This window comes from Pinus tabuliformis, chromosome 2_2, assembly GCF_031772625.1.
Source record: "Pinus tabuliformis cultivar Carrire ecotype Pingquan chromosome 2_2, CPIR1, whole genome shotgun sequence".
NCBI lineage: Eukaryota > Viridiplantae > Streptophyta > Pinopsida > Pinales > Pinaceae > Pinus > Pinus tabuliformis.
The window spans coordinates 1,005,690,923-1,005,763,011 of record NC_142300.1 but is presented as its reverse complement, the minus strand read 5'-3'; positions in this window follow the sequence as shown (position 1 = coordinate 1,005,763,011).

Sequence of the window (72,089 nt, the reverse complement as noted above, 5' to 3'; positions counted from 1 at the left end):
AACTGCAGCTATTTTCATTTTCAATCATGTGATTGCTCAGTTCATCTTCCCACAAGATATTGTTACAGAACACGGTAGTCATTTTCGTAACTTTATGATGGTCAAACTGTCCAAACAACTCAGCCTCCACCATGATAACTCTAATCTATATTATCCACAAACTAATGGTCAGGTCAAAGTTGTCAATAAAGTTTTAACCAATATGATTAATGGATAGTTGGTATCCATAAAGGAAACTAGCACTCTGTGCTCTTTTAAGCACCATGAGGTTACAACACTACTGTAAAAACATTCACCATTTTTACCCATTTTCAACACATTTATGGTTTGGATGTCAAATTCCATATCTTAAATTAGATATCGAATTATTATCTTCTACCTTTGTAGATGAAGAATGCTTTGTACATTTAGCCCATCTAGATGAAAATCATCGTAATGCTGTATTGGCTAGTGAATCTCACCAGAAACATGTCAAAGCCCAATATGATCACAAAGTTAGTCCTTGTACATATTTAGAAGGTGACCTAGTCTTGGTATATGATCAAGCTCATGAAAATCTAGGTGCAGGGAAATTTGAGCCCATGTAGCATGGACCTTACATCATAAAACACGTATTAGATAAAGGTGCCTATGAGCTGATTGATTATGATGGTGTTCCTTTGGGAATGCCCAAAAATGGTCTTTACCTAAAGAGATATTTGCATAAAATCTTGGTGAGTATTTGTACATTATTTACCATTTTTAGGTATGTGTGATAAATTAGTGTTTTTTACTACTTGTCCTCCTTATCTTGTTTCTACACTTGATTTATAGATTTCGACATTTTGTCCAACTATATTGGCTTTGCCAATGGTGCTAGTTGAAGTACTTAGAATTTATCTTCTGCAACCTAGGTTATCTATTCACCAAGTGACGAGCTAGTCTCTATTCACAGAATATGTCTCAGTCAAACAACAAATAATATAAAGGAATATAGCATAGTTACTGAGCTACTCGCTGATGCCATTACATTGGTATCTGATGTCTAATCCTTAGGTTAGATTCCTAGTTTCTAGTATTACATTTAAACTGTGTTATTGGGAACAGGTCCCTAGGGTCAATTTTAGGTTTAAAAGCCCAATTTTGGGGCTAAAGGCCCAAGTTTTATATGAAGAATGTAAAATCTCCGCATTTTGTGGTCGTGGAGTGTGAAGATGTAAAGAGTCAAAATGGGTTTCCGCCCTTAGTTTATGTAACTTGTGTCAGCTTTATGGGATCCACCCTTGGTCCATGGACCATGGGATTGTATAAAAAGGAAGTCTTAGAAGAGTCTAAGGCAGTTCAGTTCAGTGGAGTCTAGTTATGTTTTATGTAATGGGTTTGTGAGAGCTAAGAGTGAAGAGTCTTAGCGTAGGAAAGAGACTTTGCAGCTAAGTGTGCAAAGGCCTAAGGTAGAAGTCCGTAGCTGAGTGCATGAACAACCTAAAGACTACTCCATTATGGGTTAAGTGCACAAGGGAGAAGGAGAAAGTAGGGCCGCGGATGAAGTCCAAGGCCAATAAATCATCCCTTGACCCAATCACCTTGATAGAGGGTGATTTGAATGACATCGATGATACAATGAGGGAAGCAACCACGGAAATGCTATAACAGTTTGAGTAGCAGCAGAAACAAGCCTCGGTCACCATTCAAATGCATCTATGCAAACTACAGATCCAGGCTACTCAGGTGCAGACCAGTGTAGGGTGGCGCAGCGCTACGTTGAGTAGTTTGGTGCCTGGAACCTCAGATACAATAGAGATAGTCTGCTCAATGGATCCCGGGCTGTCACGCTACCAAATGGAGCATTAATCGCAAAAAAAGAAGATGACAGGGCCACTATCAGTGCTCTTAAGAAATTCAGGTTAAACTTGGTCGCACTTCCAAGTGAAGCCCTTCACACCCTACAAGACAGTGTGATTGCGGAACTTTGGGCTCGGGAACAGTGTGCATTGAATATTATTAGTGAGAAGAAGGTGAACAATGCCCAAATGTTTGTAGAAAAGACATTCGTGATTGATATTCTTAAGAAGATGACAAAGAAGAATGAGTGCACAATAGCTATGGTGGTTGAGGCATGCCGAATTGTTCCAAAGCTTAACAACCCAAAAGATGTTCTAGTCGACAACAAAACCATAAATCTTGATGCAGGTGTGTGCAACGTATGGAAAGAGCTGGCTAAAGTTCATTTTGAACTAAACCTTAAGATCACATAACTTGAATTGAGGGCCCAACCTTTGACTCCATCATAATTCAAAGAGCATCGTGAGACCACTGTCAAATATTTCATTGTAGTTGTCAATACTAGAGTGAAGGATTGCACTTAGCTCTTCGAATAGGCACTCGAAGTAGTTACCAGTCTGCAGGAAGATCCCAACCTGTAGAGGCTAGAAACTAAGGCATGGGAACTGCTGCAGAGGTATGACTAGGTCAAAGCGACGACATGTACCATTGCCATAATGCAGAGGTTGGTGAAGCTACATGAAGCAAAGGCACTTAAGGAACAGGTGGACACAGCACAGCGCAAGGATGTAGTATTGAAGGCCAGGCTGGGGCCTTGGCTAGATGAAGCATATGTGCTCACAGCCACCATTCAAGGAAAACTGGCTAGTCTGCAGGAAACACAATAGAAAATATAGATGGTTAGCATAGGACCAACAACCGAGCAACTAGTAGAGCAAGTGAAGCAGGTGGCGACACTATGTACCGCCGAGGTTACAGTACTCCAAGTAGAGCTGGCACATCTTCACAATAATATCTTTGCACCGCCTGAGTGACTCGAGGTGAGTCACCAGATTTGTGTTGGGAGCCTGTTGGGAACGGGTCTCCTAGGGTCAATTTCTGGGTTAAAAGCCCAAGTTTGGAGCTAAAGGCACAAATTTTGTATAAAGAATGTAAAGTCTTTGCATTTTGTGGTCACAGAGCGTGAAGATGTAAAGTTTCAAAAAGGGTTTCTACCCTTAGTTTAGGTAACTTCTGTCAACTTTATGAGATCCACATTTGTTCCATGGACCATGGGATTGTATAAAAAGGAAGTCTTAGAAGAGTATAAGGAATTTCAATTCAGTGGAGTTTGGTTATGTTTTATGTAATGGGTTTGTGAGAGCTAAGAGCGAAGAGTCTTAGTGTACGAAAGAGCCTCTGCAATTGAGTGTGCAAAAGCCTAGGGTAGAAGTCTGTAGATGAGTGCACGGACCCCTGCAGCTGTGTGCATAGGGAAGTTAGAGTCTGTACTGAAGATCTAAACCATCAATAAAGAGAATTATTCTAGAAATACCTATGTATGAGCTATTTTACTTTTGTTGTGGATGTATACGGTTATGTTATGTTTAATATTGGGTTTATGATTTAATGTTGTATTGATGCGTGAATCTATATGTTTTATTTTTTCATATGAATGCAAGTAAGAATATCTGTTTACATGAAGATAATCATAATGCATGTTGAAGTTCTCTAATACTTAGGCTAACCTGGGTAGACACAGAAGTAAGGGTAATTACAGAGGCGTGTAAGTGTTTGAATTGCCTATTCAGTCTACGCGAAGGATGATTGTAGACCTTTGCCAAGGTCTCAAAGTTGAATAAGAGAAGTATATTGGTAAGAACTAAAGGGCTTATAGGTCTACGCGAAGGAAGGGTTAGGGTATAAAATTACACCACAACTATCTCAAGGTGCGAAAACTTGGTTCCTGCATCCCCCCGTACGACTTTGGGTGAGAATTTAGTCCGCGCTCTATGGATTGATGCCGAAATTGCTAGTAGTGTAGGGATTTACTTGGATAATTAATGTTGAACCTAGGTCAAGGCCCATCAAGCCAACAAATGGTTATGTTGTCGGGACCGGGATCTGCATAACAAGATGTGTGATGTCGCATCACTCGAATCCAACTAAGAAGGAGATCAAATACTAGTTGGATACAAAGATCCATGAATTTGTGGCACAAGAGAATAGGAATCCACAATTGATGAAAGAACAGTGGGTTGAAAGATACCTATTCACGGAGATACACGAGATCTTCTTCTATTCTTTCCTGGTCGAGTTGTATGAGTGGATCGTGAAATTGGCAGATGGCTAAGGAAGGTGGAGGCTTGACGGTCCAATAGTCTGGACCCCATAGTTAGTGGGGAGATTACAAGCCTCTAAAGATGAGATCACGTTGTCGATGATTGGCTTAGCCGTATCATAGGAGGGTTCGTGACAAAGTTCGCGGCGATACCGTGGTCAGTTATAGCAAAGCATAGCATTGCTTCTTCAAGGGGCCACGAGGTAAGTATTTAAAGGCCATAAATACTTGGATTAATATTCTCTTGTGTGAAAAGAAGGTTATGCATCTAACTTCATGTTTGGGTCTATGGGAAGTGGAAGAACATTCATGAACAAAGGGAAAAGAGGACCTGAATATAGCCCGCTAATTTAACCTCCTCTGAGTGATGATGAGTAAGGATCATAGGCATCTCTGCAGAGTGTTGTTCAGTTGATAAAGCAAGGGTTCCTGCGAATACCCCATCCACCCACACTGCCTCCATATTCACCTCCACTGCATACACCTTCACCTACACCACTTCTACCTTTGCCACTATTCAATATGGAAAACTAAGTAAAGCTACTTATGTTCAAGGGCTTGGGAAATGAAGATTCATACCAGTTTTGGTTCATCGCAAAGGATGTATGGGAAGCTCAAGGTATCACGGATGATCAAATGAAGAAAGCAACGTTGGTTAGTGCTTTGCAGGATCGTGTGGTACATTAAGTACTGCACTAATGACTCGACGTCCACATTGGCAGATATCTAGACCGTGTTGAATAAGGAATTCAGTAGACCTAAGTCTGAAGTGCAATCATTTGTGGGATTCAAAGAGATCATGATGAAGTCTGGTGAGACACCCTGGGATCTGGATCAAAGATTGAATTGTACAATCCGTGAAGCTAACATGGATCTGACTAATGGGAAGCATCGCGAATGGTTTTTGGCTTCACTCTTGCCTCATCCAAGGGTTGCACTATCATAGCAAAAGATTGGGACCTAGGCGGAAGCCCTAGAAATTGCAATGAGATTACATGAGACGACAATGTAAGATGCTAATATCGGGGTTCAGCAGATTCATGTGCAGTTGAAGAACCTTTTCCTAGAAATATAGAGTCTGAAGAAATATAGAACAACATGTCCTGAGGTGCACGAAGAATTTTGGTGCTTGAAGTGCAAAGGCCAGGGGCGTGACAAAGGTCATTTTCCAGTCTTCTCAAATTATGTTGCTGCATGGGGACCAATGCCTCTAAGGCTGGAAACTTCAGCAGCGCCAAGTACAGGGCCTGTGTTATGGTGCACTATCTGTCATGTAGCTGGAAAACATGCGACAGACAATTTCCATTAGCTACAGGCATTCGTACAGACACCGAAAGAACTCTTCCACAACGTTTGTCAATTGGTGGGTCATGATGAGCGCAATTTCCGTAGTTACAAATTAATGATTGATAGAATGCCTGCATATAGGGTACAGGCAAAAAACCGGCCTATGCACCAAGTTATTAGGGGAGCATGAGGCGAGTATCAAGGGCGCGGATGAGGCCGAGGTGGAGGTGGACCTAGTAGAGGTCGGGGGCAGGTCATTTGTTACAACTGTGGGGGACAAGGACACTACATGTGATACTGCCTAAATACAATGCATCTATCATGCTACTTTTGTACTTAGTTCGACCATGTAATAGATGATTTCCCGGTATTACTACCTAGGATATGTGAAAAGGGGGTGCAACCTCAGCAGCCAAATCAAAACCTACAGATGATGAGGAATGAGCCTCGCGAGGAAGCCCCTAAGGTAAATAATGTGTTTTGGAGTGGAGTGACAACTTGTGAAGATAAGGGGACGAAGCCTGAAGAAGGTGAGTGGGTCCGCAAAGCGCTAGAAAAAGAGACCGGGTTTGATCTAGAATGCGCTAGAGAAATTTTTGTGGAAGAAAAGCAAAGCTTCGTTGAGGCCGATACTTTAGGAAGTCAGGAGAAGTCGGTTGAAGAAATGGACCCTTGCATGATTACTACTTTCTTAGAGACCTGTATGAAGTTGTTGCATGATAGAAAGGCTGTGAAGGGACTGCAGGAACTAATGGGAAGGAAACTGCTACTGACAGATAATGTGTAGTCAGGAATATTCATAGGCATAAGGCAAGAATAGGGCGTGAGATGAGGCTCAATGCAGGGATATGATAATATGAGATGGATCAAGTTATTCTAGATCTGTGGTTGGATGTGAATGTTTTGTCAAAACAGACATTGGAGAGGATGGGGATACCTGCACTATAGTAGTCTCTGATTCAGTTAATAATGGAAAATCATCAGAAAATTATCCCCATGGGAAGATTGCAACGAGTAATAGTTGATATTGAGGGTGCAAGTGCATTAGCTGGTTTTGAGGTAATAGAGATTGTGGATGACATCAATCCCTACCCCACACTCCTTGGGATCAATTTGGCCACTGACATGAATGGGGTAATCGATTTAAAGAAGCTTGAGATGATATTTGAGAAGAAATCACTCTGCATAGTAGTGCCTCTAGACCCTGCAAAAAGACCGCGCTATACTGATCTGGTCTGCAATTATGAAAGTGATGATGATTTGGACTAGATTTACAAGATAACAGCGCGAGATCAAGATTGGGTGAATCCAAAAATGAATGGGCATATTGCATGAGACCATCAAAGTTCCTACACATTAGACTCAGATGAAGAGTTGGAGCACTGGAAGAATCGACTACATGAAGTATCTATGTTGCACTGTAATATTATGACCAAGTCATTGTGCTGTGTATTGTCAAATGTAAGAAATCTGCCTTATTATGATGGTTTAACTGATGTTAATAACTTTTTGGATGCATTTGAGAGAGATGTGCCAAAGAAGCAATGCTTCCATGCCTTGGATTGGGTGCTGTGTGCTACAACTGCAAGATGGTGGGGCACACACAAGGACAATTTTGATGATTGGCATGTGTACAAAAAGATGATGAGAGTGTGTTTTGGTAACCCAGAAGTGCGGCTAACAGAAAAATATGCTGGGAAGAATGACCCATGCAACCATTTGTCCAAATGGACTGAAGTGTATGGACCAGAGCCTCAGCCAGAGTGGGTGCATTTGTTTTGTCATACTTTGGATGTAACTTTGATGAACTAGTACTTGGAGATAGAGCTCTTCCATGGCACTAGAGAATGGGATGTTTTGCACGAAGGATTTTTGATGACGTTTAGCTTTGAGGATGGGTTTGAGAGTATTAACAAGAAATTGTAGGAAATTAATACAAAAATATTCAGAATACCGTAGGATCCCTTGGACCTAATTCAACCAGATTGGACCACCCAGTTGAGACATGCATTAGAGTGCTAAAATGTGACTATCGAAGAAGAGGATGAGAAACCAAGGAACATTAAAATCCTAGAGACTAAAGGTCACCACGAAGTTGAAGGACCACAAATTGAAAATCCAGATATCACTACACCACTAAAAACAAAACAAGTGAGCATTGGGACAGAGGCCGAGTCGATGTTTGCAAATATTGGGGACTACTAGGATGAGGCAATAATAAATAAGGTTGTTGAGTTGCTCAGTAAATACCAGGACTTGTTCCATATGAAGTTCTCAGACCTAAAGGGGATAATAGGAGACCTAGGGGTGATGAAAATTATGTTGAAACTATACGTTAAGCCAATCAAGAAGAGCCCTTACCACCTCAATCTAAAGTATGAATAAAGAGTCCACTTGAAGTTGGATAAAATTCTTATGGTGGGCATCATTGAACTAGTAGAAGAGTCTGATTGGTTAAGCCCAATGGTAGTTCAGGACAAGAAACAGAAGGATGAAATAAGGATATGCATAGACCTCAGGAAGTCGAATGACACTTGCGTACATGATCCCTTTCCAACACCGTTATTGACGAGTTGTTGGATAATGTAGGAGGATAGGAGGCATATTTGTTCATGAATGGATTCTCGGGGTACCATTAGATCAAGATCGCATTGGAGGATAGAAGTAAGACGACCTTCACCATAGAGTGGGGGTGCTTTTAGTGTACATTAATGCCTTTTGGGTTGAAGAACACGCTAACTATCTTCTCGTGCGTAGTCATCGTAGTGTTCAAAGATGTCATTGACAAATTTTTGGAGCTATACTTTGACGATTGGACAGTGTTTAGACTGGTAAAGCGCCATGTAGCAAGTCTGCACTTGATGCTGGATACATTCTGGAGATACCAGATTGCATTTAATCTGAAGAAATTTTTGTTCTGTGTCCCTCTTGGGATCTTGCTGGGTCACATGGTATGTATACAAGGCTTGATGGTAGACCCTACAAAGATAGCAGTTATAAAAAATTTGGAGGCACCAAGAAGTGTGAAACAGCTACCTGCAACATTGGGGCATACAGGGTACTATAGAAAGTTCATCAAAAGATATGCCCAGATTACCGCACCGATGGAGAAGCTTTTAAAAAAGGATGCTACATTCTACTGGAATGAAGAATGTCAGAGGATCTTGGATGTACTAAAAGAAAAAATGGTCATCACACCGATCCTTGTCTTCCCAGATTGGAAGAAGGAATTTCATGTGCATGTGGATGCGTCATGTATCGTGCTGGGAGTAGTACTGACACAAGCCAGTGAGGGAGAATTAGATCATCCTATAACATTCACAAGTAGGAGGGTATCTAAAGCTGATGAGAATTATTCAATGACCGAGCGCGAAGGTATAGCTATGGTATACGCATTCTGGAAGTTCAACCACTACTTGCTAGGTGGACACTTTAAGATGTATTCAAACCATTCTGCATTGAAGTACTTGGTGAACAAGCCTATGTTGGGGGAGGGGGGGGGAATATGCAGATGGATGTTGTTATTTCAGGAATATGATTTTGAAGTTATTTTGAAACCAGGATGATTGGATGTCAGACCAGATCATCTGTCGCGCATTGAAATAGGAGAGGAGCCTACTAATTTGGAGGAAGGGCTACTTGACATGTAGGTCTTTGCGGTGCACATTGCGATAGTCACTTTGAAGATATTATACACTTCTTGGCGATGGGAACAGCTCTAGAAGGATATACTAGCCAGCAAAAAATGGAATTGGTAGTGCACGTGACAGACTTTTATGTCATTGCAGGGCACTTGTATAAAATGGGATCAGATGAAATACTGCTACGTTATGTTCTTGAATTTGAATGAAAAAACACCCGTTGAGGCACATGGAGGAGGTCTGGGAGGACATTATGCGGGAAAAGAAATAGAGTAGAAGATTCTACGTGTTGGTTTGTGGTGGCTGACACTGTATAATGATTCAAAAGCATACTATAGGGCATGCAATGCATGCCAAAGGACTCGCAAGCCATCGCAGAGGGATGATCTCCCTATGAATCTGCAGATATCGTTACAGCCATTCGAGAAGTGGGCAATTGAATTTGTAGGACCAATTCAGCCTCCAGGAAAGAAGACGGGTGCACAGAACATCATCACTGCGACTGAGTATTTGACCAGATGGGCGGAGGCGCAACCTGGAAGGGACTGTACAGGGGAAACAACAACAAAATTCATCTTTGAGTATGTGATGATGAGGCTTGGTTACCTGAGAATTTTGATGAGCAATCGCGGTATGCATTTTCTTAATGAAGCGATCAGCTCGTTGACCAAGGAATTTTAGGTTTACCATCAGAACCGTACGCCATATCGCCCGCAGGCTAATGGGACGATAGTAGCATTTCATAAGATATTGGAGAACGCACTAACAAAGGTTTGCAATGCACAAAGAAATGACTAGGATGTGTGTGTACCTACAGTACAATGGGATTACATAACAACTTGTAAGAAGCTGACTCGACAAACGCCTTTCAGGCTGGTTTATGGCATAAAAGTTGTGATGCCAATGGAGTACATTATACCTAGTCTGCGCATAGTGGCATTCACAGTAATGGTGGATCACAAAGCCCTGGAAGAAAGGATCATGTAGCTGACAGAACTAGAAGAAGATAGGTTTTTGGTTGGATTACATCAGCAAGTTCAAAAGAAGCACGAAAAGGCATGGCACGATCGACACATCAAACTGCGCACCTTCAAGGTAAATGATTTAGTGTTATTATATGAAAGCAAGTTTGATAAACTTCCAAGAAAATTTCAGATGCATTGAATGGGGCCCTATGTCATCAAGAAGATTACCAATGCTAGAGAAGTTCAGTTGGTGAAGTTGAATGGAGAGTCATTTCTAAGGAAGGTGAATGGTAGCCGATTGAAGCCATACACCGAGGATCCAGCCAGATGGCCATATGGTCAAAGCTCAGTCTTAGTGCTCTAGGCAGCTGAAAGGAGTCACGAGACTATAAACTACACTGCCTGGGTTATAGAGCTACGTGATTTGGGAACTGCGCGGAATTGAGGGTTGTCACAGTGTTAGCAGAAGCATGAGGGGAGTTGTGCTATTGAAGGAGAGACCATGCTGGGCAGCTAGAAAGTTACCGTTCTGGTCACTATTCATGATTTGGCAATGGGAAAATGGCTACATGGAGTGGAGGGGCGACATTTTAGTCAGAATTTAAGAGCAAGATCTTTGAAAATCTTCCACCAATCTAGAATTTGTGAACAGATTTTAGGGGCCAGGAATGGTTAGATTCAAATTCAAAATTGCCTATAAATTACAGATGGCTGCCCAACTTGGCTATTTCAAGGTTTTAGTAGTGATTTTAGTGTTTGATAACTTGCTGAAGGATGTTAAACACACACATGGAAACAAATGAATATGAAAGATAATACATGAGAGTTCATTTTTTATTAACAAATGCTATACATTTATAGTACATGGTTTGACCATTGGGTTCCACATCCCAAGGTCTCTTGGACTTCCTTAGTCTATTCCGCTTCCACACTAACCCATAGAGGATTAGGTGTCCAACATTCCCCCCCTTAATCTAAAGGGTTATGTATGAGTCCAAGAAGAGAGCTATAATACAAAATGTGCAAAAAATGCATGGAAGCACTAGGCTGAATGTGCTCTTTGAAATGTTGGTATAAAGGGCGATGGTTTAAGGATGAATACCGACACTAGAATGCTTAGTGAAATTCCTAGAACTCTTCCAAAATTGGCAAGAAACTGAAGTCTTCTGCTAGAGGAAGTGCTCCTGATGTTTTGAAGGAGGAAACCTTCAACCAATAAAGGGAGGTCTCTCCCCGCATAAAAGGTAGAAATTCAACCTGAAAAGGGAAGTCTCAACCTGTGATGGTTTAAGGATGACCAACAACTCTGGAATGCTTAATGCAATTCCTGGAACTCTTCCAAAACTAGCAAGAAGATGAAGTCTTCTGCTAGATGAAGTGTCCCCAATTCTATTGCTAGAACTTTTTCGAAACTGGCAAGAATTCGAAGTCTTCTACTAGAGTAAGTTTCCCAAATTCTTTGAAGAGGCATTACCAATTGAAGGCATGCTCAGGGGCATCTTTGTCTCTAGCTACAACTCTGAAACTGGTGTGGTAGGTTGTGGCTCAGGCTTGCTTGATGTGACTTTGAAGCTTGTAGATGACCATCATTTCCCCCCTGTCAGATACAAGGTGAGATGATGGAGGAAACTCAACTGCAAGACTGTTCAATACTCTTGAACAAGTTCTGACATGTGATTGAAATATCTTCTTGGTTGTTGATGCTCATTGCCAAGAAGCGATCCATCCAAGATGAATATTTGTTCTTGCAGGAGATTTGTTTCTGAAGCATTTGTTTGAAGAATGACTGGTTTTATGACAGTGCTTACATGGATGAAGATAAAAACAATGATCTTTCAAATGGCCAACTCGATCACAGTGTTGGCATTTCAAAATCTATTATGGCTGCTGTGGAAGAGAATAGAATCTGAAACAGCTGAAGGTGAACTGTCATGAGGAGCATGTGAAGATGAACTGCCATGAAGAAATCCAACACTTTGAAATTGGATTGGTTTGGAGTAGTCTAGAATATGAAAGGACAAGTCCTTGTCATATCGAAGACCAATTCTGTGCTTTTTGTGGACAAGTTCTTCCCAAGGTCTGATGATGGGCTTAGGAAGTGCAAGCTGAACTTCTACATCTGCATGTAACCTTGCTACTTTATTGGGTACTAAATTTGAATGAACTATGACATTATTGTCTTGCTGTTTATGGGAGTCTATTTCATTATTTTGAACAAAAACAAGTTCAAAATGATGACTCCATTGTTGTAATTCTACTTGCTGTAGTTGAGATTCAAGCTGCAAAAATCAATCTATTCTTGTGCATATTGTAGACATGTCTGAATTTCAAAGAGAGAGTCTTTGTTGATTTTGACTATGTTTTCGACACTAGAATGTATTAGTGTATTCAATAACTCTAATACTCCATAAAGTCTTCCCATTTTATCAACAAATCAAACTCTGTTAAATACACTTATTTAATTTATTCTCAAAGATATTAGAAGTTGATCCAATTTCGATTTGCACCAAGTTTTGTCTGAATGGTGAAATCATACAACGTTTGGAATAAAGGGATAACTTCTATATACTTTAATACTCTACGAGAACTTCAACACTAAACACAAAAAACCATAATGAGTTTTAAATTCAATGCCACAACTGGGGCAGCAGCAACTACAAATAATAATCCCCCAACACTATATTATAGAAATACACTGCCCTGGTACACAGATAATGACTCAGCTCTCAAGGTTGAGGCCACACGAATCTATTCGACCATATAAATTAGGCAAAGATAATATATATTAGTCCAGGGATGAAGAGAGGAACACAAACTATTAAATAGATTATATATATGCCTTTCGTATAGGGAAAACATGCCCAGAATTGATGTCACACTTCAACGGTTTCAGAAGAACCCTTCACGAGTTGAAAAATGTGTAGTAACTTAGCCTGGGACAGTTCTATTATAATAAACTCGAGCCACAAGAAAAAAAATTATTTTATAAGTTCAAGTACGCACCAACTGGAGATATTTTGGCTAGCTAGACAATATTAATTCGCCCCTTCAAGAGATAAACTCAGTCAACAATATTAGAAATTGAAAACTCTTTACTTTCATCAAAAAACTCATCCTTGAAGACTTCAACGAACATGGCATCTTTAATAAGTTGATATTCGACCACTGAACTCAATATTTCTCTCAAAAATCGTCCTGGGTATATATGCAGTGACAACCAAACCTCTTTTTGTGAGCATAACTTCATCCAGGTGCTAAATAGGGACTTGGTCTATAGATTTAAGGGAAACTCGTTCTTCTTGGTGAGAATTTTCTAGTAGAATAACCATGGAAAAGCTCAGCTTCTTCGACTGAAGAAATTTTGTCCCATAGCCTAGAACTTAGATCCCTTTTTTCATTGGTAAACTCAGTCATAATGATGGAGAATTTGGCAATTCACTTGGCATAAACACTCTTTGGAAATGCACCAATAATTCAACCACTAAATTTGAGTGAATGAATCCAAATTGAAAAACTCGGCCCTAGTGCTATTCAAGCAGCGCTGCAATTCTTCCAAAAATTGTTGTAAATCTAGGTACAATGGTTGATTTGATGTAGCATTTCAGCTCTACAATGACACATATACATTCAAATTTGCTCCTTTCTGTATAGTACATGAAAGCATCCCAAAACTAGAGATACAATGACTTAATAAGGCTGAAATCATTCCCTTCAAACAAGCCACATGCGGCCTTTAGAGCTACAGCATTATACGCAGCCCATGGTGTACAAGTCCAGCAATCCCACCAGTTTAGTTCTCCTCTCCAGATGTTGATATCTATTTAGAAATGGCTCCATGTAGCAGGATAGCAAGGAATGGCTCAGTTTTATGTTGGTGTACCTCCAAACACATCAACAATCCTAAGGAATGGCTCGCGGCCTCTATGAAGACAAATTTTGACCTAAGAAAAGAGAGCAGAGTGACTCAGCCTCTAGGAACAGAGAAATTTTCACCTCCAACTCTAGAACATGTTCTACCCTTGTCTAGAGGATTCACCCAACAAAAATGTGAGGAAATATTGTAATGCACACCGATATCATTTGAAGGGTCACTTCCTTCATTCACTACAAAAGATTACAGGTGGCTACTATACAAACTTTAAAAAAGGCCCAAACATGATGAAATTGAAAATGGCAAAGTAGCTCTGGAATGCATTTCCAGTTTTATGGAGTGCAGTGATTTCGAGACGGCATTTCCCATGTATTCCATCAGATGGGAAACCATTCAGTGATTCCACATGCACCAGGTAACGATACTGATTGGAGAGACAGGTTCTGGAAAGAGTACTCAGTTGGTACAGTATCTTGCAGACACGGGGTTTGCCAAAAAAGGTTCCTTGGTATGCACACAACCTAGGAAAGTTATCTCAATGTCTCTACAACAAAGAGTTACAGGAGAATGCATATTCAAGTATTATACCCTTGGCTCTTCTGTGCTTTCTCTCAAACCCAACATTGAGAAACTTCATCACTTTTGATATAAATGGTGGAATAACGAGACAGTAAGCGCCTGAATCGATGGCTTCGTCAAAGGCTTTGACAAAAGGAACCTCTGGAAGATTTGATAGCAGGAATCTGGCATCTTTGCTGGCTATAGCCAAACATATGATAGCAAAGACTTATATAATGTTGTAGCTCTGATTGATTTTCCACATGGATGGTGAGGATGGTGCAACTGAAGGGTTGAACGGCATGAATCCTCCATGGTAAATTGCACCAACCGTGCGGAACAACAAAAAAATAAAAATTGTGTTCGTCGTGGCTACACATTCCTGTTTGGGAAGCCATGGTGGTTTGCGTGTGTGCTACGTGATCAAACAGTGTTGGAGACCATTTGGACGAGGCTGCATAATGGTTGAGTCCAGCAGACCTGCCCGAAGTCTGCGTGAAGTAGGCTAGAAGAGCTATATGGTGGGCTAAGAGCAACACAATGACAATGTGGAGAAAGGTCGTGTGGAGCAACAATGAATTCTCTGCCTTGTTTGGAATCGAATCATCATCCAGGCAATAGATCTGGTATTATTACCAGTGTCATCTAGCATATTTGTTGTGGAAATTTATTTGTTTGAGAAACTCAAGTTGTAGGTTGTGGAGATCCCAAAACCAATTGGGTAAATTTTCTTCTAAGTTATTATATGCCACAATGAAAATGTGAAAGTTCTTACTGATTTGAACCCATATTGAGAAATATGTGCTATCATAAATTACTAATTATATACATTAGAATTAGATATTGATAGTGTTTCCAGCTTGTGAGAGGTCATTTTGTTGCTTGTCACCAGAATTGAGGGCACTAAAACTTGCATGGCACAAAAGCCACAGTCTGCAAGGTTCTATAGTTGAAGAGCTTCCAAAGAGAGAAGTTTCCCACCTGTGTGGTAACGGGGTTGTTGGAGCTCATTAGAGGACCGTGTGGAGTCAAAAAGAAATCTTGAAGCAACATAAAGTGAGATAAGCTGGACTTTAACAACATGTCTATATTTTCAGATATTTTTTATTCTAATGATGATGTTTTTCTCATGTGGGCATTTGGAGGCATTAGCATGAGTAGTATGTACAAGTCAGAAGAAATTTTAGAAAAATAATATGATTGTGTTGATGACCACAAGAATGAAGAGGCACAGTCTATTGTGCAAGACCCTGAGATTGAAGACACGTGAGCTAATATTTAGGAAGGGTGTAAATAGGAACAAAGTGTTGAAGATCAATTGGATGAGCCACATGAAGCTGATTGCAAAGAAGTGGCAGAAGAAGCCAAGGTTGGAGAGAATTTAAATTGTGATGATCACGTTAATATTTCTGGTGTGCAGACGTTACGTGAATGAATGATGAAGACATCATAGCGAACTTTCAGACGGTTGACACCAGAAATAGTGAGAGGGAAAATTCTCCTATCCAGCTTGTCATAATCTTGAGAAGGGCGAGAATAAGAATTAAAGATTTCCATCACTGGGGAAGAAATTCGGTGAAGATATATCACTACCTCATGGCGGGGAAAGTGAAGATGAAACCTCGAATCAAGATGAACAAGCATGGATTCAAAAGCAAAAAGACCAAAATGAAAACCTATGTTACCAAGTTTTTCATGTTTTAATTGTAAGTCTAGCTAAGACTAGACCAGCAGGTGTATGTTATTGTTTAGTACCCTTTCTCCATTAAGGGGGAGTGTTGGAAGTAATGGAGAAAGTTAAACTTAGATTATTGTTATTGTGATGATAGGTTTGAGAAACTAATCTTAAACCTCATATCCTAATATCTTGGTAGTGGCTGAAACCATCCCGTTACTGTGAAAGCCTATATATTTGAAGCTCATCTTACTCAATGTAACAAGTGGGCTTGTATGAGTGTTTGTACACCCTCCAGGTATATCAACTGGAGAGCCATTTAGTTTATAGTTAATATATTCAGTTTTTATTAGAGATTGACTAAAATACTACAACGATGGTATTTACTCAAAAACCACAATGCAACTTAGTGAATGGATACAAAATCTCTTAAAAAAAGAGACACTATGACACTACTTATAAAGTAGCTTATTTCTAGTAGCATTTTTGGGATTAACTAAGTTTATCAAATGAGGACGAAACATTTTAACCAAAACGAAGCTCTAGTTTCATTTTGAAAATGAAGGAGAGAATAAGTTTCCAAATTTTGATAAACAAATGGAAAAATTTACAAAGAAAGGAGGAGATATCTAGCAGATACATGGACAAGATCATTAGTCTCAAGGATAGAGATAATGTTAGTATTATTATTTGGGGTCATTTAATTATCATTAAGTTATTATTGAAGAGGTGTAATGTTAGAACATAGTTGAAATAGAAACACTCTCATTCACTAATTCAATGTCTAGCTTGGCCCTGACCTTAATATTAGATTATTTTTATTGTTGTTGTCATTTTTTTTGTTATCATCATCAACATCAATATCTCTAATGATGTGGCATTATTATGAAGATCACATATTGGAAGAAATGAAATGTTAAAAACAAGCTTGAACACAATCATACATCGCCATTGTGGGGGCTTCAATGTTTTTGTGAATGTAAGTTAAAGCTTTGACTATTGCATATGTTTTGTGTCTACAAACAATCATATCAAAGATTAGTTGTTGTTTTGAATGATATTCAAAGCTTTGACTACTACATATGTTCCATCTCTAGGCACAAGAATATCAAAACTTAGTGTCACTTACATGTCAATGTTGCAACAAAATATTTTAAATGAATCAAACTACTTATTTTAAAATAATAAGCATAATCATTCATTCATAGGACCCCAACCATTCCCAGAGGGGATAGAATCTCTGGATCAACTTGGAATTACATGTAAGCATATGGATAGTCTAGAATAATTAGTGGTGTTTCTCTCATCATGAGAAAAATCCTAGTGTAAAGTAGCAACCTACCTTGTCACAACCCACATGCACCATCAAATCACCCTAGTGGTACATTCTTAGTTTACATTGGCCTTTAGCTGATATCCAAATGCTAGGATGAAGGGGAGGCACCCTGTCATAGAAAAATATGCACAATAGGAATTTTAAGATGAATTCCCCATACTCCATCAAAACCAATAGGCCACGTAATCTAACATTGCCACCCATACCACATAAAAACATACATATAGGGTGCCATCCAACAACCGCTCAACCACAAGCATCTAATCACTTAAAATGTATTGACTCATTGTAATAAACATAAATATATAAATAAACATTAATAATACTACTAATAATATAATTATAATAAAAATGTACATTCTAACTCTTCATTATAACATTTTGGCTTTTGAAACATCAATGTGTATATATTGTTAATAGGTGACATCATCCATGGTTAGCCAAGTCAAATAGGAAACAATAAATATTGTTATAAACTTTAGATATTTCACACCATAAAGCCTTCTATAATGAAAAATATCACAATCTAAGACTCTTTCTAGTGCAACATTTGAAGCAAATTTCTTGGATTAACCTTGTAAAATGTCTTAAAATGTTGACATCTAAAAATATTTACAAACACCTCAAACCTTATTCCTTGAATTAACTAATCCAAATAAAATCATAATACAATAAATCCATTGGTAAAATTTGAAAATGCTTTTGAAATCCATCATATACCATATTTGTCTATGTCATCTACTTTCACAAATGTGTAACCTAAATTGTTGGTTAGAGGTTCATTCTAATGTGAACAAGTATTTACAACCTCATACATCATCACCACCATACATCCAATTGTGATTAGTCAACTATAAGCTCCTCTTGATTAGTTGACTATAAGCTCCTCTTGATTGACATGATATGGGTCACTATTGTCCACATATAAAGCCTATTGTATGGATCCACTATTAAAATACTCCTATCTTTAGGCAATGTATAAGCCTCATTATCTAATTTTCATCAATGTTGGTTCTTTAAAAGGGGATAAATTGGAGCATTTGGTTGATAGGGCCCATCTTAGTGGTAGGTATTAGTTTGGAGATTTGGGGGTGAAAACCTTCTAGGGCTAGTTTGAGGCATCAAACGACACTTTTTTGTGTCAAAACTTTGTAAGCATAGCTTCCATCCCATTGACACCAATAAATTTCCAACAATTTGAAAATCACCTCAATTGGAGCTTATATGCAGAAGGTATGCCTCCCACAAGTTAACTTACCTTCTTAACCACCATGGTATCATGTGGATGCCATGTTAGCCCCATTTACTCACATATATGGGGCTAGTGAATTTGTGGAATTTCAAGGAGATTCTATAGGGTCCAAAACCATAACATTGATTGAGGGTTAGGGCATGAAAAATACCTAGCCCCAACCTTAGATGGTTATTAAGGTATGTTAAACATTGAACCATTAGGAAGAGAAGGGGTTCCATTATTTTGACATTGTACTCATTCTATAGTTCAGTATAACATCTAGGAGTGGGACCTGAAAGCATAATAGATAAGATAGCAGATCTACAATAGCCATTAAGGCCATAGTGTTCAAATAAAATCCATAGTGAGTGCCCCTTTCTTTATAATTACATTTTATAACCAAAGGAAATATGGCAGCATATATGCCTCAAAATTCTAGATATGTTTTCTCCTTTATCGAGTTCTCCATGTCACATCTTGTGTTCATTTGTCGGTGGTATGCTCATTTGATTGTTCTTTCATTTTAATATTTCAATTAATCCATAAATTTGAGCATTAAGATAGTAACAATATATCTAGTTTCTACAAACATAACTTTCATAATAACAATTTTTCAAATATTGTAATCTTCGTTGGGACAAATTGTTCCAATGGAATATCCATGAAAATATATAGATCACCTTAATTCACTTTAACATTCACTTCCACGACTTAATTTTCTTCTTATTTTAAGAAAGGTATAGACAATATTTATTATATTAATTCAAATATTTCCATTTTTTTCATGTGCATCAATAAGTCCTTTTTTTTTATTTTGCATAAGGTTAGGCCATTTATATTAATTTTCACAAAAATACTTACATGATAGTTTTTCCCATACTAATGGTATGCCACATGGGAAATGAAACCAGTAGTATAGATTCAAAATATTTATATTAATTATGGTGAAAGAAACCAGTATGTCACTTAAACTAAAAAGATAACTAATCAAAATATATTGCCAATGTTTAACTACTAGAATCAAAACATTGGCACTACATAAAATGTTGACAAGAAGGTAGCTCACCTAGTGATGTCGTGTTGTAGGAGATTTCTCCTAGATTGGTGTAGGAGAGTCACTTTCTTCTTCGGAGGGTGTAAAAGTAATGTCCGCTTCCACACTAACCCATAGAGGATTAGGTTTCCAACAAAGGATACTCATGAGCTCTTAACTAGCATCATGTCGGCACCTATGGAGACTACAAGTGTTGGAGAAGCGATGGTACTTGAGGGAGCTGCCCCGAAGGGAGCGAGTGTAGAGGTACCTGTAGAAGTACCCAAATCACTGAGCTTGCCCAGGCTGAGGCCTACACCAACCAGAGAGGATATAAAGTGAAAGAAGGATAAGTAGAAAGCGGCACAGCCGATGAGCGCGTTGCTTAGAAAACACCCGCAGAAATAAAATCCCACTGCACAGGAGAAGGGTAAGGTAGTAAACCTAGAACCTGATGAGGAGATATAGGAAAGTGATATGGGCATGCAAGACATTGATATGGGAGCAGAAGACATTGACGTTGAGGGGTAGACCTTGTCTCCAAGCTGCTAGAATATGTCCCTCTACGCCAAGCTAAGGTGAAGGTACCAAAGGACCTCGATGAGAGAAAAATCACACTTCACACACTGCTGCTGCGAGACAAGATCACATTTGAAGGCCTGCACCTCGCGTGCATCCCACATTTAGAGCTGGAGGATTGGGATTTGGGAGATACAGAGCGCTTTCCCCACTTCACGACTGATACATTCATGCACCGCGTCTTCTATAAAGACTCTAGGGTGACCACGCTAGAGTCGAGGCAGTGGATAAGAGGGGTGGACAAGGCAAGATTGCTGAACCTTATATGGGTGCCGCATTACAAATGCATGCCCGTAACTATGATTGTGATCAAACAGATGTTATGATTGGTATAGGATGGGTGCCTATGGTTAGGAGTACTGATATCAATCACTGACATGTTGATCCACAGGATCACTTTGTTGCCGCATTCAAGAATGAATCTGGCCATGGAAATTGGTGAAAAGATGGGTGAGTGTGACCTCATCGAACGATTGAAGGACAAGTTCAAGCTTGCTAAGAAACCACGCGGCTATGCCATCTCCAGCATAACCGACCTCGCGATTAAAGTATCCACCCAGATCCTAGTGGGGAAAATAATTAGGAAATGTCGTGCATATGAAGTGCCAGCACTGGTTGTGCCTTTAGCGGTACAATGCATGGAGGGTGTAAAATTTAACTAGGTGAGCTACCTTTATAGCAAGTTGCTTGCGAAATGTATAGAAGTGCAAGACCAAAGTAAGACCTTAAATTATGCATAGATGTTGCCATCAATTGTACTAGTTGTGTGGGATTTACTGGAGGACAGTCAGTTTCCTCTAATTGCAGTAGAGTTGCCAGAAGCAGCGAAGTTCACTTTGCTCTGGACCACAAAGGAGCCCCAAAGGGTCAAGGAGAGTAAAATATTTTGGATCCTCATGGAATCAAGCATCTGCACCACAATCAGCTACAAGCCATGTCTCTCATCGACTCTCTTTCAGCGGTTTTCCGACTATGTGGAGTTCAAGGTGAACTTCCATTGTGTATCCATCAAAGCATAGAAGGACCCCAGGAAAAACTGGTATGATCTTCCATACCTAGTAAAGGATGATGCAATCACCGTGGTCGTGGAGATTTGGCCAAGAGAATGACGCACGACCTTTGATTTATCAACTAGGTCTAGTAAGTTTACCATGAAGCAAAACAAGGAGAGACCAAGTTAAAGATGAAGCAGTTGACCGAAAGAAGGAGGAAGGAAGCCGAGGACAAAGCCAAAGAAGAGCGCACTACCAAAAAGTAGGTAGAAGGGGAAGAAGAAGAGGAAGAGTGTAACTCTTATAGGAGTTAGAAGTCACCTTCCCCATAGACAGAGGAGGAGGAGCAACACTTAGAATAAGGAGGAGACCTGGAGACTACTCCATTCTAGGTTAAGTGCACAACGGAGCAGGAGAAAGTAGGGTCGCGGAAGAAGTTGAAGGCTAGTAATCATCCCTTGACCCAATCACCTTGACAGAGGGTGATTTGAGTGACATCAATGATACAATGAGGGACACCACCACTGTTATAGACATTTTTGTGCCTTACAGTTATAAGCATGAAATGTCCATAATCTAAGGGATCCAAAGTCCCTAAACATGTTGTTCCTACCCCTAGAGAAACAAGGCTAACAAACCACAACAATTCACAGAAGTTCTCCACCAGAAACTGCTCAAAAACAAGTCAATTCAGGATCAATTTAGAGGCTCCACTAGCTGTCTGCGCTGAAATGCAAAGTCTGCACTGGCTACCTGCACTGCAACGCAGGTAGAAGCACTACCAGGGTGCGCTGAGCGGGAATTGACAAATGGCAAGTTCATTCAACAAGGTGTCAAGACCCTGGAAGCTTCCAGAATCTTCCTCAATGACACTTGCCTCAGGGAATTCGACTAGTGATGAGTGAGAGGCTCTTAGTCTCCAAGTGGAAGCAAGAACCTCCAAGTGGAAGCAAGAACTGACAGAGGGAGAGGACACTAGTCAGATCTCAAGCTGACTCATCCTCTCTCCAAACATCTATATATGGATCTCTCCTCCATGAGATCTAGAGGCTGGAATTTTGCTATTGCAAAGAATTGTTGTTGGTTTGAGATTGGAATCATTGGGTGCTTAATGCTTTGAAGGGAGGTGAAGATAGGAATTCCATTTGCTGGGAAGGAGATGCTGGATTGGAGCCTTCTTGGTTGTATCTCTTCCCGAACCTTGTTATTCATCAATAAAGCTATCTTGGTTTCTCCTATATACTGATGTATCTTTGATGTATGATTGCATTAGTATGTTTAGTTTATTTCTAATCCTGAACTAGTTATGAATATGAATCTATGTCTTTGTGTAGTGTTCTCTTCTTGTGATCTTGCAGGGACCTGTTGAAGCTGGGCGAGCGAGAAGGCAAGTAGCTGGGAACTCTCAAAGAGGAGAAACCGGATCGAGGGACAAACGGAAGACACCGGTTAGTCCATCCATCTCTCTTCATTCTTAATTCATAAAGGAAGAATAGTAGAATAGCTGTCTCTGTTTGTTGCTAAGGCACTGTCACACCTTAGGTGGATAGGATCATCCTGCATAGGCACTTTTCCCCACAACAAATTGGCGACTCCACTGAGGAGATCTTTTTAGTCATTTTATTTGTGTCTCTATCATTGTTTGTTTCATAGACTCAACAGCAACAATCGAACTGCATCTGCTATTCTCAGATGCAAAGTAGACAGCTGCTGCTTTGATCCAATCACTGGATTTGTCTATGATCTGAACGATGGACTCACAAATGATTTGATGATCCTTTGTGATAGATCTTAGCCCTCCCTCAAAGCGTCCCTTTGATTGTACCTCACTTGTTGCTTTTATTTGGCCTGAAACCGTAGATTAATCAGCAAACTATGACCCAGAACCCAGTGAGAAACTCTCGTTTCTCCTTCAGCGCAGACCCTGTGAAGAGGTTCTGCATTTCAACGCAGGTCCCGTGAAGGCTACCTGCATTGAATGTCAAAACCTCTGTGTTGAGGGTGCGTTGATCCAGTTAGGCCTTGTGCAGCTGGGGTTCTCTGCTCTGTTTTGCCTTGTTTTGATCTCTGATTTTTGCAGCCTGTAACCAGCATAGGTACCAGTCTGATAACTCCTTTTCTCTACTTAAATTCCGCCTCCTTTTGTACAAAAAGACTGTGAGTGTTTTTATGTGTTTGTGGCGTCATTTACAGTTTTCCTTTGCAAGAGTGAAATAATCATCCTGTAGCCCTTGATTCAGATCTGTTGATTGTGATCTTAGGAGAGAGTTCATTGGCTGTTTGCAGTTGATTATACATTTACTTTTGCTTTTGGTTTGAGTTTGTCTCTTTTAAGTGTCGAAACAAGTGTTCATTTCGAAAGTCGTAAAGTGTTGTATTCTCTTCTACCCTTTCTGATTTCGAAAAAGTAAACTTGTTTGTATTTGTCATTTAAAAGCAAATTCAAAGTTGTACAAAAAGCTTTCTTTTTAGGCATCAATATTAAGAAAGCGGAAAACAAACACCTGCATTATGCATTTGCATCTTGATAGTTTGCATGCTTGATTTAGGAAAAGTGCATTAGAGTGTGCTGATTGCTCTTTGAGAAAAGATGGTGTCTTTCTTTTCCCTTTGTAGCTAGGATTTTCATAGTTGAAAAGATATAAAGCTTGCTTATCATCTTTAGACTGCATTTAGGAATTGTATCATACATCTCGTGGTGATCCAAAAAGGCAAACTTCTAAAAAGATCAACCTAAAATAAATCAAATGAACTTAACAACGCTTTGCAACATAACGCACAACATAGAGGTCTAGGCTAGAGACGTGTTCCGGCGTCGTAAAACCTGGTCACTGGTCGCCTCACTGATGGTTGGGTGATTCCTCCTGAGGGACGATTAGTACCAGTACGGATTGTGCTCCCACGTACCGTCGCGTATATATTGGGAGACCCCTATAGGCATAAAACCTTTATCCTTAGGAAGCCGTGTCGGCCGCCCTACTGATCGCAATGCACTGAAACACAGCATTCAGGAAGATCGACCGCCCGTACCCTAAAAAGTATTCTGCAGTTTTGCGAAAAGTTTGGCACACCTCTGCCTAGAACTCCAGAGCAGTTCCTTTTGGCCTTTTTCAGACTCTATAATAGAAAAAGTCCATCCGAGCATTTGTCACTTCGGGCTCGTTAAAACATCGAAGGAGACTAGAGTCATCTTTAGCTTTTTCTCGACTCTTTAAAATTGAAAAAGCAAGTTGTGTCTAAGCGTCGTTAAAAATTTATTTTAAATGGAACAATCACCCTTTATTCCTACGTTGATCTTTAGGTTGAGAAAATGGAGCCCACCAACCAAGGAATTCCCCTGGGTGGAAATCCTAGTCCCTTCTCCTCTTGGGGAGATGTTGGTGTGCCCCATATGGCCACATTGTCGCTTCCAGGACTGACAATTGGCCTGCCGGTCTGGCTCTTTTCAACCAATGTCGTTCAGAACACCACTATTCCTGAACAGTCGAATCAACAGTTAGACCAGACCAGAGTTACCCACCAGCCTTCTACTTCATATAATTCTTCCTCTCCTCCTTCCTCTTCGCTTAACGGAACTGGTAAAACAAAAAACCAAGTTCCTAAGGAGAAGAAGGAAAAGAAGAAGAAAGAGAAGAAGAAGAAGGAGCCAAAAGCGACTGGGGGCAAACAAGTGTCGTCTGACAAAAATCCACACACAGCACTGACTAGGCCTAAATCGCCATGTGTCATATGCAAGGGAGACCACTTCCACAGAGATTGTCCCTGCATCCCTCGGATACTAAGGGACTGGTCTCCCCGTTTGCACAATTCGGTGGCGTCAACCTCTGATAGCCATGTTGACAGCACACCGTCAACTAGTGAAAGTGAAGCCACAGGACAGAGAGGGAAAGCTAGATTTCCCTGCAAACTGTGTGAAGGCAACCATGCCATCCACCGTTGTCCCTTCTTAGACGAGGCTAAAAGAGTTTTGGAAGATCGCCCGATTTTACGAGCGCAACTTCCTCCTGGATATCAAAAACTCCTGCCAAGTCCTTCACCAGTTGAGAACCCGGCTGGCCCGCTCAGGTGGTCAGCCGAAGCACCTATCATTGAGGATGAACCGTCCGAATCCATACCTAACGAAAGTCAAAAGGTCGAGGTGGCAGTTGACCCGGTCTTGCCTTCGGAGGTCCTATCTTCGAATGATACCATCACAGAAGAGAATAAAGACGACACCGTCCAAATTCTATTCATCAACACAGACTCCGACGAACAAGGGGGCAATGCACCCATTCCTTTATCGTAGGAAGGAAGTTCGTCAGAGCGATATCCGGCCGTCTATTCGGTCCCACCACCAAGCAACCTAGTTGTATCCTTCGACTGGAACCAACTAGGCAGACCCCAGTTGCCAGCAAGCATACCATTCAGAATCATCGTTCAAATATACAGAATGGCAATGGCTGGCACAATCATTGATGAGGGGGCATCTGTGAGTATCTTTTCCTCTATTGCTTGGAAAGCGCTTGGTTCGCCAGCGCTTTTGCCTGAAATGAGAAATCTATCAGACTTCGATAAAGGAACCAGTCGACCTTTAGGGATCCTCCCCAATGTGCCTATCACATTGAAAGGGAAGACCATTCAAATGAACGTGATGGTCATTCAAGGACCCTTGGATTATAACCTACTCCTTGGACGAGACTATATATATTGCATGGGAGCCATCGTCTCCTCACTCTTTAGAGTAATGTGTTTTCCGCACGAAGGAAGAGTGGTCAAGCTCGTGGACCAACTTTCATTTCCCGGATCACGCATCGCAAATAGTCACACACCATCCCTAAATGGTCTCTTCACGCAAGAAATGTCTCAACCCACGGTCCGTCCTCCCGATGAGCGCGAGTGATTCGGAAGGATATGACTGGAACCCAGGGGGCATGCATCCTGGTCTGCTTCGGCAGGAAAACTTTGGGTATAGGGTAGGTTTCCGCGGGAGAATATGACTAGTCCGTACCCCGTCCGACATGGAAGAGGGGTTGTTCTAGAATAAGATTCTTTTGTCAAAGTTATGTGAGTTGGTGGGCATCGTCGCTCACCTTTGTTTATCTCGGTAGACATCGCCGAAGAAGTGTTTTGTTTGAAAGATTAATGGAACAATCTTTGGGTAACCTGAAAGAGGTAGGCCTCTCTCGGTAAAACAAATGTTTTGGCGAAAAGGAAGTATGGGTAACCTTGAAATCATACTTTATACCTGGGGGCATGCAAACCTTTTGGAGTGCAAGCAAGGGGCGGCTATTTATTTTTTAAATTTTTAGGACCTCTAACCCTTTAAACTCGTAGGATTAGTCGTTTCCGAACTTGCATAACGAAAGGATCCGGAGCAAAGCTTTGTAAGATCTAAGCTCCATAAAAAATAACATCTTCAATGAGACATTCTTATCATATGACTGGATTAATCGAGCAGTTTTAGCACACAGTTCATGCTCGTTAAAAAATAAACACAAGATCCGAGCAGTTTTAGCACATAGTTCATGCTCGTTAAAAAATAAACATAAGATCGAGCAAGTGTTTCAATCCGCGTTTAAGCTCGTTAAAAAATGAACTATCTTCCGGTAAATAACCACTGTGAATGTAACATTATCAGCCATTAAAGCCTTGGTCGTGTTTGCACCGTCACCTCCACTTTTCCATTAGCCGATCGTTCACCTCCATATGATTGTTTACCCATTTTGAGGAACAGCTGCGAAGAGTGATTTCACTAGCCATCCTTGTGACACTGCTGTGATTGGAAAATTCCAACCTGTACCTGGAATCAGCTGCTAACCCGCTTATCACTCGTTCCTCAAAAGACGAGTCTTCTTTAAGCTCTTTTCATCTGACTCGTAAAATATGAAAAGATTGCCGAGTTTTGGCCTTCCAGCTCGTTAAAGCGACCGGAAGTGCTATCCCTCCTCTAGATTTTAATCTTTTTGGACCTGAGGGATTATTGCACAAAAAGATCGAGCGCTTGTTTTGTTCAGCTCGTTAAAGCTATCGAAAACTCATCCCTTCTGTATTGTTTTATACTTTTTCGGACTTAAGGGATTAGATGACGAAAAAGGAACTTTGGAGTTATCTTTACGTACCTTTTCAGACTCTCTAAAAATGAAAAGGACTGAGTTATCTTTGTCGTTAGACTCGTTAAAATCATTAAATAGCGACAAACTTGTCTTTAGACGAGAACGAGTTTCACTATCGCTAGGCTTGTTAAAACATAGCGATGGGCTTGCCCGAAGGGCAAGTTATAGAACAAGCATATGTTATCCTCCTCAAGCTTGACAAAAATAAAGAGGTACTGGTCAGCAATGACTGGGGAAAATTGGGAGAAACTCAGGAAAACTTTGATGGTAGCAAGTCGCTCTTGAACATGACACTTTTCCTCCGTACCACAATCGGGTTGGGTTGTTTCATTCACTGGTCACATCACCATGGTCTCGCCATACCATCCATATTTGGGGTAATGCTACCGATCCATCGCATAAGTGTCGCCATATGTTCAAGAGAAGTCGTTCAGAGAAGTCAACCGTGTCCCATCCACTGCCGTACATTATCCTTCATCCTTTCATGACCGCCACCCTGAATCATATGTCATCAGATCGTTTTCACCTCCATCAAAATCATTAGCTCCGTTCCATGTCATTGATGTGGGATTCATTAAGGCCCTCCTTTGACGGATCGCTTCTTGTCGACATCAGCTCATTATCCAAGAAGTTGATCTAGGAACAACCCCCTTCAGTACTTTGAAGCTTGCATGCCTCAATGGCAAGTTTCTCACTTCCGGCGACAGGTATACATCAATGACCTTCGACCGAAAGATTTTGCGTGGTGTTCGACGCCAAGTCCTTTATTCACACCACGTGAATTGTACTGCCGTACCTTGAGGGTCATTATCATTAACAGTGATTCCTCTCGCGCTTGTTAACAGTTTACCTCATTGACCGGTAATCAAGCGATGTCTTTCCATGTTCGACTTCAGAACATTTCTCACATGGATCGACTTGTACTTAGAGTGAAGATCGAACGAGTTTGAAGACCCCGGATCTAGTTTCATCCATCCGGGCTGCGATATATATTCAGGAAAGATAAAGACATTGACATGTACATCATTGCAGCAGATAATCATCCTACCCAAAGGATGATAATTTCATCAAAATTATCAGTCTACCATCAGACGATTGTCTGTTCTATGTACAGAAAATGAATTTATAAAGCTGAGCATGGGAATGCCCGCCTCAGCTAGATCATGAAAGCAGTATGAAAAATAATGTATTGTATTGTATCTTATTACAGGTCTCCTCCCAGCATTGGATGAACTTCAGATCCTCCTGATAAAGCATTTCACCCGATAAACGGCCTCATACTTTAGGGGGCAACTGTTATAGACATTTTTGTGCCTTACAGTTATAAGCATGAAATGTCCATAATCTAAGGGATCCAAAGTCCCTAAACATGTTGTTCCTACCCCTAGAGAAACAAGGCTAACAAACCACAACAATTCACAGAAGTTCTCCACCAGAAACTGCTCAAAAACAAGTCAATTCAGGATCAATTCAGAGGCTCCACTAGCTGTCTGCGCTGAAATGCAAAGTCTGCACTGCAACGCAGGTAGAAGCACTACTAGGGTGCGCTGAGCGGGAATTGACAAATGGCAAGTTCATTCAACAAGGTGTCAAGACCCTGGAAGCTTCCAGAATCTTCCTCAATGACACTTGCCTCAGGGAATTCGACTAGTGATGAGTGAGAGGCTCTTAGTCTCCAAGTGGAAGCAAGAACCTCCAAGTGGAAGCAAGAACTGACAGAGGGAGAGGACACTAGTCAGATCTCAAGCTGACTCATCCTCTCTCCAAACATCTATATATGGATCTCTCCTCCATGAGATCTAGAGGCTGGAATTTTGTTATTGCAAAGAATTGCTATTGGTTTGAGATTGGAATCATTGGGTGCTTAATGCTTTGAAGGGAGGTGAAGATAGGAATTCCATTTGCTGGGAAGGAGATGCTGGATTGGAGCCTTCTTGGTTGTATCTCTTCCTGAACCTTGTTATTCATCAATAAAGCTATCTTGGTTTCTCCTATATACTGATGTATCTTTGATGTATGATTGCATTAGTATGTTTAGTTTATTTCTAATCCTAAACTAGTTATGAATATGAATCTATGTCTTTGTGTAGTGTTCTCTTCTTGTGATCTTGCAGGGACCTGTTGAAGCTGGGCGAGCGAGAAGGCAAGTAGCTAGGAACTCTCAAAGAGAAGAGAAACCGGATCGAGGGACAAACGGAAGACACCGGTTAGTCCATCCATCTCTCTTCATTCTTAATTCATAAAGGAAGAATACTAGAATAGCTGTCTCTGTTTGTTGCTAAGGCACTGTCACACCTTAGGTGGATAGGATCGTCCTGCATAGGCATTTTTCCCCACAACAACCACGGAACTTCTGCAGGAGTTCGAGCAGTAGTAGAAGCAAGCCTTGGTTGCCATTCAAATAGGTCTGCGTAAGCTGAAGATCTAGGCTACTCAAGTGAAAACTAATGTAGGGTGGGACATTGCAATGGCAAGCAGTTTGGCGCCTGGAACCTCAGATGTAGTAGAGATGGTCCGCTCAATGGATCCCCAAGTCGTCACGCTACTGGATGGAGCATTGACCACAGAAATAGAAGCTGATAGGGCCACTTTCAGTGCTCTCAAGAAAGTCGGGTTAAACTTGGTCATGCTTCCAAGTGAAGCCCTTCACACCCTCCAAGAAGGTGTGATCGCGGAACTTCGAGCTCGAGAACAATGCAAATTGAATGCTATCAATGAGAAGAAGGTGAAAAATTCCCAAATGTTCGTTGAAAATACATCCATGATTGATCTTCTTAAGAAGATCATAGAGAAGAATGAGTGCACAACAACTATGGTGGCTGAGGCATGCTGGACTCCTGCAGAGAGTTGAACATCCCAAAATATGCGCCAGTCAACACAAGAATATGGAAGCTCATTGCAGGTATGCGTGACACACATAGAGAGTTGGATAATTTTTAGTTTGAACTAAACCTTATGATCAAAGAACTTGAGTTAAGGGCCTCGCCTTCGACTCCACCAGAACTCAGAGAGCAACGCAAGACTACTATCAAAGATGTCATTATATTTGTTGATACAACAGTGAAGGATTGCACTGTGCTCTTCGAATAAGCGCTTGAAGTAGTTACGAGTCTCCAAGAACATCCCAACCTACAGATGCTAGAAATTGTGGCACAAGAACTGCAACAGAGGTATGACAAGGTCAAAGCAATGACACGCACAATCGCCATCACAGAGAGGTTGACAAAGTTGCAGGAATCAAAGGCACTCAAGGAATAGTTGGGCAGAGCACAATGCAAGGAGGTAGTATTGAAGGCCAGGTTGGGGCCTTGGCTAGATGAAGCATATGTGCTCATGGCCACCATTAAAGGAAAATTGGCTAGTCTCTAGGAAACACAACATAAAATATAGACTGACAGCACAGGACCAGGGATGGAGCAGCTGGTAGAGTAGGTGAAGCAAGCGGCGACGCAGTATACCACCGAGGTCATAGTAGTCAAAGTAGAGCTAGGAGGCCTTTGCGACAAGATCTATACACCAACCGAGTGACTTGGGGTGAGTCACCAGATTTGTGTTTGGGCCTATTGGGAATAAGTCCCCTAGGGTCAATTTTGGGGTTAAAAGCCCAAGTTTGGGGCTAAAGTCCCAATTTTTGTATAAAGAATGTAAAGTCCCCGCATTCTGTGGTCATGAAGCACAAATATGCAAAGAGTAAAAAAGGTTTCCACCCATATTTTACGTAACTTTTTTCGGCTTTATGAGATCCACCCTTGGTCCGTGAATGATGGGATTGTATAAAAAGGAAGTCTTAGAAGAGTCTAAGGAAATTTAGTTCAATGGAGTCTAGTTATGTTTTATGTAATGGGTCTGTGAGAGCTAAGAGTGAAGAGTCTTAGCATAGGAAAGCATATCTACAGCTGAGTGCACAGAGGCCTAGGGTAGAAGTCCGCAGCTGAGTGCGCAGAGGCCTAGGGTAGAAGTCCACAGCTGAGTGCGTGGACCCCTACAACTGTGTGAGCAGGGAAGTTAGAGTTTGTACTAAAGATTTGAACCATCAATAAAGAGAATTATTATGGAAATACCTGTGTATGAGCTATTTTACTTCTTTTATGAATGTATGTGGTGATGTTATGTTGAATACTAGCTTTATGATTTAATGTTGTATTGATGTGCGAATTTGTGTGTTTTACTTTGTCATATGAATGCAATTAAGAATATATGTTTACATGAAGATAAACATAATGCATGTTGAAGTTCTCCAATACTTAAGCTAAGCTGGGTAGGCACAGAAGTAAGGGTAATTAAAAAGGCACGTAAGTGTCTCAATTTCCTATTTAGAGTACGCGAAGGATGATCGCAGACCTTCACAAAGGTCTCGAAGCCAAATAAGAGAAGTATATCGGTAAGCCCTAAAGGGCTTATCGGTTTTCATGAAGGAAGGGTTAGGTTATAAAACGACATCACAACTATCTCATGGTTCAGAAACTTGGTTCCTGCATCCCCCCATACTACTTTGGGTGAGACTTCAGTCCACGATCTGTGGATTGATGCCAAAAGGGCCATTATTGTAAGGATTTTCTTGGCTAATTAATGTTGAACCAGGGTTAGGGCCCATCAAGCCAATAGGTCTCTATTCAGTAAATTGACAAATGCATTGGCAAATCATGTGTTAAATAGACATTTGCAACAATTGTAAATTAAAAACAATATTCATTCATACATTGATCGAGATAAACATAAATAAAAGTAGCATATTTTTCATTAAAATAGAGCTTAGGTGTGTCTACAAAACATGTCATCAAAGGACATAAGGCCCTTTGGCCTTTTTTTTCTGAATAATTCTCACACCAGAAAAAATAATAATAATAATAATAATAATAAAAAATAAATAAAATAAAAAAAAAAAAAAAAAATGGTCCTAGAAACTAGAACAGCTAGGCATGGTGATGCTCATGATAACACACGATAGCATGAGAAAATCGACGCAACAAATGTTAGAGAGGCCCACAAACCCCAACTACATGCCTCTAATAGGTGTGTGGAATGTCATCAACTCCAATCTCTAGGATGTTGGCAGTCAACCTCTCAAGGTTGTGCTCTAACTCTATGAGGATGTCATTTGCCTCTGGGTTCACTATCACAATTACCGTAGACTTTTCATCTCGTCTATCATAACATCTTATCCTAACTGGTCGGGTTAGACCCACATCTTCACATGCATTTTGGACAATTAGCCTTTGAAGACAAAAACACTTAAAAATTGAAAATTTTGAAAATATGCCGAAATGAAAAATTGTTACCTAGATCACCCTACTGAGCTCTGGCTGGAAGTGAGATATCAAGGTCACCTCTATAATCTATCTTGACATATGGAAATTCCTTGGTCAAAACAATTTTCTGGATCAGCCAGTCAAAAAACTTTGTCGTATACCTCACTATAGGACCATCACCACCATGGTGTGCTATTATTGCAACCCACCTCATCAAGTGTGGATCCTTGGAACCCCCCTCATCTGCTCGAACCTGTTGTGGCTGAAGAATAAGAATCCTTTCTAGGGAAAAAGCAACTAGAATGGCACCATCACCAAAAAATTTTAGTTTACCATTCTTGCATCTAGTCAATTGGCCCTTCATATTTACCACTACTGCCTCGCATCAATTGTATACTGTGGACTCACAAAATTCCATGGTCATCTACATTTGTGCCTGTGTGGTTAGATGAAGGGAAACATTGCCACACAATTTGAAAACAATGAAGGCAATGGTCCTCAAGGGTAAACATTCGATGGACTAAATGTCAATCTATCCATATTTGGGTGGTGTACCCATGCAAAAGTGTCGTAGGTATCCATCAGTAGTGTATCCCCCTGCTCTCGATCCAAATAGTGAAATATCCACTCCCCGATGAGATAACCCAGTCAAGAAATAGATGTCATCAACATCAATGGTGAGGTGATGATCAAAAATCACAAAAAATTGTTCATGGACATTCCAGGTCCTCACCAACCATGTCCTTAGATCTACCTAAGATTTCATCCCAGGGATTAGCCAATATTTGAGGTGTCCACAAGTCCTAAGAGCCTACAGAGTGGCTAGGTTTTCCAAAGCATCCACATCATTGGCTTCGTGCTCTCTTTCCATCCATTCCATTTTTGAGAAAGCAAATAGCCTGAAATGACCATTTTAAAGCAGTTAGAATCATTTTTTAAACTCATTTCATGTTTTTTGGGCTTCAAAATTTGTTTTCAAAATATCCCATGGCACCTGGGCGGCCACCCTTTTATAGATAGGGTACATATGCACGGAAACATCTAACAGAATTTTGTGCAGGCCGAGAATTTCCGTATGGAAAATTTTATCGGCCTGCGCAGGCCTAATTGAGGGAAACTGACGTAGGGCAAAGGTGCATTTTTTGAAAAATATTTGTCCCAAAAAACCAAATGAAAGCTTAAAATGAAAAAATAAATAGATAGAAAGATAATTTATGCATAGATCTTATACTTGGAGGAAACAACACGTGATTTTGTCCACCAATTGGTTCAAAATCAGTCCTAGAAGTTTCACAGTAAAAACCCTTCTCTTTTCTCTAAACTCGTGAAAATGAAAATGGTAGAAATAAATTACTTTTTCCCACTTTTATAAGTTTTTTAGCTTAAAAAATATTATTTTTTATATTTTGAATCTTTTGAAGAGGGTGTTAGGGTCCTATAATAATAGGATTCATAATTTTGAATTGGCTATGGTTAGTCTTGCAATATTGTACATACTTTTGCTTTCTGCAAAATGTTTTCTATATTAAAAAATAAAAAAATGTAAAGAGGGTATGTCCTAAAATAATAATCAAAGGACAAAAAGAAAGAAAAAAGATCAAAACGGTAAAAAATATGAACCCCAAAAAGAGGTGAAAATAGATCTTCAAAGTGTGCAAATCCAAATGCCGCTCCTTTTACTTTAATTTTCAAAATAAGATTGTGTGCAGCCTAACAAAAATGCCACAATCCATGATGGTCAAATAGCTTGATATTGACTCATTGATGCTTTAAATTTCATGTTGATAGATAGAGAATAATGATCTAGCAAACTGTTTAAACTTGTCAGATCAGTAGTTTGGTAGAGAATAATAATGAGCTCATCAATTTAATTTGAGCCATTGGAAGTTATAAGGTTATAATTAGATAGTTTTCTTATCAAACAAAAAAGAAATAAAGGTTCAACAAGCTCAAATGCACCCATTGAAATGAAGAAAAAATGTTAGGGTAAATAAAGGGTAGGTAGAAGAAGTTTTGCAAAGTGCACAAAGTTGTTAAGTCAAAAGCACATTTATCATGCTTAATCCTATGTTTCATGTGCAGGAGGAATGGTGAAAGAGAAAGGATATTCGCCAACATTGTTTACTAATTTCCCCTCATTTTACTACACCCCCACATAATTATTTGCTAATTTACCCCATTATCCCTTTATTACTTATAAATACGCTTCCCCCTCATTTTGACCTTTACCCCTTGGTTTCACACATTCCCCTAGAAATTACCCTTCAAAAATCATCCCCCCTTCCCAAAAACCCTTTTCCCTAGTGTCAAACCCATTCCCCATTACAACTATCACTTTCCCCCTTATTAATTTCCCTTTCCCCTTAAAAACCCACAAAAACCCTTTATCCTAAGTTTATCCTATGCCCCCACATTATGTAATTAATCTCCCCCACTTTATATTTCCTCGATACCCTTTTTAACCCACCAACCCTAGTGTAGTTAAAAAACCCTAGCCACATAACCCATGGTCCCACCTTTATTAGCCCGCTACTTATATTAAGTCCCGACATTATTCATTAATTAATTACAATTCTTTGTAATTAAACCTCGGGCCCCACCAACCACTTTCTCGAATTCATTTGTGAAACTCAACTATGTGATATCCCTTCGATCTCCCACCCCCAGATCCAATAGTTTAAATCCATATTGTGCGAATTCATTGTCCGGTAGTTCACGGCTTGAGAGAATGCGAGATTCTTAGTTTTGGCCGAGGGCTATTTGGCTACGTGGTGGCACTACATTATATCGCGTGCTCACGAAAAATACCCTGGCCATCCAAAAGCGGTGTGATGTCACACAAAACCACCTCCCCACCTAAAGGATAAACTTCCCACTGCTCATTTAATAATATTCACTCCAAAATGTAACTGTTATCGGTTAAAAGGCCGAAAAAGCCCCAAATTCCTCTTTTCACTCGTTTTTCATTGCAAACAGTTGTAAACCAATTGTGACACCCAAAACCTCTGAGTGACCAATTTAACCACCAATTGCCACCTGAAGATGCTACCGACACCAAATTGAAGCAGCTAATATCCAATTCAAGCCTCAGTACCCTCTATAGCTACCACAAAACCACGTCTATACACCAAATCACCAATTTCCAAGTATTCTTGGAAAAACCAGAATGGCCCTGTGAATTTTAAAAACACATAGTAATTGAATGGTTAATTAATCAAATTAACTTAAAAACCTTCCTACATTGAAGAGAAACCTGCTATACATCCTAAACCCTTTCTTACAGATTGAAATTACCCTCCCACTGTCTAGAGCTCCTAAACCTTACTTCCAAAGCCATGGAAAGCACAATTCAATTCATTAAACCCAATTATGGCTTCCTAAACATCTCTAGATGTAAGACCCCTTCAAACCCCTCACCTGGATATTGACCACCTTGCATTAGCTAATAGAGACTTTCAAATTAAAGAGACTGCTTCCCCTGCCTACCTACTGAAACTCCACTACTGGAGTATAGAAAAGATTTTAAACTAGAATGATGACATTCACCTTTGGGAGTCAAATTTTCCCAAGTACTGTATCCCACAGGTACACCCATTCCCAGAATCATCCACTTTCGCTAAGCTTTCTACATTCCCAGTAAAAGAGCCATAGTCACCCCTAACCAGCAAATTTTATTCACCATTACTGCAAAATCCATTAATCAGATGCTGCAAATCCAGCCAAGCCAAAATGATACCCCACTTCCAATCGAAGGCTTGCTTTATCTCTACACCAAGCTAGACATACCCAAGAAAGCTCAAATTATTCAAACTTTCATCATTAATGAGTCTCACACTCAAACAGATAGTCCTCCTTATGCTGCCACCATTTTCTCTGACAGAGGCAGACAAATTATTACCATGCTCTCTTGCATTTTAGGGTACACCACAGATGAGCATGTGGATGAGGTTGTCCTGGCTTTCCTTTCTATCTTTTTCCCAGGCAAGCCTCCTGCTATAATTTATAACTATGCTTAGTTCATAGTAGACAGAATGCATGAACAATTCATCACACGACCAAATGAAAGAGTTTTCAAGTACTCTTCAGTTTTGTTTCACATGTTCCTGTACTATCAGACAGACAAGTTTCCAATCAACATTCAGAAGTTAGACACCAAAGGAAATCCAAGATCATTCATCTGTTGGACACCATTGATCCAAGAATACTCCACTATTTTTTCCTATAAACACTTCATTGATTCATTTGTGCATCCTGTTGCAAACATGCTAACTAGTAGCTATCAGCCCAAGATCAGTCAGGAAATTAAAAGGGTTTTACAATTGGCATAGAACAGTAAAGTGGGAGACTGGTTCCAGGACCACACAGAGATAAGGATATATGGATGCCAACTAGCTCCCTAAAAACTGCCCAAATACCTCCCCATGAGGTTATTTGCATTGCATTACTTTAGGTAGATTATAAACTCTGATGAAGTTAACTTCCTAGCAGCCAACAAGAAGAATCAATTCAAAATGAAAAACAAATCGGGCCCCTTTATTTGTAATAATAGGGAAGTTGGACAATATGCTGATAATATTTTACAACAGAGGAACTTCAACAATAGCTTTATGTGGCAATATGACCTTCATGGAGCCATAAAAAAACTAAGGCTCAAAGTCAAACTAGGTCCTTTCATACATCATCCCAAGCCAGACATTGAGAGATTTCCCAACCAGTCTGAATTGTTGGAAAACACTTTGATAGACATGGACAATACTGTAGTAGATGTGGAAATGTAGATTGATACTAGTTCCTTTTTGCATGTTCCATCCCTAGAAGAATATATGAATATTACTCCCATCCTAAAAACTCCAACAAATGAAGACAGGAATGTGAAAAGAACCAGGGAAGAAGGTTATAGTTCAGTAATGGAAACTACAAATGAACAATTTGAGATTAGTTATAGGAAGAGGCCCAAACTTAATCCTCTAACTGAATAGGAAGACACCATTGGAACAGTGGAAATCACTGACATTGACACAATGGTAGGAAGGAGCAAAGGCCCAACAGCTTCAGAAGAAACACACCATCCTTCTACATCAAACATCAACTTATTGAGAAATAGCTCATCATTGAAGTCTCTTCATCCACTAGGCCTGTGGATAGAGAGAAAGATATTAAAGAAAGGTACAAGGAAATTAAGTTGAGGAATGAGACATTGAAGGTTGAGACATATGCCCAGTACTTCAAGCAGACACCTGCAAAAAAAAATAGGTTAATGTTAGCTTTGAAATTAAGACTGGGAAGATGCAAATGACATTCATGCAACCTACAGTCCAACAGCCAAGATAATCAACAGACTATAAGAAAACAAATTTTTAATTTTTGGCTAGGGATGTTCACCCCATTAACCAAATTTAGTTCCATAAGCAGGTAGGTGATATGATCTATTCCACCATGAAAAATAAAGCTATGACTATGCACAAACCTTAAGGTTCATTGGATAATATCACTACACAATACAAGCTGGAAAAGGCCTCCTCAAAAGCCAAGGACAACATAATCAAATCACTGGAAGACTTAGTCATTGAGGTTCGACATGATCCCAATGATGTCAAGGCTACTGATAAATTGATAAAGAAGAAAAATGAGGATATTGTTGCTCTCAAAAAACAATTAAAGCTACCTCATTTAGAACATCCACAGACCAACGAGGTCCTTGAGAGCTAATCTCATCAGGAGGAAATGACAAACCTTTTTTTACAACTTAATGACCAATTGAAAGAAATGGAGGAGTTGGAGAGGTTAGTACAGCTAAAACATACCAGCCTTGAGATTTCCATTGCCACTATCATTACAACAGTCACTACATCAGTACCATCCACCTTGGCAGCTTCATTGGCTCCTACATCTCCACTCGCTACAACACTTCCAGCAGCAAGAACATCTACATCATTAATAGGTTCGATAATAGCAGAAACTCAGCCAAGTGATGAGGCAAGAAAATTGGTCAAAGCAATGGAAGGCATGTCCATTCAAACCACAAAGATAAATAAGCTTAAAGAAAAGATAACAAGTTTAGAGAACGATAATAAGCTTCACAGGTTATGCACAAGGAGGAAGTTCATAAGTCAACCAAGTTGACTGAAAGAATGAAGAGCTTAGAGAAAGAACTAACATTGAAGGAGCCACTTGGCCAAGCTAAAGAATAGTTATGGGAGAATATCATTGACTCTGTCAATGATATTTGGCCATTTATACAAGTCATGTTTGAGAAAAATGACTTAGTCAAATAAGCTACAAAAGCAATACAAAGAGTTAAGGCTGAACTAGGAGACATGCCGGAAGAAGCCACTAGAATAATCTGTTTCCTTAACTCTAGAAAAAAATATGAATTCTAAGAGCTGGACATAGCTGACAGGATAGGCACCATACTGGAGTTTAAATATTTGCTCACCAAGAGGAATTTGATGATGAACCTTGAGGACAAATGCCAAACCATGTAGCTGGCTATAGACAGGTTCATGGTAAAGTTTGATGCTTTAAGATAGAAAGGTATACCAAATCCCTTAGTGATAAATGAAAATTTGATGCGACAAGAAGACTACAATAGGAAAATCAGAGAGGTGGCAAAGGATCAGGCAAATAACTCTTCTATGAAGGGGATTCCTACTGGAAAATTTCTATATCATACATTTGAGAACCTATTTTACCTCCAGCATGAGATAAAACACCTTTTTTTGAACAAGCCCACCTTTGCTAAGTATACAGAAATAATTGAAATTTAGAGGAAAATGGTAAATATTGAATTACTAGATGCAGATATTTGGGAGAAGTTAAATGACTTACTGTAAAAATGCACAGTCAAACTGAAAAAGCACAGTAAAAGAAAAGTAACAGGCTATCCAGATGAAAGAGTATCAGGGTAAAGAGTATCAGTTAAAAAGCTAAGTGAAAGACAACCAGCGTGGAAGACCAACAACAAGGTAGAGAATAATTAGTGAAAGATCAAATCATAAAGACAACACCACCAAATAAACAGGGACAACATACAACAGTTGAACATCTGTCTCTATCTTCTTGCATGAAGATATTTCTTCTTCCTAGATTAATTTCCAAGATAGTTTGGGATATTTTGTAAATTATTTTGTATAATTAGTTCATAATTTGAAGTATAGGGTGTGGATTACTAGACATTTGTAGAGTTGTATTGATCTGAAACCTAACAGTTCACTATATCATTTTTTCAAGTCACCAGACATGACTGAGCAATAAAGAGATTGCATTACAAGATTCATGTGTTGAGCTACTTCAGTGAACTATTTTCTTTTGTCAAATTTTTATTCTCTTATGTATTGCACAAACTTATATGCTATCTAAATTGAATGAATTAACTGGAAATTTATTTCAGAATTTGTTTAAGTACACTCTGCCTTGAACAGTTAATCATTTTAATGTTTTCTTCTGATATCTAGATATGAGAATCCTTAATTGCTCTCCCATCCTGGTTGACCTCTTTCAATTCCTTCATAATCTGGTTTAAAGAACCCTTAATTGTTCCTTGGATCCAATTGAAAACCACTTCACCATCGAACCCTAAGATCTGAAATTACTCAGCTACCTTTCCTTGTAAACACTATCCTTAGACCTTCATCCAGTCTTGTTTGCTTGAAATTTGACCCCATAGCCCAATGGTAAAAGACATCCCTCTATCCATCTATGTAATTAATCCCACCACCAAATCAAAATCAAAACCCAAGTACAATCATAACTTGCCTAAAATAAATTAACTAAACAAAGTTAAATCATAAAGAGAGATCCCTCTTTGATCATTAGGAAGGCTAGATCCTAATCTCCAAAGTAGGTTTGTTGTTACCTCTATCATTTTTTTCCTAACAACTCTAGAGAAATTTTGGAGTGATAACATTGGCGACCATACTGGGGACCAGTCCTCAATGTAATAAAACTTTAAGGAAATCTTAAATATTATGTTTTGCACCTTAAGGTCATTTTTGAGTTGTTAAAAAGTCTCATAAAACAAATAAAAAAAATTAAAATTCTGGCTTCCAGGAGAACACACTATACCGGGGCAAATCCAAATCCTAATCCTACAACAATAGTTGATGACCCTAATAGAACTTTAAGAAAATAAAAAAACGTAGAAACTCAAAGAGGTAGTAGTCAGTTAGTTAAAGAAAATTCACTCCCCAAAGAATTATCAATTTTAGAGGATATTCAGTTCGATCTGTCACTTGAGCTTTCATTGTTTAGAACCAAATCAGAAAATTCAATTTATGAAACTGTAATAGACCCTAGTTTTATTCAATTCATTGCGTCAAAAAAGGTGCCTATACTTCCAGATTTAGATCAACTTGTTTTGGATATTTTTAATAAAGTAGAAGCTTTAACCTCAACCTTGATAAACCATATAAATGATGCCTACCTTCAACAATCAGTTTAATTAGCTTCCCTCACTGCTGCTTCCTCTGAACTTTCTACAGAGTCTTCAAAAGCTGTAAATACAACTCCATTTACTACCACCCCACCTATAATATCCACCACAGTTCATTCCCCAAAACCATTCATACCTTAGCTTCCTCTCAAACCAAGCATCTCAAGTTCATCTAGTTCATCTATAACCATCTCAAGTCCTTCTTCTACCACCACTACTTTTCCCTACAGTCACACCAAAATCTCAGCCATGATAGACAGATATGCACCTTTGGTTTTACCAGCTCAACTACATGGCATGCCCCAAGATTACCAAAGAAAACTCTTTTTGTTTGATGCTACTGGTCAGTATACTACCCAACATCATGTGAATGCAATGACTGATTAATTTGAATTGCATGAGATTGATGAGTTTGATGTCCAAATGAGGTTATTTTCCCAAACATTGACAGGGGATGTTAAAAATGGTTTAAAGGTTTACCTGCTAATCATATTGTAGATTTAGTTGTTTTTCATAGATTTTTTATTGGTATATGGGAAAGAAAGAAAAGACCTCTGTAAATACTATCTAAATATGATAACATTATAAGAGATCCTAATGAATCAATTTAGGACTATTGTACTAGGTTCAATAGTATCTACAACGCAATCCCTGCTAATATTAAACCTCCACCAAACCTAGCATTAATCAAATTTCTTGATGGTTTTGACACTGACATGTCCTACCAGTTAAGGGAAAGAAACCCTAAAACATTAGAACATATGCAAAGAAATGTTGTTAGTGTAGAAGCAATTTTATTAGCTAACAAGGCTAGGATGAGAAATGAGAAACGAGTTGTCATTAAAGAGGAAACATCCACTTCTTATGGTAAAATAGATAGTTTATCAAAGACTGTAGAAAGGATAATGGATAGAATAGAAAACATGGAAAGAAAAACTCAGTGGGTAAATCAATAGCCACCCCCAATAAGAAACCCCAACTTTAGGAAAAATCCTAACATTGGAAATAATGTTATACCAGATAAGCACATTAGACCTCCTTTCCAAGAAAACTATGTTGAGGGTTCACAAAACCATGAAGAAGAGGAGGATACCCAGATAAATCTATTAGCAATTAAAAATTAAGATGTTTTTTTCTTACTTAGGAAGAACATGAATTGTACATGCTACAACAATTACAATTAGAATCTGGAGAATCCTTTGACTTCAAACAAGGCTATGAATCTACTATATATGAAGTTCATAAATAGTACAACCTTAGAAGCAAAAAGAATATTGAAATTCCCACTAAGAAATCAATGCAAACCCAAAATAAAAATATTACACAATCTCCTATGAAAAAAGTGCTACAAATTCTCCCTAGAGGAACTCAGGAGAATTCTAGCCCTAAAATTGTAGATATAACTTCAGTTGAAACTCAAACTAAAACTGTTAGTCAAACTATCCCAAATAAGAGAATCCAAAAAAAACAGTTGGTATACAAACTGAATTTCCAACTGCTAATAAAGAAGATAAAACTATACAAACCACAATTAGGCAAAACTCAATTGCCATTCAACATTAAGAATGAGATAGCCAAATTGAAAAGATTAGTTCCTTTGACAGAGTTAGTGAAAAATGAATCATATAAAGCACAAATCATTCAAACACTAAACATAGGTGAAGGAGAAGATGTTGTAAACCTTAGTGATGATTAACCTGAGTTATTGTTTGGCCCAGAAGTAAATGGCACACATTAGCAAGGGGGTGTCCCTCCATTATACATTAGCTTGAATGTTCATGATAAAATCTTACATATTGCTACACTAGATTCAGGGGCATCCCATAACTAAATTCCAAAAGAAATCATGGAGAGATTAAACTTAGATAGCACCAGACCATACAAGGACCTTTTTTCCTTTGATTCTAGCCAAGTCAAATGCCTTGGCATAATTAAAGATTTGTGTGTGACTCCAGGCCAGTGCCCAGAAAAGAGAATTGTCATGGACACAGTAGTTGTTGATATCCCACCCAAGTATGGAATGTTGTTATCTGGCTCATGGGGATAAAAATTACAGGGATCTCTAGAGTTAGACATGCAATATGCCACCATCTCTGTGTTTGGTCAGCCAAGAAAAATTTATAGAGAGACCTTGATCAAATACATGGTGAGTAGTGCAGAAAAACCATAGAATTTCCCCATATACTCTATGCATTTTTATATGGACTCTTTTATCCTGTATAATTCAGACAATGCAAAAAATTAAATTACAACTATAGAAGAAAAATACAAATCACCTGATAGCAAAAACATATTTCATGAGTCTCTATGGCATTTGGATTTTGATGGATTTGTAAATAGATTAGGAGTAGGTGCAAGAGTTTGGATTCACAACATGGACAATAATCATTCTGAATGTCATGCCTTTAGATTAAACTTTAAATGCACAAACAACATGGTAGAATATGAAGCTCTAATCTTAGGACTGCAAATTGTTAGAAAACTGGGAGCCAAGAGAGTTTATATCATGGCAGACTCAGAATTGATTATAAAACAAATCAAAGGTGAATACTCTGTGAATAATCCTAGACTTAGCCAATATAGAGAGACTGTCTTAGATTTGATTAAGGACCTTCTTGAAACTGATTTTTCTGCCATTCCTAGGAAATTGAACATGCAAGTTCATAGTCTGGCCACTTTTGCTAGTACCTACAAATTACCTTTTCAGCCCAACCACAAGTACACTATAGAAGTAAGCCACAAACCTGTCATACCTTACAATTTGAAATATTGGCGGATTTTTTCACAAGATTCTCAAATTTATGATTTCATCAATGCTGAAGGGGAGTTTGAAAACTATAACACAGATACTGATTGTATAGTAGATAATAACATATATAGTGAGATAGATATAAATGCCTTAGATTTGAATAAACCCACCAATTTCACTAAAGTATAAATAGATAACTTAGAAAAGGTAGAAATAGAAGAAATAATGAATGATGATCCTAAAATTTTAAACCTTAAAGATAACTTTTTTCCCAAGGGATTAGTCCCATTAAAAGATTTATTTCATTCAAATGATGTAGCTAGGAAACAAAAGATGGAACCTTTAAGAGCAGATATAGAAGAATGTAACATAGGAACAGGAGGAAAAGCCAATCTTATCAAAACATAAAAAGCCTTACATCTAGATGAAAAGATTAAATACATAAGTCTATTCAAAGAGTGTCAAGATGTCTTTGCCTGCAGTTATGAAGGCCTTAAGTATTATGATGCCAGCATAATCCAACATAAGATACTTATCAAAGAAGATCATAAAACCTATAAACATAATCTTAGGAGAATTAATCTAGTTCTTATGCCATTAATTGGAAAGGAAGTAAAAAGGATGTATGATGCACAAATCATAGCACCAATTAGATATTCAGACTGGGTCTCTAATTTGGTTACTACTAGAAAGAAAACAGGAGAAATTAGACTCTATGTTGATTTCAGGAACTTGAACAAAGTATCATTAAAAGATAACTACCCTCTCCCTAAAATGGACCACATTCTCCAAAGGGTAGTGGGCTCATCCAAAATTTCGTTACTTTATGGATTCTTTGGATACAACCAAATCTTATTTCAACCAGAGGATCAAGCAAAGACTGCATTTACCACTCCCTAGGGTAATTTTATGTATTTAAATATGCCCTTTGGACTAATGAATGTAGGGGCTACCTACCAAAGAGAAATGGACATAGCCTTTTCAAAAGAAATCCATGACTTCCTAGTGGTTTACCAAGATAGCATCACTGTGTTTTCAAAATCATATAATGAACATCTAGATCACCTAAGAAGATTTTTCATTAAATGCAAACATTTTGGTATTTCCTTAAATCCCAAAAAGACACTCTTTGGTCTACAAGAAGGTAAACTCTTGGGATACATAATATCCAAAGATGGAATTAGAATAGATCCAGCTAGAATAGAGGGAATCCTGACCATCACTCATCCTAGAAACATCAAAGAATTATAGTCATTCTTAGGGAAAATAAATTTCCCTAGGAGATTCATTTCTAACTTATCAGAATTAATTAGAGAACTAAATAACATGTTAAAGAAATATTCAACACTGAAGTGGACAATAGAGGCTAAACAGTCTTTTGAGGACATGAAAGAAGACATTACAAAAACACCAGTCTTCATAAGTCCTGATTTCCATAAAGATTTTATATTTTTTTCTTTTGCTTCAGAACATACTATTGTAGTAGTTTTATTTCAAAACAATGATCAAGGTTATGAGCGACCTATTGCATTTTTCAACAAATTTTTGAGAGATACTACACTGAAATACAACATAATGGAAAAATAAGCACTAGCTTTAGTGAAATCTATTAAAGATTTTAGAGTATACATCTTGTATTCACACATCATTGCTTATGTTCCAAATTCAATAGCAAAGGACATTCTGACACAAGATGGACCTAAAGGAAAGAGAGGCAAATGGATTGTCACTATTTTGGAATATGACATAGAAATAAAGCCTACTAAACTTATCAAAGGCCAAGGTTTAGCTAAACTCATGGCTGAATCAAACTATCAAACCTTAGATATAAATTTCATTGGTGCCAAATATGATCAGGAAGAGATGACGACTCCACGGATCAGTGAACCTTTTACATATTCACCTTGGTATGCAGGTATCATATTTGTTTTACTACATTTACAAGCTCCTCCTGGTTTTTCTAGAACTAAAGCTAGATTTTTGTAAATGAAATCAATGAAATATTTTATTATAGATAATGCTTTAATTTGGAAAGATAATGGTGGAATTCTATTAAATTATTTATTAAAGGATGAAGCTGACAAAGTTATGCAAGAATTTCATGCAGGAGATTGTGGAGGACACCTATATTTGAAAATTACCGCTGATAATATTCTAAGGGTAGGTTTTGTACTGGCCCACCCTTTTTGTAGATGTCAAGAAACATGTGACCTCCTATAATAAGTGCCAAAAATTTGAGGGAAAAAGGAAGCTCTTACCATTACCTCTCAAACCCATATCCACATAAGTGCCATTTCCACAATGGGGTTGAGGCTTCATTGGGGAAATTCACCCATCCTCCTCAGCCCAACATAAGTGGATTTTGATAGCCACTGATCACTTTACTAAATGGATAGAAGCCATCCCTTCTAGACAAGCCATAGACTCTGTCATTATCTCATTCCTTGAAAGAAATATCCTTTCAAGATTTGGATGCCCCCAAAATTTCATTACTGATAATGCAGCTACTTTTAAATCCGAGAAAATTATACTTTTGTAACAGATATCACATTACCCTTGGCCATTCCATTGTCTATCACCCTTAAGGTAATGGACTTGTAGAATCCTCAAACAAAAGCCCTATCAATATCATCAAGAAACTGCTAGAAGGCAACAAGAAGACATGGAACAAAAAGTTGGTCAATGCCTTATGGGCAGACAGACATCTTCTTATCCATTAGTATATGGAATGGATGATGTTTTTCCATACTCTTTAGGACTACCAGTAATGAAAAGGATTCAAGAGTTGCAAGTTGAAACAAATGACATCCAAAGGAGGATAAATCAGACAATACACTTGCAGCAAACCAAAGAATAAGTCTATGTCAAATCACAAGTAATCCAAGATAAAATCAAAAATATTTTTGACAAGAAGACTAAAGTTGATGATTTTTACATAGGTTATAAAGTACTCAAATCGGATTCTAGAAGAGAAGAGAAAGGTAAACATGGAAAATTTGATTTCCTATGGCAAGGCCCTTATATCATTTATGGTTATAGAGATAAGAATGCATTTTTCTTGAGACAGTTAGATGGAACAGATCTACCAAGAGGACCTGTCAATGGTAGAATGTTGAATCATTACTTATCCCCAGCTTAACAGTAGTTAATTTTACCTTTCTATTTGTATATAACATTGCAGAGTTTAGAATGGATTGGATGGTAATCCTTTGAGTTTGAAGCCTGGAGAGAAGGCCCTGAGTTTTGAAAGGGGTACCATCATATGTATGAATAAAGCAGATCACAAAGGAGCAATTACAAGCCAGCCACAGTCAAAGTTTCAAAGGCTATTGATCTTAAAAGTTCTTGAAATTTCAACAGGAAATGCCATCCCCATGTGGAGCCACTATTAGGGTCCTATAATAATAAGATTCATAATTTTGAATTGGCTATGGTTAGTCTTGCAATATTTTACATACTTTTTCTTTCTGCAAAATGCTTTCCATATTAAAAAAGAAAAAATTAAAATGTAAAGAGGATATGTCCTAAAATAATAATCAAAGGAAAAAAAGAAAGAAAAAAGATTAAAAAAAGTAAAGAATATGAACCCCAAAAAGAGGTAAAAATAGATCTTGAAAGTGTGAAAATTCAAATGCCACTCCTTTTACTTTAATTTGCAAAATAGGATTGTGTGCAACTTGTCAAAAATGCCACAATCCATGATGGTGAAATAGCTTAATCTTGACTCATTCATGCTTTAAATTTCATGTTGATAGATAGAGAAGAAAGATCTAGCCAAACTGTTTAAACTTGGCAGGTTAGTAGTTAGGTAGAGAATAATAATGATCTCATCAGTTTGATCTATGCCACTGGAAGTTATAAGGTTATAATTAGATAGTTTGCTTATCAAAAGAAAAATAAATAAAGGGTCAGCAAGCACAAATGCACCTATTGGAATGAAGAAAAAATGTTAGGGTAAATAAAGGGTAGGTAGAAGAAGTTTTGCAAAGTGCACAAAGTTTCTAAGTCAAAAGCACATTTATCATGCTTAATCCTAGGTTTCATGTGCAAGAGGAATGGTGAAAAAGAAAGGATATTCACTAAGCTTTTTTACTGATTTCCCCTCATTTCACTACACCCCCACATACCTATTGCTAATTTCCCCCATTATCCCTTTATTGCCTATAAAGACCCTTCCCCTCATTTTGACCTTTACCCATTGATTTCACACTTTCCCCTAGAAATTACCCTTCAAAATCATCCCCCCCTCCCAAAACCCCTTTTCCCTATTATCAAACCCATTCCCCATTACAAATATCACTTTCACCCTTATTAATTTCCCTTTTCCCCTTAAAAACCCACAAAAACCCCTTATCTCAGTTTTTCCTATGCCCCCGCACTATGTAATTAACATCCCCCACCTGTATTTCCTCGATACCCTTTTTAACCCACCAACCCTGATGTACTTAAAAAAATCCCACCACATAACCCATGGAACCACCTTTATTAGCACGCTGCTTATATTAAATCCAGACATTATTCATTAATTAATTACAATTCTTTGTAATTAAACTTTGGGCCTTGCCAAGAACTTTCTCGACTTCATCCGTTCAACTCAACTGTGTGATATCCCTCCGATCTCCCACCCCCAGATCCAATGGTGTAAAGCCATATTGGGTGGTTTCATTGTCCGGTAGTTAACGGCCCGAGAGAATGTGAGATTCATAGTTTTGGCCGAGGGATGTTTGGCTACGTGGTGGCGCCATGTTATATCACGTGCTCACGAAAAATACGACCCGTCATCCAAAAATGGTATGATGTCACACAAAACCACCTCCCTGCCTAAAGGCAAAACTTCCCATTGTCCATTTAATAATATTCGCGCCAAAATGTAACCGTTAGGTTAAAATGCCGAAAAATCCCCAAATTGCTCTTTTCACTCATTTTTCAATGCAAACTGCTATAAACAAATTGTGACACCTAGAACCTCTGAGCGGCCAATTTAGCCACCAATTTGTTGGCCGGATAAATTGATCTTATGGAAAAGACCGATCTCCCTAGTATCAAAAGATCGTCTAGCAACAAAGAGACAAACAAATCTATCTTTCCATAGACATATACGATTTATAAAAAAATACTATAGAGGTGTTAAGATCCTACCTTAGATCCAACGCTTGTTCGTAGAAGCCATCCTCCAATCGTTCGAAAGCGTTACCTTCGAGAACCAACAATCACAAACAAAGAAACATCAAATAGCACCTGTATAGAAAATATCATAAATCATGTCTATTATGGTGATCAAGGAATCCATAAAATAAACCATAAATCAACAGCTTATTGAGAAAAACAAACTTATTTGTATTAACTTTCAAGTACAAGAACCTTACAACCTTTTTAGCCTTGATGTCGAACAAGCTCTTCTTGGGGTCCAAAATAGGAATTTCCTTTACTTTGACAAGCCTTGCACTCCTCCAAATGAGATCTTAGAGGTATGTAATCTCTCCTCATAAAAACTCAACTAAGAAGACTAAGTTCCAGTAGCTTTTCACCTCAAAAATATTCAGCTTTCAACCTCCCAAGTAACCAGCCCAATGCTTCATTTTATAGTGTAGAGGAGGATGTTACAGGTCCATGAAGGGATAGAGTCCTCCTTCAAAGGGATAAGCTCCCCACATCAATGGGTTAGCTCCTTAAGGTATGGGATGCATGAACCTTAAGAAATCGAACTTGCCACCTCAAGATTCCTTCCAGAAGCTTCTAGAAATGACTGAAAGTGAGTTTGTTAGAATAAACTTGCGCCTTTTTAACTTTTACAGGGGTCCACACCCATAACACAGAGACAGAGCGGTCAGGTGCGCAGTAGATATGACCATTAAGTGCAGGACCACAGGTAATGCAAAGAGAAAGTGTGGAACCAGAGTTTTAGAGACTTTTGAGGGCTTTGTTACACTAAAAATTGTCACCTTGGCATTCTGCAATCTGTGTGTGTCCATTATCACTCACACTTTCCTCCTTTGCAAGTTTTAAGCCTCAGTTCTTCATATCAAGCCTTGAAAACAAGAGAAAGCCCTCAAAAGTCTCTAAAACTCTGGTTTCACACTTTCTCTTTGCATTACTTGCGGTCCCGCACCTAATGGTCATGTCTCCTGTGCACTTGACCACTCTGTCTCTGTGTTATGGGTGTGGACCCCTGTAAAAGTTAAAAAGGCACGAGTTTATTCTAACAAACTCACTTTCAGTCATTTCTAGAAGCTTCTGGAAGGAATCTTGAGGTGGAAAGCTCACTCTCTCAAGGTTCATGCACCCCATACCTTAAGGAGCTAACCCCTTGATGTGAGGAGCTTATCCCTTTGAAGGAGGACTCTATCCCTTCATAGGTGGACTTGTAACCTCCTCCTCTGCACTATAAAATGAAGCATTGGGTTGGTTACTTGGGAGGTTGAAAGCTAAATATTTTTTAGGTGAAATGCTACTAGAACTTAGTCTTCTTAGTTGAGTTTTTATGAGGAGAGATTACATACCTCTAAGATCTCATTTGGAGGAGTGCAAGGCTTGTCAAAGTAAAGGAAATTCCTATTTCGGACCCTAGGAAGAGATTGTTCAACATCAATGCTGAAAAGGCTGTAAGGTTCTTCTACTTGAAATTTAATACAAATAAGTTTGCTTTTCTCAATATGCTGTTGATTTATGGTTTATTCTATGGATTCCTTGATCACCATAATAGAAATGATTTATGATATTTTCTATACAGGTGCTATTTGATGTTTGCTTGTTTGTGATTGCAGGTTCTCGAAGGTAACTCTTTCGAACAATTGGAGGATGGCTTCTACGAACAAGCGTTGGATCTACGGTAGGATCTTAATGCTTCTATAGTATTTGTTTATAAATCGTATATGTCTAAGGAAAGATAGATTTGTTTGTCTGATTGTTGCTAGACTATCTTTTGATACTAGGGAGATCGGTCATGTCCACAAGATCAATTTATTCGGACAACAAATTGGGGACTCCACTAGGGAACTAAATTTGGTTTTTTGTTTTCCTTTGTCTTTGACTTGAGAAACTTGTTTTTGTTTTTGGTTTTTTATTGATGTATGTTGGCTTGGGTAGTTTTTAGAATCTAGATTATTTTTTGCTTTTTTTTCATGTTTTCAGGGGACCGCACTTTCTCTTTACAGACAGTGCAGACATCTCCACACTTTTCCTTTAGTACACAGAGCAGTACCGGACCTGATTTTACTGGAAGCATGCAGACCCTGTAATTTTTTTTGAAAAACCTAAAAATGTTTTCTTCCAGTTAAGTTTAGGTTTCATTTAAGGTCTTTAGTGTCTACCCAGATCTACATTTGTTTTGTCAGAAATCTCTTGTGAGTGAGTTCCAATGGTATTTTTGTTTTAGATGATTTTCTAGAACTTTTGCATGCCTGGAGCGGTTTTCATTTGGTCTCTGTAGTGACTCAAAAATCAGAAGCTTGAGAAACCTTAGATTACCTTGGTGTATTTTTGTCTTCTTGATGAGTCTGACTTGATTGTGAAATCTATCCTTTGTGAGAAACACATTTAGTTTTCTCCTTGCAAATATTTGAACAAGCTTTGGTATAAGTTTTGAATTTCATTTTTACAAAATAAAACATATCTGGATGTTTTTTGATTGATTTGTTATTCTGAATGAATGAATCTTTAGTTTGCTGAACAACTAAGTAAAACATCCTCAAAAATATTTGAAGCTTTTATTCAATTAGGTTGTTTTTTTTTTTTTTTTTTTTTTTTTTTTAGTTTTTAGATCTCAAGATTAGTTTTTGTAGTTTTGAGTGTTTTCTAGAACTTGTAGATCTCTTTTGAAGAAAATTGTTTTTTGTAGTTTCGAGTTTTGAAAAAGGAAAGGAATTTATTGTGAGCATTAATTAGTAGTCTCATTTTGAGTTCTTATTGAAAGAGAGAAAAGGATTTTATTTTCATTTACATGTTGAAAGAAAGAATTGTTTCTCAAAGAATTGCATTCTCAAACTCTTTCTTTTAGCTAGATTTCATTGATAGAAAAATGAATTTTTTATCATTTTAGGTGCATTTTTTTAGTGTTTTTGGAGTCGAGTCTTCACACCATCAAAGTTTCATTTCCATACCTATTGACTTAAAGAACAACCCATAAAAGCAATGCTTAATTAAAATTGATCTAGTAATTTTTTTTTATTATTTCTAGGGCTCTTATCACCAATATAGCTTAGGCTAGTATCTTGGAGTAGGGAGTAATGAACTCTCCAAGATAGTTAAAACAAACAAGTAGTTAGATATTGCGGTAGGAAATAAATCCATTTTTAATTGATACATTCTAGGAAGCTTCTCTTAAGGAGTCAATCACAAAATCATGTCCAAACCTTTGAAAAAATCAAGTATGTTTCATTGGGAAAGATAGAAGATTTGCGCATATTATAAATGGTAAACCTCAGATTAACCATTGTCGAGGAGCGTGGGGTCACTTGTCCGTAAACCTCGGATTGATCATGTCGAGGAGCCTTCAAGGGGATTGAGCTTTGTTACTTTTCCCTTGCGCGTAGGTTGGATCGTAGACTATTCCCCTAGTTGTATTTGTTGTTGTTGGTAACTTTAGTGTCCATAAACTTAAGATTAGTTCCTAAGGTGATAGTGAAGCATGGGTCTCACTGTACCTGGAGCAGACGTCAACTAGACTCACTTGGACTCTCTAGGGGGTTCTCTTCACTCGAGATGGTTTTGTGAAGAAACATGTGCCAGTGTGTTTCATTAAGCAGGTTGTCAGGGTAACTGTTCCAATCGCCTTTTCTGTATTAAAATTCTACGACGTTGGATTTCATCACCAACTAGTGTTTTTAGTACAGGAAGTTACTGTTTGCGTGTGGTTTGAACTCTTAGATTTTTTTTAGGTGTGTGATTCAATTGTTTGTTTCTTTAGAGACTTTAGGTGGCTTTATTGAAATTTTCTTTGTTTGCATGTGATTAATTAAATATTTAATCATGGCTTAATTACCGAGACAATCTTGTAGACTTCAAGGGAAACCTCCTTAGTACACACCAAGTCAGCTTGAAGGGCTACGAGCTCTTGTATCACCTAGTGACAGCAGAGTTGGATCACCAGAAGCTGGAGAGTCATCTTTAACTGTTCATCCTGATTATCAAATACAAACAACAGAGTATGTTCAAGAGCCAATTTCATTTTCCGAAGTTACTTGTAGTATTTCTCCTTCCAGTGAATTAGCTAAAGAACCTGAAATTTCTAAGCCTGAAACTGAACCTGCTACTCCAACTTTAGGATTCGCTTCTCCAACTTCTAGTGGTCCTGGTTCACCCAGGGTAGGAAATATCATTACCTAAAATCTTCCTTCTGGCCTCATTTCTATTGAAGAACTTGTCAGTCCGGACGAAGACATAATTCCTCTCGAAAACCAACCAAATTTAGAACTTAGGGAGCGTGAATCAATATTCTACTGTCCTTTTAAGAGTGACACTTGGTACGTATCATTGACAAATTCTTTAGAAAACTTGGGTCTTAGTTTTTCACCACCTCGAATTCCTTTTCATCCTACACCAATAGGTTATTATCCTCCTTTGAATATGTCAAGACAGTCATCTATGTTTTCCTAAACACCAGAGACATTTTTATATGGCAGTCCTTCTGTTCCTTCGGGGTACCAGTCACTCATTGGTACTTTTTTAGGAGAATCTCCTCAACCAATCGAACATGAGTTATCAACTGGTAATAATGGAACTCGAGTGTTGAATGCAGAAGAAATCCTTATGATGTCTAGTAGTATTCCAAATCCTCAACCTCAAGGTAGTTAGTTAACACCTAGGGGACAACCCCAAGGTAGTTAGTTAACACCTGGGGGACAACCCCAAGGTAGTCAGTTACCACCTGGGGGGCAACCTCAAGGTAGTCAGCTACCTCCGGGGGGGCAACCTCAAGGTAGTCAGTTACCGCCTGGGGGGCAACCTCAAGGATAGTACATACCGTCAAGACAGTACATACCTCAAGGTCAACCCCAGACTCAGTACATACCTCAAGGTCAACCCTAGTTTCAATGTATACCTCAAGGTCAACCCCAGTTTCAGCATGTGCCTCAAGGTTATCAACCTCAAAATCAGTACCCAACTCAAGGTTTCCAACCACCTTCTGGTCAACCAATTTTACAAGGAGCTGAAATGTGCCGCTTAATTATCATCCCTATGTTCAACCAGGTTATGGTCCTCCATATCCACAACCTTTTACGAGTCCATACCCCAGAATGAATATGGTGTGGGATCCGTCTCAAACTCAACAGACTATGCAACCTAATGTGCAGTTAATTAATTAACCTGGATAGCCTTTGGTTTCTGGTTCAACCCAGCAACCTGTCCAGCCTACTATTCAAACCCCTGCATCTGGTACAGTCCAGCAGCTTGGGCCTAGTTCACTTCAAACTCCGCCTCCAACTACTGCAACTACTGCAACTTTTGTTCAACCTACAACCCCTGTTTCTGGAGTATCAACAGCTCCGGTTTCTACTACCCCTGCATTAGTGCAAACTCCTCAAGCCTCTTTACCACAATCAGGACCTATAGTTCAGACTTCAGTCCAGATGCCTGCAGGACAAGCTAGTCGAAGTACGGTGGTCATAAGTCAACCGTAATTTACTTATCAACCATACCAGGGACAGTATCAATTCGGTCCTACTATACAAAACCTAGTTTATTAGTATCAACCATATCCTGGCTATACTTATCAACAGCCTCAACAACCCTAGTTTGGTCTGGTTAATCTTGGTTTCCCGGGAGGTTATAACATTCTGAGTGCAAATCAAATTCCAGATTATCTTGGATATCCTCCTCCTGGGGCTGGTCTTGTTACCCAAGGTTTTTGCAACCCTAACCGTTAGTTACCATTTATTGCAACTTTGGATTTACCTAATTTGTTGCGCCTTACGAACGATCTGATTTACTATCTTCCGTATTGGCCGCCAATGCCTAGTAAGTTGCCCAGTGATATCCCGAAATTCGAGGGTAAGTCAGGAGAGGATCCATCAAATCATGTTATGACTTATCACCTCTAGTGTAAATAATTCCATCATTGATGATTCAATTCGATTATGTCTTTTTCAATGAACTCTGATTGGTCTTGCTACCAAATGGTACAATGAGTTACCCCGAGGCTCTTTTTATAATTTTAGTTAGTTAGCCACTTCTTTATTAACTCATTTTCAGTTTCCTGTCAGATATGACAATGGCACAGAACTGTTAACTTCACTAAAACAATCCACGTCCACATATATTTCTGATCATATTCATGAATGGCGACATAGAAGGCGTTTGGTGAAAGTTTTCATTTCGGATCAAATTTTAGCAGAATGGTTTGTTAAATCATTATTACCTAAAATCACTGAAGATGTAGCTAATGCAGGAGTTCTCACTGAAGAGCAAGTCATTGCTCAGGCTCAGTACCTTGACCTCGTATATACGCAGTTAGGTACTTTACATGAAAAAAGCCCTGATCTTCGAAAACACGGTCAAATAACTGCAGCTCCTTCAAGGTCTCATGCCATTGACGGTATGATTGGTTCAGTTAGTACTAAAAGTAAGAAGAAATCTTCAAAGAATTCTTCTCCTATTATAACTTTACCTCATTCCTCGACAGGAGATTCTTCCGCTGAAATTCTTGCCGATATTCATGCCATAGAATCATCTATGGCTAAATCAAAAACTGGCAATAAAAAGAAAGGGAAGAAGAAAAACAAACAAAACTGAAAAGAGAAAACAGATAAAAATGAATCTATTGACGAAAACATAAACCTCGCTATCGTTATTTCATTTGTGACGAGGATAATTTTACTAAAGACTTCCCACATCGCGCAGAGGTTTCGAAAATCATTAAAGGTTCTCAAATGCTTGTTGTCTTGAAGGATCCTTTTCCTAATCAAGATAGTAAGATGATCAGTTCTTCCTCAAATGCCTTAGAAGAACACATTATGATGATGTCTCATGTTAGGATTGTGACGCGATCGCAAGATTATGGTAGTAAAAATCCTGTTGGTGGTAAAGAAGTAGAATGTTCTAATTCAAACACATCAACTACAGATCCTCCTGGTTCTAGTCCTCTACAGATCGAGAAACCCAACCCTGACTTAGTAATCAAACCGCCTGCTAAAGGTATACTTTGGAAATAAGCATGCAATCCACATGCGAGAGCTGCCCAGAATTATAACATTGTTGAAGACTTAGCTATTTCCTCTTCAGCAATGTCAGCTTTGGAAGTGTTGCAATTGTGCCCAACACAACGTAAATTACTATTGTTTGCTATAGGAGCTCTTGATATTCAGGATTCAAACCTAATAATCTTCGATTTAGAGAATAGTACACCCCGCCTACCCCATCAAATGACTTTCCATATTCGAGTGTTAGTCAAAAACAGACCTTGCTTTTGGACTATGATTGATGAAGGAGCTTCTACGTGTATTATGTCGATCCAGTGTTGGAGTTCGCTTGGTTCTCCCACACTCAATCAGTCTCCGACAATTATAAAGGATTTTGATGGCTAAGGGCTCCATCCTTTTGGTATTTTGCAGGATTTACCAATAGGGGTTGAAGGCAAAACCATAAATCTAGATGTGGAAGTGGTTGATGCCCCTCTAGATTACAACCTTCTCCTAGGTTGCAGTTGGTCTTATGCTATGACTGCTATTGTTTCATCGGCCTTTCGGCTTATCAAGTTTCCTAATAATGGAAAGATCATTACGATAGACCAGCTGACTTATTTCTCATCCAACCCAGCCTCTTCAAATAGTATTCAACACATCGGAAAAACGACTATCCCTTATAAGGATGCTGGCGTAGGTTTGAATAAAGATTCTGGTTTACTGGGAACTTTTTCCTTCCCTCCTCCTAACGTATCACCGTCTATTGCAACTATTCATATGATTTCATCTAATACTGTTACTTTTGATGATCCTTGGATCATACCTTCCGAGTCTGAGGTGGATTCATTTGGTGATGCGATGCCTTTGAGTCCCTTTGAAATTGTTTATCAGGCTATACAGTCGTTTTCTAATACCTATTCAACCGAAACTGATCCAATGAATGTGGTCCATGGGGAATCACTTTCAATATCAACCTCAGCTACATCAACACTTTCTGATCATGTTCATACTAATGAGCATATTCGTGAACTTTTGTCTGTTGATGATTTACCATGGGAAGATCTTCATCACCGATCTTCGTTTTTACTTGAGCTTGATCATTTTGAAAATGAATTTTCCTCTATTTTTACTACTGACTATGTCAAAGAACCACAGAATCCATTGCAACATTCTGATTCTGAGTTAAATTTGGAAAATATCTCTTGAATGGTTCCTATTGACATTTCAGTTAAGCCTGGAATTATTGAAAACATTCATATAGGTGCTTCCTGTATGGACGATGAAATCCAAACTTATAAAGCCATATTTCAAGAATTTCGTGAAGTGTTTGCCTGGTCATATGAAGAAATGCCAGGAATTGATCCATCAATTGTTTTCCATGAAATTAAAACATACCTGGATGCTAATCCTATCCGACAATGCTTACGTCAGATACATCCGCGAAAAGCCGCTACTATTAATGTTGAAGTTGTGAAATTACTTCATGCAGGTTTCATTTATCTAATTCCTTTAACCGATTGGGTATCAAATAATGTTCCTGTCAACAAAAAATAAGGAACGATAAGAGTATGTATCGACTATATGGATATTAATCGAGCTTGTCCCAAAGACAATTATCCAACCCCCTATATCGATCAAATTATTGATGATTGTGCGATAGTGAAATGTTCTCCTTTATGGATGGTTTTTCGGGTTACAATCAAATCAACATACTCCCTGCTGATCAAGCTAAAATAGCTTTCATTTGTCCATGGGGGACATTTTCTTATTGCAAATTACCTTTTGGATTGAAGAACGCTGGAGCAAATTTTCAAACGGCTATGTCTCACACATTTCATGACATCAAGCACATTGTACGACCTTATCTTGATGATTTACCTGCCCACTCATTGCATAGAGCTGACCATCTCACTCATTTACGAGCTATCTTTATGAGATGTAAGCATTATTGAATTCAGTTGAATCCACACAAATGTGTATTCTGTGTAGAAATGGGTCACTTACTAGGATTTATAGTATCAAAGGTAGGCATTCATGTTGACCCCTCGAAGGTGGAAGCTATTGTCAATCTACCTCCTCCTTCAACTCTTCGCCAACTCCAAACATTGCAAGGGAAAACAAATTTTTTACGTCGTTTCATTCCTAACTACGCCGAGATAACGAAAGGTTTTACCAGGTTGTTAAAACATAACATTTCGTTGTTTTGGGATGAGGTCGTTGATCGATCTTTTGATGAACTCAAACACGTGTTGACCCATGCACCATTACTGCATCCTCCCAATTACAACCAGGATTAGTTTTTATACCTTGCCGCCTCTCATTCCACCATTGGGATGGTTTTAGTTCAAGAAGATAAATTCAACAATGAACATGTGATTTACTATCTTAGTCGAATTCTGCATCCGACTGAGCTTAAATATTCACATGTGGAGAAATTAGCCTTAGCAGCAGTTCAAGCTGTCCAAAGGTTTTGTCACTACATCTTATTACGCAAAACCATGGTAATTTCTGACTGTAACCCTATGATGTATATCTTGACCAAAAAATTGCTAGGGGGCAAGTATTCCAAATGGATAGTTATCCTGCAGGAATTTGACTTGGAATTTGAAAAATCCAAGGCAAAGAAATCTTTGGTTTTTGTTGAATTGATGTGTGATTTCCCGCATACTGATACTGAAACTGTGGCGAAAGAACCCATTGCAGATGAATCCTTGTGTCTTATCAGTACTCTTGATCCTTGGTATGGAGATATTATTGTTTATCTCCAAACCCAATCTTTTCAACCTGAAATTTCACAATCTCAGCGACGAAAAATACGTTTCCAATCCCAACAATACAATATTATTGGTGATACACTTTATCATCATGGAGCGGATTCTGTTTTCCGACATTGTTTCGCTCATGAAGAAGCTGAAAAGGTTCTGAATGACAATCACTCTGGAGAATGTGGCGGCCATATTTCTGGGTATGCCACAACCCAAAAGATATTGTGTGCTAGTTATTTCTGGCCATCCTTATTCAAAGATTGTATCTATGCCATCCGAAATGCCATAATTGTTAAATTTTTTATCGTAAGATGCGCGCTCCACCCGCTCCTCTCCACCCTATAATTGTTGTCGGTAGTTTCGCAAAGTGGGGTATTGACTTTATTACATGTAACCCTCACCTGGCTGGGGGGCATGCATATATTATCTTAGCGGTAGATTACTTTACTAAGTGGGCCAAGGCAATGCCTACATTTTTGGCAGACGGCAAGACTGTTGCAACTTTCATATTCAATCATATAATTGCTAGATTTGGTGTTCCTCAAGCTATTATTACTGATCATGGAATTCATTTTCGAAACATCATGATGACTGAACTGACAAATCAACTTGGCCTGCGTCACGATAGTTCTACTCCATATTACCTATAGGTTAATGGTCTGGTTGAAGCTATCAATAAATTTTTAGTCACTATGATCCAATGAATCATTGGTATTCATAAGTCAAATTGACATAACATGTTATTTTCAGCACTTTGGGCATATCGAACCTCAGTGAAAACATCAATTGGTTTCACTCCTTTTCAATTGGTCTATGGTTTGGAAGCAGTGTTACATATTGAATGCAAAATCCTGTCATTTCAATTAGCCATAGAATTACTCCCAGCCACTTTTGAAGAGGAGAAACGTTTCATGTACTTAGCTTAGCTAGATGAGAATCAACGCACTGCTACAATAACAAACGAGACTCATGCAAAATGAATAAAAGCTCAGTACAACAGAAATGTTACACTTCATAATTTTTTAGAAGGAGACTTAGTTTTATTATATGATCAAGCAAACGATAAGCTAGGGGCTGGAAAATTTGTACCTATGTGGCATGGTCCTTATATTGTTAAGCAAAAGCTGGCAAAAGGGGCCTATGACTTGGTAGATTTTGATGGTGTCTCTTTGGGTGAACCCAGAAATGGGCTTTATTTAAAGAGATATTATGCTTAAATTCTGGGTGGAGACTTTATGTTAGATTAGTTTCTTTACAGATGGTGTGTTTTATATTAGAAAATTATGCCTAGTTTTAAAGAGTGTTTTTATCACTATTCCTGCTTATCTTGATTTTACTCTTGATATTGCAGATGTCGACGTCTCTTCAAACATACATTGGTTTTGCTGATGGTGTTGGTCATAGTACATGGAACATTTCTTCTACAGCTTGGATTATCTATTCACCCTCTAATGAGTTAGTATCTATGCATGGGGTAAGCCTTGGTCAAACAACGAACAACATTGCAGAGTATAGTGCAGTGATTGAATTATTATCTGAATCCATCTCATTTGGGATTCAGAGTTTGATTGTTAGGTTGGATTCTGAACTCGTTGTATTACAGCTTAATAGGGTTTATTCCATTAGAAATCCAACGTTATTAAGATTATTTTTGAGAGTTTGTCTTTTGGAACGTGAATTTGATTACATTGAATATCAACATATTCTAAGACATTTAAATACATTAGCAGATGGAGTTTCTTCTCATATGATAAATAGAAATTTTCAATAATCAAAGTAGTAAATTTAAAAACATTCAATAACATGTTATACAAGATAAGCTGGTAATAATGATATATCATAGCATAGAAGAAGTGTGTCAAAATATACATCTTCTTTGATCATAGGTTGAAAAACACCTTATGATCAGCAAAAATGATAATACAAAAAGACAAAAATGTTGTGAGTCTACAAAACGGTCATCCTATCCCTGATGATGATCACAATAAGAAACCACTGCTCGGGACACCCTACACAGGAACCTCCTAAAAGGTACTGGGACCCCAATAACATATCGTTGTAACCTAAGTGGAATATCCTCTATGCCAGTCTCTGAAATATCTACTGTCAAGCGCTCTAGATGATTCTCCAAGTCGGAAAGGATCTCTGTTGATTGGTCCTATGGGGCTAGTGCTGCTATAGCTAGGTGTCTCCTCTCATAAGGCTGGAGAAAGGCTGGTTGTTGTGGACCCACATCTACATTTAAGATTTTTAATTGTCAGTTTTGGATGATTTAAAAAACAAAAAAATTAATTAAAACTTCAAAAGTGTTGAAAATGATTTTACCTGAATCATCCCATTTCTCTCCTGGTGGAAGAATCATGTCTGGATCACCGTGATAATCCATCTTGGCATATGGAAAATCCTGAATCACAAAAAGTTGGTTGTTCAACCAACGTAAATACTCAGGTGGAAATCGAACAACCTCTGAACCCTCCTCAGGGTGACGGGCCATCAAAACAACCCAACGCATTATCCTAGGCTCTCGACGAACACTAGAATCAACAGGAAGATGCTATGGGGCTAGAATAGGGATCCTCTCTAGAGTAAAGTTGACAACGATAAAATTGTATCCAAAGTTTTTCAGTTGTCCATTCTTTGCTCTGGTAAGTTGTCTTTTCACATTTGCCAACACAGCCTCGCGCCAGTTGAATATGGTGCCTCAATAAAAGTCTACAGCCATCTGCATCTGGGATCCAGTAGCCATATGCAATGCTTCACTCCTACATAGCCTGGTAATAGTGAATGCAATAACCTTAAGTTCAGGACGGTTGATCGTTTTAATATCAATCTGTTTGTCCTTTGTTTGATCATTGCAAAACTCCAATCGGAGACTAGCGACAGACTGGGCACCTGGCCTAGTCACAAAAAGAGATAATCGTTCACCTCTCTTAGGAAACTAGTCAAAAAATATATGCCCTCTAGCTCGATTTCGAGCCGATGGCAACCAATCACGAGACACTGGTCCTGTATGTTCCACCTGTCTACCAACCATTGCAAGAGGTCTACTTGGGCCCTCATGCCAGGTATGCCCAGAACTTAAATAGTCCGCATGCTCTCAATGCATCCAATGTGGGTGGATGATTTATTGCGGCAAGATCCACATCCTCATGCTCACGTTCCCACCAAATAAGCATTTTGAGTGTCCTATAATGCAAAAATGACATATTAGAACAATCTTGTTTGGAAAATTTTGGGCAAAAATGGAGAAAAATAAATTTTAAAGTTCTTTTTCATGGGTTCCACACCCACTACTTATAGACAGTGTGTAGGTCCACACAGGCTGTAAGCAATAGGTGCGGACCCACGACATTTTTATTTATAGAAAAAAGTCGGGGTCCGCAGGGGCTGCGTGTTGCACTTGCAGACCCCTGTGAGCGAATTTCTAAACTAATTTTTCCCTCAAAAATTAAATCTAAAGCCTAAAATCAAAATTTAAATGAATGAAATGCAAGTTAAGGAGGATGTGGATTACCTGGAGTTGACGGATTTCCATTCCAATGGATGGATTTTCCATAATCTTCACAGGAAGTTTTTTACCCAAAAGCTCTCACTTCAACCACTGAAATCAAATGGTAAAAATGAAATCAGGAAAGCCCTTTTTATAAGATTTTTTGAATAAATGAATTTTTAATTTATTTATTTTTTACTTTAAAAAGGTAACTTTTTAAATACATTTTTATTTATGTTAAAAAGGTATGAGTAATGTTTTGATTTTTTGTGCAGAATATTGGATTTTTCGGGGAAAATTGATCATTTTTCAACAAAGAGTACTTTTATCTCTTTTTCAGACTCTTTCAAAAATTTACGAAAAAGTGAAACATTGGATTCCTCTTTAAGCTCTTTTTTGACTCGTAAAATATGAAAATATTGCCGAGTTTTTCCCCTTTTAACTCGTTAAACGGAATTAAAAGGGCGGTCCACTTACAGCTCTTTTTTGACTGTATAAACATGAAAAGATTGAGAGACTTTTGTCGTTTCAAGTTCGATATTGGTTATGAAACGACGTGTCTTCGATCACTTTTTAATTTTTTCGGATCGGAGTCACTAATTATAAAAAGTACTCCTTGATCGTAATGGTCAAGCGCTTCTCTCAAGTATTATTTTATACATTTTCGAGCTTGAGGGACACAAATTTATCAAAAAGGACACCCATGAAGTTTTCTTAAGTTTTCTTTCTGACTCCCTAAAATTGAAAAACACTAAGTTTTTCCTATACTGGACTCGTTAAAATTTAACAGTAAAGGACCTGTTCAATTTTAAACAAAAATGAACCACTCCTTCTTAGGGTTCAAATTTTAAACTAAGTTGGACTCATCCAAAGGATGAGCTTATAAACAAGCAAATGTTATCCTCCTCAAGCTTGTCAAAAATAAAGAGGTACTTGCTAGAAATGGTGGGGGAAAAGAGAGAAAAATGAACCTATTTGTTACACTTTGTTTTATAAAAACCCATCAACCACTCTTGAACACGACACTTTTTGTTCACCTGGGTTGGGAAAATCCTTTTCCTAACAGTTAATCAAACCATATTGAAAGTCTTCAGTCAGTTTCTGCGTATTAGCTTTGGGTCAATTGTCACCAAACCATCTGTAGTGTCGTTATGTGTTTAAGAGATCAGTGCAAACAAATCATTTATCTGCAAAATATCTGTAATCCATTTTGACCATCCCTGAGTCAGTCCTTGCTACTATATTTCTCCGAAACTTGATCTATGATTTCATGTTGTGGGCTTGCCTACGACGGATCACTTTCTATCAACTTCAGCTCATTATCTAGAAAGTTGATTTGCAAATCGTCAATACCTTGAAAGCTACATTCCCTAATGGCAGTTTTCTCGCCTTCGATGATAGATTGCATCATTGACCTTCGATCGAATGATTCCGTGACATTTTCGACTTCAACTCATTTATTCACATTTCATGGATTGTACTAGGTACTTTGAGGGCCATTGAAATTACCGGTAGTTTCTCTCACACTTGTTAACAGTTCACATCATTGACTGGTAATCAAGTGGTTTCTACCATGTTCGACTTCGACACATTCATTGACATGGATAGAATCGTACTAGTTCGGGAAGCAGAAATCAAGACCCTGGATCTAGTTTCTACCATCCAGGCTGTGAGGAATTTTGTTATTCATTATATAGTAGAATATTCATAAACAGATGGCTACATCCATACTGTATCTACACATTTCTATACTCTTGATGTATTACAAAATCATTCATGTATCAGAACAGTTTAGTCCATTTTTGGGTCAGTTTTGATCTGAGTATGGGAATGCCTACCTCAGCGATGATATGTTCACATATATATATTTTGCATTGAATGTTTTTATAGATTCTGACTGGGGTGTCCATAGGATTACCTTGAAATGATAAAGTACTTCACTCTTCATAGATGACAAACTCTATCTTCATCTATTACAGACTTTGCACTTTAGGGGGCAATCTGTTACACTAAAAATTGTCACCTTGGCATTCTACAATCTGTGTGAGTCCATTATCACTCATACTTTCCTTCTTTGCAAGTCTTAAGCCTCAGTTCCTCATATCAAACCTTGAAAATAAGAGAAAGCCCTCAAAAGTCTCTAAATCTCGGGTTCGACACTTTCTCTTTACATTACCTGCGGTCCCACACCTAATGGTCATGTCTCCTGTGCACCTGACCGATCTGTCTCTGTGTTATGGGTGCAGACCCCTGTAAAAGTTAAAAAGGCACAAATTTATTCTAACAAACTCACTTTCAATCATTTCTAGAAGCTTCTGGAAGGAATCTTGAGGTGGAAAGTTCACTCTCTTAAGGTTCACGCATCCCATACCTTAATGAGCTAACCCCTTGATGTGAGGAGCTTATCCCTTTGAAGGAGGACTCTATCCCTTCATAGGTGGACTTGTAACCTCCTCCTTTGCACTATAAAATGAAGCATTGGGCTGGTTCCTTAGGAGGTTGAAAGCTTAATATTTTTGAGGTGAAATGCTGCTGGAACTTACTCTTCTTAGTTGAGTTTTTATGAGGAGAGATTACATACCTCGAAGATATCATTTGGAGGAGTGCAAGGCTTGTCAAAGTAAAGGAAATTCCTATTTCAGACCCCAGGAAGATCTTGTTCAACATCAAGTTTGAAAAGGTTGTAAGGTTATTCTATTTCAAAGTTAATACAAATAAGTTTGTTTTTCTCAATAAGCTGTTGATTTATGGTTTATTTTATGGATTCCTTGATCACCATAATAGACATGATTTATGATATTTGTTATACAGGTCCTATTTGATGTTTGCTTTTTTGTGATTGCAAGTTCTCGAAGGTAACTCTTTCGAATTATTGGAGGATGGATTCTACGAACAAGAATTGCATCTAAGGTAGGATCTTAACGCCTCTATAGTATTTTGTTATAAATCATATATGTCTAAGGAAAGATAGATTTGTTTGTTTGCTTGTTGCTAGACTATCTTCTGATACTTGGGAGATCGGTCTTGTCTGCAAGATTGATTTATCTGGCCAAAAAATTGGTGACTTCGCTGGGGAGCGGCTGGTTGTTGGCCGAATAAATCGATCTTGCAGACAAGACTGATCTCCCTAGTATCAGAAGATAGTCTAGCAACAAGCAGACAAACAAATCTATCCTTCCCTAGACATATACGATTTATAAACAAATACTATAGAGGCATTAAGATCCTACCTTAGATCCAATGCTTGTTTGTAGAAGCCATCCTCCAATTGTTCGAAAGAGTTACTTTCGAGAACCTACAATCACAAACAAGCAAACATCAAATAGCACCTGTATATCAAATATCATTAATCATGTCTATTATGGTGATCAAGGAATCCATAAAATAAACCATAAATGAATAGCTTATTGAGAAAAACAAACTTATTTGTATTAACTTTGAAGTACAAGAACCTTACAACCTTTTCAGCCTTGATGTTGAACAAGCTCTTCCTTGGGTCTGAAACAGGAATTTCCTTTACTTTGACAAGCATTGCACTCCTCCAAATGAGATCTTAGAGGTATGTAATCTCTCATCATAAAAACTCAACTAAGAAGACTAAGTTCCAGCAACATTTCACCTCAAAGATATTCAACTTTCAACCTCCCAAGTAACCAACTCAATGCTTCATTTTATAGTGCAGAGGAGGAGGTTATAGGTCCACCTATGAAAGGATAAAGTCCTCCTTCAAAGGGATAAGCTCCTCACATCAAGGGGTTAACTCCTTAAGGTATGGGATGCATGAACCTTAAGAGAGCGAAGTTTCCACCTTAAGATTCCTTCCAAAAACTTCTAAAAATGACTGAAAGAGATTTTGTTAGAATAAACTCACGCCTTTTCAACTTTTACAGGTGTCCACACCCATAACACAGAGACAGAGTGGTTAGGTGTGTAGGAGAGATGACCATTAGGTGCAGGATCGCAGGTAATGCAAAGAGAAAGTGTGGAGCTAGAGTTTTAGAGACTTTTGAGGGATTTCCCTTATTTTCAAGGCTTGATATGGGGAACTGAGGCTTAAGACTTGCAAAAGAGGAAATTATGAGTGATAATGGACTCACACAGATTGCAAAATTCCAAGGTGACAATTTCTAGTGCAACAGATTGCCCCCTAAAGTGTGAAGTCTGTAATAGATGAAGATAGAGTTTGTCATCTATGAAGAGTGAAGTACTTTATCATTTCAAGGATCATTCCGTGGACACCCAGTTGGAACCTATAAAAAAATTCAATGCAAAATATATATATGTAAACATGTAATTGCTGAGGTAGGCATTCCCATACTCAGATCAAAATTGACTAAAAAACTGACTAAATTGTTCTAATATAGGAATGATTTTGTAATACATCAAGAGTATGGACATGTGTAGACATAGTATGGACGCATCCATCTATTTATGAATAGTCCACTGTATAATGAATAACAAAATTCCTCGCAGCTTGGATGGTAAAAACTAGATCCAAGGTCTTGATTTATGCTTCCCGAACTAGTATGATTTTATCCATGTGAATGAATGTGTTAAAGTTGAACATGGTGGAAACCGCTTGATTACCAGTCAATGATGTGAAATTTTAACAAGTGCGAGAGAAACCACCAGTAATGTCAATGGCCCTCAAATTCCCCAGTACAATCCATGAAATGTGAATAAATGAGTCGAATTCGAACATGTCACGGAATCATTCGATCAAAGGTCAATGATGCAACCTATCGTCGAAGGCGAGAAAACTGCCATTAGGTCATGCAACTTTCAGGGTGCTGACGATTTCTAGATCACATTCTAGATAATGAGCTGAAGTCGACAGAAAGTGATCCGTCGTAGGCAAGCCCACAACACGAAATCATAGATCAAGTTTTGAAGAAATATAGTAGCAAGGACTGACTCAGGGATGGTCAAAATGGATGACAGATATTTTGCAGATGAATGGCTTGTTTGCACTGATCTCTTGAACACATAACGACATTGCAGATGGTTTGGTGACAATTGACCCAAAGCTAATACCTAGAAACTGGCTGAAAACTTTCAATATGGTTTGATCAACTGTTAGGCAAAGGATTTTCCCAACCCAGGTGAACAAAATATGTCGTGTTCAAGAGTGGTTGATGGGATTTTATAAAACAAAGTGTAACAAATAGGTTCATTTTTCTCTCTTTTCCCCCACCATTTCTGGAAAGTACCTCTTAATTTTTGACAAGTTTGAGGAGGATAACATTTGCTTATTTATAAGCTCATCCTTTGGATGATTCCAACTTAGTTTAAAATTCGAACCCTAAGAAGGAGTGGTCCGTTCCTGTTTAAAATTGAATAGGTCCTTTACTGTTAAATTTTAATGAGTCCAGTATAGGAAAAACTCACTGTTTTTCAATTTTAGGGAGTCAGAAGAAAAACTTAAGAAAACTCCATGGGTGTCCTTTTTTGTAAATTTGTGTCCCTCAAGCTCGAAAAATTATAAAATAATACTGAGAGAAACGCTTGACCATTACGATCAAGGAGTACTTTTCATAATTAGTGACTCCGATCCGAAAAAGTAAAAAAGTGATCGAAGACACGTCATTTCATAACCAGTATCAAACTTGAAACGACAAAAGTCCGGCGATCTTTTCATGTTTATACGGTCAAAAAAGAGTTGTAAGTGGACCTCCCTTTTAATTCCGTTTAACGAGTTAAAAGGGGAAAAACTCGGCAATCTTTTCATATTTTACGAGTCAGAAAAGATCTTAAAGAGGACTCCAATGTTTCACTTTTTCGTAAATTTTTGAAAAAGTCTGAAAAAGAGATAAAAGTACTCTTTGTTGAAAAATGATCAACTTTCCCTTAAAAATCCAATATTCTGCACAAAAACTGAAAACATTACTCATACCTGTTTAACATAAATAAAAATGTATTTAAAAAGTTACCTTTTTAAAGTAAAAAATAAATAAATTAAAAATTCATTTATTCAAAAAATCTTATAAAAAGGGCTTTTCTAATTTCATTTTTACCATTTCATTTCAGAGTGAGAAATGAGAGCTTTTAGGTAAAAAAAACTTGTTGTGAAGATTCTGGAAAATCTGTCTGTTGGAATCGAAAACCGTCAGCTCCAGGTAATCCACATCCTCCTTAACTTGCATTTCATTTGTTTACATTTTGATTTTTGGCTTTATATTTAATTTTTGAGGGAAAAATTGGTTTAGAAATTCGCTCACGGGAGTCTGCAGGTGCAACACGCGGCCCCTGCGGACCTCGAATTTTTCTATAAAGAAAAAAGTTGTGGGTCCACACATATTGCTTACAGCCCATGCAGACCTACGCACTGTCTATAAGTAGCAGGTGTGGACCTCGCGAAAAAGAATTTTAAAATTTATTTTTCTCCATTTTCGCCCAAAATTTTCTGAACAAGATTGTTCTAATATGTCTTTTTTGCATTATAGGACACTCAAAATACTTATTTGGTGGGAATGCAAGCATGAGGATGCGGATCTTGCTACAACAAATTATCCGCCCACATTGGATGTAGTGAGAGCATGTGGATTGTTTATGTTCTGGGCCATACCTGGTATGAGGGCCCAAGTAGACATCTTGCAATGGCTGGTAGACAAGTGGAACATATAGGACCAGTGTTTCATGATTGTTGGCCACGAGCTCGAAATCAAGCTAGAGGACATATATTTTTTGACTACTTTTCCCAAGAGAGGTGAACGATTATCTCTTTTTGGGACTAGGCCAGGTGGTCAGTCTGTCGCTAGTCTCCAATTGGAGTTTTGCAATGATCAAACAAAGGACAAACGAATTGATATTAAAACGATCGACAATCCTGAACTTAAGGTTATTGCATTCACTATTACCAGGCTATGCGGGAGTGCAACATTGCATATGGCTACTGGATCCCAGATGCAGATGGCAGTAGATTGTTAATGAGGCACCATATTCAACTAGCGCGAGGCTGTTTTGGCAAATGTGAAAGGTCAACTTACCAGAGCAAAGAATGGACAACTGAAAAAATTTGGATACATTTTTCTCGTTTTCAGCTTTGCTATAGAGAGGATCCCTATGCTAGCCCTGCAGCATATTCCTATTGATGTTGGTGTTCCTCGAGAGCCTAGGATAATGTGTTGGTTTACTTTGATGGCCCGTCACCTTAAGGAGGGTTTAGAGGTTGTTCAATTTCCACCTGAGTATTTTCGTTGGTTGAAAAACAAACCTTTTGTGATTTAGGATTTTCCATATGCTGGGATGGATTATCGCGGTGATCCAGACATGATTCTTCCACCAGGAGAGTAGTAGGATGATTCAGGTAAAATCATTTTCAACACTTTCTAAGTTTTAATTAATTTTTTTTTTTGAATCATCCAAAACTGACAATTAAAATTCTTAAATGCAGATGTGGGTCCATGACGACTAGCCGCTCTCCAGCCTTATGAGAGGAGACACGCAGCTATAGTAGCACCAGCCCCACAGGACCAATTAGCAGAGATCCTGTCCAACTTGGAGAATCATCTAGATCACTTGACAATAGACATTCCAGGGACTGGCATAGATGATATTCCACTTAGATTACAACAATATGTGATTGGGGTCCCAGGAACTTTTAGGAGGTCCTTGTGTAGGTTGGACCAAGCAGTGGTTTCTTATCGTGATCGTCATTAGGGATAGGATGATCGTTTTGTAGACTCACAACATTTTTGTCTTTTTGTATTATCATTTTTTCCGATCATAAGGTGTTTTTCAACCTATGATTGAAGACGATGTATATTTTGAAACACTTCTATGCTATGATATATCATTATTACCGGCTTATCTTGTGTAACATGTTATTGAATGTTTTTAAATTTACTGTTTTGATTATTGCAAATGTCTATTTACCATACGAGAAGAAACTACATCTGCTAATGTATTTAAAATTCTTGGAATATGCTGATATTCAATGTAATCAAATTCACATTCAAAGAGATGAACTCTAAAAAATAATCTTAATAACACTGGATTTCTAATGGCATAAACCCTGTTAAGCTATAAACAATGAGTTTAAAATCCAACCTAACAATCAAACTCTGAATCCCAAATGAGATGGATTCAGATAATAACTCAATCACTACACTATACTTTGCAATGTTATTCGTTGTTTGACCGAGGGTTACCCCATGCATAAATACTAACTCATCAAAGGGTGAATAGATAACCCAAGCTACGGAAGAAATGTTCTGTGTACTACGACAAGCACCATCAGCAAAACCAATGTATGTTTGAAGAGACGTCGACATCTGTAGTATCAAGAGTAAAATCAAGATAAGCAGGAATAGTGATAAAAACACTCTCTAAAACTAGACACACTTTTCTAATCTAAAACACACCAGCTGTAAAGAAACTAATCTAACAAAAACTCTCCACCCAGAATTTACGCATAATATCTCTTTAAATAAAGCGCATTTCTGGGTTTACCCAAAGAGACACTGTCAAAATCTACCAATTCATAGGCCCCTTTTTCCAGCTTTCACTTAACAATATAAGGACCATGCCACATAGGTACAAATTTCCTAGCCCCTAGCTTATCGTTTGCTTGATCATATAATAAAACTAGGTCTCCTTCTAAAAAATTACGAGGTGTAACATTCTGGTCGTATTGAGATTTTATTCATTTTCCATGAGTCTCGTTTGCTATTGCAGTAGTGCATCGATTCTCATCTAGCTGAGCTAAGTACAAGAAACGTTTCTCCTCTTCAGAAGTGGCTGGGAGTAATTCTATGGCTAATTGTAATGACGGGATTTCGTATTCAATAGGTAACACTACTTCCAAACCGTAGACCAGTTGAAAAGGAGTGAAACCAGTTGATATTTTCACTGAGGTTCGATATGTCCAAAGTGCCGAAAATAACATGTTATGCCAATTCGACTTATGAATACCAATGATTCGTTGGATCATAGTGACTAAAACTTTATTGATAGCTTCAACCAGAGCATTAGCATGCGGGTAATATGGAGTAGAACTATCATGACGCAGGCCAAGTTGATCTATCAGTTCAGTCATCATGATGTTTCGAAAATGACTTCCATGATCAGTAATAATAGCTAGAGGAACACCGAATCTAGCAATTATATGATTGAATACGAAAGTTACAGTAGTATTGCTGCCTACCGAAAATGTAGGCATTTCCTCGACCCACTTAGTAAAATAATCTACCGCTAAGATAATATACACATGCCCCTTAGCCAAGTGAGGGTTACATGTAATAAAGTCAATACCCCACTTTGCGAAAGGACTGACAACAATTATAGGGTGGAGAGTAGCGGGTGGAGCGTGCATCTTACGATAAAAAATTTGACAATTGTGGCATTTCCAGATGGCATAGATACATTCTTTGAATAAGGATGGCCAAAAATAACCAGCGCACAATATTTTTTGGGCTGTGGCATACCCAGACATATGGCTGCCATATGCTCCAAAGTGACAGTCATTCAGAAGCTTTTCAGCTTCTTCATGAGTTAAAAAACATCGGAAAACAGAATCCGCTCCACGACGATAAAGTGTATCACCAATAATATTGTATTGTTGGGATTGAAAATGTATTTTCCATTGCTGAGATCGTGAAATTTCAGGCCGAAAAGATTGGGTTTGGAGATAAACAATAATATCTCCATACCAAGGATCAAGAGTACTGATAAGAAACAAGGATTCAACTGCAATGGGTTCTTCTGCCACAGTTTCAGTATCAGTACGCGGGAAATCACACATCAGTTCGACAAAAACCAAAGACTTCTTTGCCTTGGATTTTCAAATTCCAAGTCAAATTCCTACAAGATAACTATCCGTTTGGAATACTTGCCCCCAAGCAATTTTTTGGTCGAGATATACATCATAGGGTTACAGTCAGAAACTACCGTGGTTTTGCGTAATAAGATGTAGTGATGAAATCTTTGGACAGCTTGAGCTAC